At 37.5% G+C, this 72,089-nt stretch overlaps 2 protein-coding genes across 2 annotated transcripts; both read left to right on the top strand.

Moving 5' to 3' along the window:
• Positions 1-35,192: 35,192 nt before the first annotated feature.
• LOC149139176 (uncharacterized) lies at positions 35,193-35,928 on the top strand. Its single transcript, XM_089448373.1, has 3 exons — positions 35,193-35,583; positions 35,675-35,755; positions 35,843-35,928. Exons 1-3 carry the CDS (start codon positions 35,193-35,195, stop codon positions 35,926-35,928), a joined length of 558 nt encoding a protein of 185 aa, XP_089304499.1.
• A 7,562-nt stretch (positions 35,929-43,490) lies between these two features.
• On the top strand, positions 43,491-44,700 carry LOC149139175 (ricin B-like lectin R40G3). Its single transcript, XM_089450625.1, has 5 exons — positions 43,491-43,579; positions 43,740-43,773; positions 43,889-44,011; positions 44,224-44,562; positions 44,629-44,700. Exons 1-5 carry the CDS (start codon positions 43,491-43,493, stop codon positions 44,698-44,700), a joined length of 657 nt encoding a protein of 218 aa, XP_089306751.1.
• The last annotated feature ends 27,389 nt before the right edge of the window (positions 44,701-72,089 follow it).

Here is a 72,089-nt window from a genome sequence, read left to right as displayed (position 1 = left end):
TTCCCTATGGGTTTACTCCAATTTCGAGTGGCAACACACGTTGGTTGAAAAAATATATTCCTCATCTATGGAGTACCTATGTTGCATACTTTCGATGGACCTTGCTACATGAAAAGTGAGAAATACATGAAAAAACATGATTGCAATCATGTTTTTTCATGTATTTCTCACTTTTCATTTAGCAGGGTCCATCAAAAGTATGAAACATGGGTACTCATTGGATGAGGAATACAATTTTTCAGCCAACGAGTGTTTCCACTCGAAATTTGAGTAAACTCATAAGGAGATAAGTTGACAACACGAGTTGAAAAAGTAGTTTTATTATTTTATTATTTTTTAATCTTTTTACTCTTTTACACTAGAAATCGCGAATCATCCCCCATGGTTGACATCATCATCTTGAATCCTATTGGTTCTTATAAAGCTTATTTTGGTTGTACATTTTTCTTAAGAGGCCCATTTTAGACCTCAAAATTCCCCTAATGAGCAACGTTTTTTGCAATATACACTAAGGCTCCGACTAGAATTATCCATCTGGTTCCACCTGCAATATAGTCCAACCAATCACATGATCAACGTATTTAATAGACTTATTAAAAAATGACACATGGAAAACATCATGGACGTTCACTGTCAGAGGCAGTGCAAGTCGATAGGCTACTGGCCCAATCCTCTCAATGATACTAAAGGGTCTACAAAACTATAGTTTTGTCTTGGCACATGATCCAATCCACAAGGAGTTCTTCTTCAGTTTGATGTGAAAGTGGACTTGTTCCCCAACCTTGAGCTCCTTGAACAACCAATTTTGACATGCATAACTCTTCTGTCGATCCTGTGCTGCCTTCTCCATTTCTTGTTCCATGTCTGCTAATATGTTTCGTCTAATCAACACCCAGTTAACCAAATCACTCCAACTGATAGGAGTATTGCAACTCCACCCATATAATGCCTCAAAATGGCATCCTCAATGATTCCTGATAACCAATGTTGTATGCAAACTCAACCAAGGGAAGATACTCCTCCCACTTCCGCTGCTAATGCATCACATACATCCTCAACATGTCCTCCAATATCCTATTGACCCTCTCTGTTTGAGTATCTGTTTGTGGATGATAAGATATGTTGAATCCCAACTCTGTGCCCAAAGGTGAAAACAACTTCTTCCAAAACTTGGATGTGAACTTTGCATCCATTTCTGACACAATTTTCTTCAAAATACCATGCAGCCTAACCACATCTCTGATAAATACTTGTGCCACATCACTAGCTGAGAAAGTAAACTTCACTGAAATGAAGTGTGAAACCTTTGTCAACCTATCCACAAAAACCATGATGGAATCATGTTGTCTCACTGTGCTCAGAAACCCTGTGATGAAGTCTATGGAAATGACCTCCCATTTCCATTCTGGAATCATGATTGATTGTAGCAGTCCACCTGGATGTTTACACTCTTCCTTCACTCGCTCATAATCAAACATATAGCCACATACTATGCTACGTCCCTCTTCAGAGTCAACCAATAATAAAATTTCTTCATTGTAGTCAATATATTTTGATAACCTGGGTGGCCTGAATATGGTTTCAGATGAAACTCTCTCAAGATCACCTTCTTGAGCTTACTGCTATCTAGCACATATATCCTGTCTCTAAATCTGACCAGTCCATTCACTGTAAGAGAATATTCCCTACCCTTTGCACCTGCACCTGTACCTGTGCTTGTACCTATACTACCACCTGTACCTGTACCACTACATGTAAATGTACCTGCACCTATACCTATACCAACACCTTGCTGCAACCTATGCATAATCCCCATATATCTAACATCCTACTAACTTGCCTGTAAGATCCCATCTTGTAAGTCTGTCCCATAGGAGCTCATAGCTGCCAAGTGATTTACCTGTACCCACCTGTTGAGAGAATCTACCACCCTATTCTCTTTTCATTTAATGTACCTAATCTCGAAGTTAAACTCACAGATCATGGCCAACCATCTAGCCTACTTAGCATTCAGATTCGACTCGTCAAACAAATACCTCAACCCAATATGATCACTCATCAATACAAAATGCCTACCAAGAAGATAGTGTCTCGACATCTTCAACGCATGTATGATCATTGTTAACTCAAGATCATGTGTCAGGTAGTTTTTCTCATGTTCATTCAACTTTCGCGACTCATAACATACCACCTATCCATCTTGCATAAGTACTCAACCAAGTCCTCTCTTCCAAGCATTTGTGCATACTACAAACCCTTCTTCTAGATCTACAATCTGTAGAATTCATGCATGTGTCAAAAACTTCGTATCTTGCTTAAAGCTAGCCTCCCACTCCTCTGTTCCTTCACACTTCTTACATTTCCTCTGCAATGATGTGATAGGATAGGAAATCTATGATAAGTTCTTGATGAACCTCCTATAGTAGCCTTCCAACCCCATGAAGGATCTCATCTCATCCATATTCTTAGGAGATAGCCACTTCATGATGTCTCTTATCTACTTTGGATCTACTATCTTGCTCTCCATGGAGACAATATTCCCCAAGTAATGTACCTTTGTCTGAAAGAAACTAGACCTTTTGAGCTTATCATACAACTGATGCTCCCTCAACAACCTCAATGCTACTGCTAAATGCACGACATGCTCTTCCTCGTTTTTAGAATATACCAATATATCATCAATGAACACAATAACAAACTTATCTAAATACGGACACAACACACTATTCATCAAGCAAATAAATGTAGCAGGAGAATTAGTTAAGGAAAATGGAACTACAATGAAATCATAATGCCCATGCCTACTCTGGAAAGTTGTCCTGTAAATGTCCTCCTCTTTGATGCTTACCTAATGGTATCCAGATCTCAAATCCATCTTTGAGAACACTACTGCTCCCTTTAGTTGATCGAACAAGTCATCAATCCTCTGTAAAGGGTACCTGTTCTTGATGATCACTTTGTTCAGCTTCCTGTAGTCAATGCATAATTTGAGGGTTCCATATTTCTTCTTTACAAACAACACTGGTACGCCCCAAGGTGATATACTTGGCCTAATGTATCCCTTGTCCAACATTTCCTTTAACTGTAGCTTTAAATCAACTAAATGAGGTGTTCTCATCCTGTAAGGTGCTTTTGATGATGGAGCTACCCCTAACACTAACTCAATAGAAAAGTATACCTCCCCGTGAGGTGGAAACTCTGAAATATCCTCAGGAAATACATTATGAACTTGCTGCAAAACTGGGCACCTACTCAAACAATCTGCATTCTCAACCTCCTTACCCTTATCACTAGAAATGTGCACTGCAAATAACATAAACCCTTTCCTACGACTATGCTTTGCTTCCATAGTTGACACCATCATAACTCACGTGGCTTTCTTCTTACCCTACAAGACTCTTGGTTCTCCATTGCCATCAACACACTCAATGGATTTGTCATAACAATCTACCTTGGTTATGTAAAGATACAACCAATCCATGCCCAACAACATACTGTATGATCCCAATGGTAGTACATTCAGATGTGTTGTGGTAGGCATACCATTTAAATCAAATGCATAAGCTCCTACCTGTTATCACTCAGGTTGTCCCTTTTGACTCCTAAAGGGATACGGCCGAGGTAACCACAAACCAAGCTTTGGACTGCAGGTCCTAGCCTACCTGCAGTCAGAGAGGGCTCTCTCTTTATGATTTAGCTTTGTTTAAGGGATGATTTTAGGATAGATATGATGCACAGGGGTTTTGTTTGAGTTTGGTGGGATGGTTGATCTATTCAAGCAGAGTTGGCATGCAAAGTGTAAGAAGTTCAAACCATTGGGCATGGAGTCAATGAATGTGAACTGAAGGGTGTGTTTTCCTTGGTAGAAGAGGGGAATATAGAGCAGGATAGCTACACATGGCACAATGATTAAATGCTGGAACAAAGATGAAATGGAGGTTAGAGGATGAGAGGCAATTAAGGATCTCTCATCCAGCCAAAGAGGGAAAATGAATGAAGGCTAAATAGGAGCAATGAAGAGTTTCCTAGACAGCATTCATATGTGAAGGAAATAGCTTAAACATGTTCAATTAAGAATGCATATTCATCACTAATTCAGAGGAAAACATAGAGAAGTTACAAGAATTGAGCACAGAGGGCATGACACCAGTTTTGAACTAATCCTTCTTCCTGCAACTTAGATTGTGATATATAAATGATACAAATACATATAAACTGATAAACAAAGGGAGGAAAGACTTATTGGACCATGAGCAAGCACGAGAATTCCATATCATGCTCTTCAGCCATTGAAAGCACAACCAGCCATTTCAGATGCAAACATTCCAGCAATCTTTGATTACAGAAGTTCTCAACACATACAGCGCAAGTCTGGAATGAGAAATACAACCAACCAACCCTTTACACTATACAGAGGGTGGTATAAATAGAGAAAATATCTAAAAATATGTACAAACAGCAGATCTCAGGGCAGATCTGGAGAAATGAATGATTCTAACCTATCATTTATTGCAAATAAATGAAAGAATGCCTATCTGCCAGCTGCGCAGGGGCAGCAGCCTCAAGAATGAATAAATTATGGTTCCTCGAGCCATGCGCTGTCCTCATGGCCATAACTGTGCATGGGGCTCAACAGCATTGCTCAAAAATGTGGCTTGATATACTGTTCTGTAATAACTCTGCCTTAAACTCCCTTTATCCGCGCCTTTAAGTGGTCCTGCTGCCTTAAATGGCAAAAACTGTGAGTTGGTGAGCTTTTATGGCTCAAATGATGCTTTGCTACATTTTCTGGGGCCTTTTGATTTCATCTGCTTTGGAAGATCTCCACTGATACACTTTGCCGCTTCCTCTGATCTTCTCTGACATTTGAATTGGACCACTTTCTCTCTCTCATACTCTTTAAACTGTCAAATCACCCCACTCTGCTCTTTAATGCAAAATAACTGCTACAAGTGCTTCCCGTGGCCTTCGGGATGCTATCGGCGCTTGGCCGATCAAAAAATGCCTTTAAACTGATAAATTTGCAAAACTGGCCGAATAAAGGAGCTCTGGTGGCATGCCGAGGAGAAGTCCCTGCATTTGGAATATTTGGGCCCGGAGCGATCTCAAACTGGCTAAGGAAACCTTGATTTCTTTATACCTGGGTGGGCACGGGCGCCGCACCCAAAACTTTAAAAATGGCCCTTTTATTATGATACAAAAAATGCTTTCAAAACTGTGCAAATTCATTAAATTTGGGCGCAGGCGGCAACTGTTCATTTTATTAAATTCTGGCCATTGGATCCGGCATGGGCCGATCCAACGGCTGGCGCTAAATCGCATCGGGGCTGACCGGGGGTGGCACATAAACAATCGCCGAAACGCGCGAACCCGAAATGCTTATAGGCCCTTTCTTTATTTATATCGGGTCCGGCCCATCGAAGAACACTTTATTGGCGGATTATAATGGAACGGGTCCGCGGACCCGAAATCTTTCAAAACTTCTTTTTATTGCCTTTCGGCTCCAGCATATCGGAGCCTCTCCACTTCGCTGTACAAGGGGCCCTTACGGACCCGAAAACTTTTATACGCCGTGCCTTATAACGTTTCGGCTCCGCCATATCGGAGCCATAAATGGGAATGATGCGATTAAATATGGGCTGTTGATCTGCAGGCCCGAATGGGCGGTTGGGATTTGGTCGCTGTTTCGCAATCGGGGAAACCCGGGGGGGGGCTTAACAATGGAGCGATGTGAAAAAGGTTGCGATATGATATATACGCGATATAACACATATGTCGCATCGGCGAATGGTGGGGGCTTAAATACATTGTTTGCAACCATGCGATACGCCTATCGGCGAAATCGCAGTCGGCCTTTATTGATCGGACTCCCATATATGCATTGTGTTAACACACGACTCCCCTCCCGACTGCAATATTGCATCAGAGGGGGACCAAAAGACTCTTTTTCACAGTGGAGCATGCATTTTGGGAAAAAGGTAAGGTTAATGCATTCGGAGGGGTCTCCTTTGGCATGTTAAATGGTTTATAAGCCATCGGAAGGGGTCCGATGGCCCAAAAAGGAGGAATTCATGCCTTGGAAGGATTCCAAAGGCACTTGGGAGGATTTCAATGGATTTGAGAAGAATTTTAGGCCTTTAAGAGGGTTTGTGCCTTGGAAAAGGTAGAAACAAGGCCAAAAGGATGATTTTTATACATATGAAGGGAAACTATGCAAAGGAATGAGTCCTTATGCATTTAGGAGATGGTTAGAGGGGGTATTGAGGGCTCTTGCTAAGTTTCAGATAAACTTAGCAATTCCCGAGGATGTATATGGTTATCTTTCAACCAGGGGGAGAGGATAAGTATATAGGGGAGTTATATACATAGTTTTAGTAGGGGAAGGGTAAACAAATAGGGAGTTACACAATAAAGTTAGTAGTTTATATGATAATGATGAGAAAAAGCGCTAAGAATGATATATTAGGCTATCAATGGGGAAGATGACTGATAGAAGAAATGTGAACATTCCTTGAGTGAAGCAGATCTTCACCAAGGCAGATGATATGGAGAATGATGAAAGTAAGAGGTATCAAGCAGATCTTGACCTCTTTTTAGGGGAAGTTAGTGAGTGATTTGGGAAAAGAGGAAGAAGGGGGGAGTTAGACATGCCTCGCTTGAAGTCCTCCAACTGAAAAACTGCCTCAAACCAAAAATGAATTGCTTATCAAAATTGGAACACAGCAGTGGCACTGAGACTAGCACACTCTCATGGACACTTCTTTGGCCATCTGTAGCAAATATGGAGCATTGCAGCATGCATAGTACGACATATTTGGCATGTAAAAATGTCGATCATGAAAGATGATTAACCTGCTGCAGTAGGAGGCTAACAGTGACTCCACTTGGGGATGGCTTTTCCTTGTGAAAAGCCAAGAACAGCAGGTCAGACTGCCTTGTATTCAATTGTTGCTGTATTCCGCAAAATTCCCTTTGGCTAGCTGCCTTATTGATCCTACCTACCTACCCTAACCAGCACTTACTTTGCTGTTAGGTGAAATGAAATAACCAATGCAGCCACTTAAGCAATAAAAACATGAGTGGGCTTTGCTGCTTGTTCTTGCCGGTGAAAAAAACTGAGATCTTGCAATCTGATGTGGCTTTTTTAACCTTTGAGAAGATCAGGAAGCTACTAACCTCCTTCGCTGCGTTTACACACTGTACAAAACTATCCTGCAACATATATATACAATTGCTAGGCTGAAATAAAGGACTGTACAAAAGTTTGGGACAACCATCATGCCTTTGAATAGGGAAATCATCAACAACTTGATACTGAACCTTGCAGCCTTCTAATGGAGAAGAGCACTGATTTACTTCATCATCCAACCTGCCAGCAGATGGATCATACCAAACTTGGAATGATACCTGCAATTCATTACAAACAGGCTCAGATGGCACTTGACTGATTTGCACTTGCTGCTGCTCTTCTTCTTCTTCGACTAACTCAGATGGCTGAAAACAAAGAGGCAAGGGATCCACTTGGATCATTTGATCATATGCTGCCGCTTCTAAGTCTTCCTCAATCTGACTTTCAATGGCACTTCGGGGTTGCAAAACTAGAGGCAATACATTTTGAACAATGATTTGATCATCCTCCAGATGGTCAATATCAACACTTGCTGATACTTGCTTATTAGTTGCATGATAGTTCTCCTTAATAAATTGAAAAGATTCAAAACAGAAAGGTAAAGTTCCTTCACTGAAATCAAAACACTCTGCGCTTTCCTTCTTTACTTCATAGCTGAACTGGGCAAGCTGATCACGAGATTCAAGCTGCTAAACTTGAACTGTGCTTCCTGCCAAAATAGGATCTGATTCCTCTGCAAGGCTGATTTGGTCGTTAGGCTCATAATCATCATCATATTCATCTATTTTGGCAAGCAGCTGAAAGAGGGGAAGCTATTATATTCATATAACATATCCGGAGACTGCTCCTTCACGTATGGCTGCATGAATACATCATCTGTTCTGTGGTAGGTTTGTTTGTGAATGTCACTACTTTCCTCTTGCACAACAGATGTGTCCTGGCGCTCTAAACTTTCTTCTTTCATTGTGATCAACTGCGTCATTTCCTCTGACTTCTGTAAAACGCTATGAAGTCTCTTTTCTTGCTCTGCCTTGCGCTGTTCTTCTCTCCTCTTCAGATTTTCCTCCACGTCCACAACCATGTCCTGTATTTGTTTCATAGTGGATGAGCTCCTTTCTCTTAAACAGAATTCAATTTCTGGATCAAAAGCTCTTGGATAATGCAATAGAGCTAGATCAGGGGGAGGTCTTATATTCAAAGGCATGGAATGATAAACTTGATTGAATCGGTCAGAAAATTGCTGAACAGATTCACTTGGATGCCTTTCTAAATGATTGTATTCTTCGATGAGTGAGAGGAAACTAACTTTGATCATCCATCTATCCAGGAAGAGCTTGGAACACTGCTGAAGATTAGAGATGCTGGCCTCAAGAAATGCTTTAAACCAAGTCCTAACTTCGCTTTGCAAAGAAAGGGAAAATAGTCTAAGACTGACATCTTCATCTTCCACTTCAAATATATTAAGATAGTCTTCAAAAGCCTGGATATGTTTTTGGGCAGTAATACCATTCTCTCCATCAAATCTAGGAAGATACTCAGGATGATTTGCAGGCAAAGGACTAAGCACAGGAGGCAAAATGAGTGGCTTGTATCTGTCAGGAACTTTACGAGACACAGGAGTATATATAGGAACTGAAAGACTGGGCTCTATTTTTGGTTCCTCCTTGGCTGTATGATGATCTTCAACAGCATTTGAAGGCTGCTACTCTAATGTGCAAGGAGGCTTTTCAACAACATTTTCCAAAGGAAAAGCATAAAAATCTGATATAAAATCGTCTTTAAAATACAATATGCACAACAAAATTTTATGGAAGAGAAATAACATGATCTCTTAGATAATAATCCAAGTCAAAAGCCTGATCTGCTTATATAATTCCTTCGGGTTCATTTCTCCAGTGGAGTCTTTATTATGAGGATGAAGTGGAGTCGCCAGGTGGAAGATATAACCTCAGGTGCGTCTGATCTCTGTCCACCATCACAGATCAGAACTGAACATGAAAATCCCTGAAGAAAAGGAACACTTTCTCCAGAAAACGAGGCAAACTGATCAAAAATGGGGTTTTATAGCAATAAACAAATGATTCAGGTCCCCAGCGGAGTCGCCATTATGTTATCACTCAGGTTGTCCCTTTTGACTCCTAAAGGGATACGGCCGAGGTAACCACAAACCAAGCTTTGGACTGCAGGTCCTAGCCTACCTGCAGTTAGAGAGGGCTCTCTCTTTATGATTTAGCTTTGTTTAAGGGATGATTTTAGGATAGATATGATGCACAGGGGTTTTGTTTGAGTTTGGTGTGATGGTTGATCTATTCAAGCAGAGTTGGCATACAAAGTGTAAGAAGTTCAAACCATTGGGCATGGAGTCAATGAATGTGAACTGAAGGGTGTGTTTTCCTTGGCAGAATAGGGGAATATGGAGCAGGATAGCTACACATGGCACAATGATTAAATGCTGGAACAAAGATGAAATGGAGGTTAGAGGATGAGAAGCAATTAAGGATCTCTCATCCAGCCAAAGAGGGAAAATGAATGAAGGCTAAATAGGAGCAATGAAGAGTTTCCTAGACAGCATTCATATGTGAAGGAAATAGCTTAAACATGTTCAATTAAGAATGCATATTCATCACTAATTCAGAGGAAAACATAGAGAAGTTACAAGAATTGAGCACAGAGGGCATGACACCGGTTCTGACTAATCCTTCTTCCTGCAACTTAGATTGTGATATATAAATGATACAGATACATATAAACTGATAAACAAAGGGAGGAAAGACTTATTGGACCATGAGCAAGCACGAGAATTCCATATCATGCTCTTCAGCCATTGAAAGCACAACCAGCCATTTCAGATGCAAACATTCCAACAATCTTTGATTACAGAAGTTCTCAACATATACAGCACAAGTTTGGAATGAGAAATACAACCAACCAACCCTTTACACTATATAGAGGGTGGTATAAATAGAGAAAATATCTAAAAATATGTACAAACAGCAGATCTCAGGGCAGATCTGGAGAAATGAATGATTCTAACCTAACATTTATTGCAAATAAATGAAAGAATGCCTATCTGCCAGCTGCGCAGGGGCAGCACCCTCAAGAATGAATAAATTATGGTCCCTTGAGCCATGCGCTGTCCTCATGGCCATAACTGCGCATGGGGCTCAACAACGTTGCTCCAAAATGTGGCTTGATATACTGTTCTGTAATAACTCTGCCTTAAACACCCTTTATCCGCGCCTTTAAGTGGTCCTGCTACCTTAAATGGCAAAAACTGTGAGTTGGTGAGCTTTTATGGCTCAAATGATGCTTTGCTACATTTGCTGGGGCCTTTTGATTTCATCTGCTTTGGAAGATCTCCACTGATACACTTTGCCGCTTCCTCTGATCTTCTCTGACATTTGAATTGGACCACTTTCTCTCTCTGATACTCTTTAAACTGTCAAATCACCCCATTCTGCTCTTTAATGCAAAATCACTGCTGTAAGTGCTTTCCGTGGCCTTTGGGATGCTATCGGCGCTTGGCCGATCAAAAAACGCCTTTAAACTGATAAATTTGCAAAACTGGCCGAATAAAGGAGCTCTGGTGGCATGCCGAGGAGAAGTCCCTGCATTTGGAAATATTTGGGCCCGAAGTGATTTCAAACTGGCTAAGGAAACCATGATTTCTTTATACCTGGGCGGGCATGGGCGCTACACCCAAAACTTTAAAAATGGCCCTTTTATTATGATACAAAAAATGCTTTCAAAACTGTGCAAATTCATTAAATTTGGGCGCAGGCGGCAACTGTTCATTTTATTAAATTCTGGCCAATGGATCCGGCGCGGGCCGATCCAACGGCTGGTGCTAAATCACATCGGGCCTGACCGGGGGGTGGCACATAAACAATCGCCGAAACGCGCGGACCCAAAATGCTTATAGGCCCTTTCTTTATTTATATCGGGTCCGGCCCATCGGCGAACTCTTTATCGGCGGATTATAATGGAATGTGTCCGCAGACCCGAAATCTTTCAAAACTTCTTTTTATTGCCTTTCGGCTCCGGCATATCGGAGCCTCTCCACTTCGCAGTACAAGGGGCCCTTACGGACCCGAAAACTTTTATACGCCGCGCCTTATAACTTTTCGGCTCCGCCATATCGGAGCCATAAATGGGAATGATGCGATTAAATATGGGCCGTTGATCTGCAGGCCCGAATGGGCGGCTGGGATTTGGTCGCTGTTTCGCAATCGAAGAAACTCGGGGGGCGGGCCTTAACAATGGAGCGATGCGAAAAAGGTTGCGATATGATATATACGCGATATAACACATATATCGCATCGGCGGATGGTGGGGGCTTAAATACATTGTTTGCAACCATGCGATACGCCTATCAGCGAAATCGCATTCGGCCTTTATTGATCGGACTCCCATATATGCATTGTGTTAACACACGACTCCCCTCCCGACTGCAATATTGCATCGGAGGGGGACCAAAAGACTCTTTTTCACAGTGGAGCATGCATTTTGGGAAAAAGGTAAGGTTAATGCATTCAGAGGGGTCTCCTTTGGCATGTTAAATGGTTTATAAGCCATCGGAAGGGGTCCGATGGCCCAAAAAGGAGGAATTCATTCCTTGGAAGGATTCCAAAGGCACTTGGGAGGATTTCAATGGATTTGAGAAGAATTTTAGGCCTTTAAAAGGGTTTGTGCCTTGGAAAAGGTAGAAACAAGGCCAAAAGGATGATTTTTATACATATGAAGGGAAACTATGCAAAGGAATGAGTCCTTATGCATTTAGGAGATGGTTAGAAGGGGTATTGAGGGCTCTTGCTAAGTTTCAGATAAACTTAGCAATTCCCGAGGATATAAATGGTTATCTTTCAACCAGGGGGAGAGGATAAGTATATAGGGGAGTTATATACATAGTTTTAGTAGGGGAAGGGTAAACAAATAGGGAGTTACACAATAAAGTTAGTAGTTAATATGATAATGATGAGAAAAAGCGCTAAGAATGATATCTTAGGCTATCAATGGGGAAGATGACTGATAGAAGAAATGTGAACATTCCTTGAGTGAAGCAGATCTTCACCAAGGCAGATGATATGGAGAATGATGAAAGTAAGAGGTATCAAGCAGATCTTGACCTCTTTTTAGGGGAAGTTAGTGAGTGATTTGGGAAAAGAGGAAGAAGGGGGGAGTTAGACATGCCTCGCTTGAAGTCCTCCAACTGAAAAACTGCCTCAAACCAAAAATGAATTGCTTATCAAAATTGGAACACAGCAGTGGCACTGAGACTAGCACACTCTCATGGACACTTCTTTGGCCATCTGTAGCAAATATGGAGCATTGCAGCATGCATAGTACGACATATTTGGCATGTAAAAATGTCGATCATGAAAGATGATTAACCTGCTGCAGCAGGAGGCTAACAGTACCCAATGATGAACTCACTTTTTTATACCTGTAGCCAACTGCACTAACAAAGACTCTACATGCAATTCCTTACTCAAACCACACTTATCTATGAAATCAGGACTAACATAGCTATAATTAGATCCAGGGTCAATCAAAATAGAAATAACTTGATCACAAAGCTTACCATCCATCTCAATGATAGATCCCTAGTGTTCTTCCTGCCTATTGTCCATGATTGCATAAATGCGAGGAATGCTCTGCCCTATATCCCCAACAGTCTGCGCCTCCTTTGAACAGTATATCTTAGGCCTATCATCCTAATTCTATGGAAAATATATCCTAAGATGTTCCTCATCACATGTCCAACACTCCAACTGACCAGTGCCCTCACCTCTATGTTGTTGTTGCAACCCATGTCCCTATCTAGCTGCATTGAACTTCTTTTTCTATGCCAAATTTTCTTTCCCATATGCATTATGAGGCCTTGTCCTCTTAGGTCTCCATTTACCTCTACCTTTGTCCTTTTATTTCAATCCTTACTGAGATTCATTCTTATGCTTTGATTGTTCATAGAAATTCTTCAATTTCCCAATGACTACCTCAAGTGGTCGAGGCTCATCATACTCAATCCGATCTCTAAATGCTAATGGAAAACCACTGAAAAATATTTGAACTTTAGCCTTCTCAACTATAAGAAACAATACATACCTCAATAACTCAAGAAACTTGGTCGTGTACTCTTCTTTTTTCACTGACCCCATCTTTAGCTCATAGAATTCTTTGGCCTTATGATCATAGTACCTCTCTGACAAGCACTTCTTCCTGAAAATCCTCTTGAACTCCTGCCAACTCAAGTCATCCATCATGCTGTCTCTGACTCACTTAACATCTTCCCACCAAATGTCTGCTTTACCTTTCAAGTTGAATATAGAAATTCTGGCCTTCTTGTTATATGTGTATTCATGAAACTCAAATAATTTTTTCATCCCAAGTATCCAAGACTCTGCATCTTCCAACTTCTTCACATCTCCATCAAAAGTAGGTGGCTTCTCTTTCTTAAACTCACCTAGAAAGTATCCCCTATCATTCAACCTCTACAGATGATATCAATGACGATCATGATGTCTAACAGAACTAGAACTAGAATTGTACTTGTACTCATCGCCCTTCCTAGCTGGAGTGTCCAACAACCAGCCATCTCTCATCGTATTAGATCTATCTAACCTGTGTCTACTAGGAGACCTACTGCCATATGCTCCATTTATTTTATCCTCCTATCCATGGCTGATCCGAAGTGGCCCTTGTCACTACAATTCTAACAAACTATGAAGAAGTATAGCATTAACCACTGCTTACTTCTCTTGTGCTTTGTATTATCTTGTCATTATCCGTCTTACAACTCCTTATTTATTCCTTTAAGCTTCTCAGTGTAACTACCAAATCAGAAGAGTTCCCAACACCATACTGCTTTTCGGATTCATAGGGAGAGTCTTTTTAGTCAATCTTGTTGCTAGCCCTTTGATATTTATTTCCCGCAATGCATAATATGTTAGATAAACCAAATCACAATAAATCAATGTATCTTAGTATAATTTGGGGAAGTTACCTCATCTACAAGATCAAAAAATCAGCATGATACATGTATAACATAAACATAAGAGCATATAGGCATGCACAAATAAATGCATCAACATATAAGCATCATTCTAGGTAGGGTCCAGTCATCAATACAAGGCCATATCAACCATTCATGCTGTGACCTCATGCATGACAACAACCATTACTCCATTGTACCCATTTCCACATGCAACTATCTACATGCATAAGAAATGCCTAATCAACTACACATATGCATAAACGCATGTAGTCAATCATAAGCGGTCAACTCTTGTAACCAAACCTACAAGACTGATGCCTGTAATCAAACATACAAGAATGAAAAATAACATACAAGGATGTAATCAAGTGACGTATAACAACATGTAAGTGACATATAACAATATGTAACCAGTCATATACTCATGATGATGCATTCAACAAAATCAATCATCAAGTTTCTCATGATAACCTTACTACAACCATGATCAACATTATACAATGCAACAAGAACATGTAATGCAAGTGTGAGAGACACACACATAACTGACATGCATGAATGACCAACACATAGCCCATCTAGTTCAAGGGGTGAACTTGGCTCTGATACCACTCTCTAAAATCCTCCTCCCACATGTAACCAAGTAAACAACCAACCAGGGTAAACATGCGACAAGAGGCTACTATGATTGGATTTGACCTCCTTTGTGACCTTAAGGAAGTGGAATCGATGGAAACACAACACACAAACATTCAACATCAGCTTTAGGACCCTCGAGGACTAATCCAACACTTTAGAAAATTTGCCCTTAGGTCCTACTGAAGTTTTGACCATCTTAAGCCTTAGTCACTCTCAAGCTATAGGCATGACAACGTCCAGAATCATAGAGTGGCTCTCACAGACTTACTTGCCAGCGTCCATAGACTCATTTTTCCAGTTCTGTGCCAATGTCCCCTGAATTTGAGCCACTTTTCATGCCCAAAGCCCAGGTCACTGCCCAGAATGGAATGGTAAGTTAGGAGCAATAAAAGAATAGGGAAACAATGAGAAAAAAGAAATAAGCTAAACAAGACCCTAATCAGACCCCTCCTAGCCGTGGCAAACATTTTGTCAAACATATCACAAACATGTAATCTATAGGTGTAACCAATAGAATTAAACATAGTGATCTCGTACTTATCTGAGAATCACTAAGGACCATTGTTCCCTCATGTCATTTGTTGAAACATCATCTATTAGGTCATAGATACATTATCCATTCACTTACAAGTAAAAACATAATAATGTCCATACATAGTTTCCATCATATAACATACATACAACCAACATATTAGGGATAGAAATATCATAAACACATCAACCATAAAATCCATGTATACATCAGTACATTTAAACATGAAGACCAAGGGAATGAATGTCCCATTAATGAATGCAGTAAGCCAACCAGAGATAGGACTACCAAGTTACATCCGACCACAGATTGGAGGAGCCAAGTTTCTCTTCATCCAATCACCCCCATGCCATATTCCAAGCATGAATGCAGAACTCATAGAACACACAAAAAAAACACCAAACAAGCACAGATGCCACCGGAGTTCTCCACCTACATCGTGAGTAATTAGAGTGCCTCTTATTCTCTTAGGCTTTACTGTAATCCATAGTATGTTCCAACGATCACTGGGCCCTACTCCAAGACACAGTCTCCAGGATTTACAGTAAATACCATCCCATGACTACTAGGCTCAACGAAGATAAAACCACCTCTTGGCTTTGCGATATATATTTCCATTCATTGGAAAGGATTGCTAGGCCCACTGAGGCACACATTCCTGGCTTTACCGCAACCCACAGGTTAGTTCACGGGTTACTAGACCAGTGGCTTTACCATGATCCACCGTCTGGTTTAGGGATCATTAGGCCATGTTTTTATTATTTCAAAGATCCACCCCACTCAACTTTGAATCCATCCAACCATCCCAGCTCAATCGAATATGAGAACCAATCTCATCAAAGCTATTAGGAAATGGCAAGGCTAGGCTGAAGAACACTGTCACACCTGGAAAAACCCATGCCATGATAGAAAAGAACCACATGCAATACCATGCATGCAAAATATAGCAAGGAAAATAGACATGCAAGTCGATACCTTCAATGAATCTTGTTGTAGCTACTTGATCCTGCCTTTCCCTGCTTGATCTTTGCTTCCTCTTACCTTCTTTTCCTTTCTTTCTCCAACACCAAAGTTCTCCAAGAAACTTTAAGTGTCCAAGAGTGGGAGAGAGAGGGAGAATAATGAGACAGCTCCAAAGCTCACCTGAAAAAGGGTTACCAACTGATCCTCAGAATCCTTTTTATGAATGAGGCCTCTATTTTCTTCAATTTCGATTATTTTCCTTCATTTTCGTCCTCACATGCAACCTATGAACTTTCACCTCCTTTTTCTCCTAATTTCCATTATTTTCATAAATAAATTTGCCAAAAATGCCATTTTTCCTTTCCAAAGCCTTATCCATTGCCTTTTCTGATTTACATAGCCATAAACAACAAAATGAACACCCCCTAGGATGTCTTTCCCAACATTTAGCTTGGAATAAGTGTATCATCAACCATGGTTATTATTTTTAACTTTCATTACATGGAATTTTGACTAGGGCTATTACACCTAAAGGTCCAGATAGAGAGCTTTCAGTCGATACGACACAACATGTCTTTCCAATATGTTATTTTTAAGGAATTATATACCAATGGTACTATGAAACAAGTTCTTGAAATAGATCCAAATACGAAGCTGAGGGTCTGAGCCATATGGATTTTAACCCTTGGATGTGTATTGAAAAAAGAAAATATAAGATTTTTCCCCATTGATAAGCATACATAAGGCATGCTGAAAGTTCTCGAGGATGGAGCCAAATTGATCAGCTTCTTTTAAAGTAGGTTATCCATATAACATAATTTCATCTTCAAATTGCTAGTGAGTGATACCGGGGCCTCCTGGGAGAGCTTTATGTCATGGAGACAACAAGATTCTGAAGCAACTTTGATGAGACAACCCATACCCTCTATTGCTATAATGAAAAGAAAGGGGGATATGGGATCCCCTTGTCTTAGACCCCTAAAACCCCGGAAGGTGTGAGAATGTGACCCATTAACTAGGATGGAATATAAAGGAGTTTCAATCATTGATTTGACCCATCTTATTAAGTTGGGAGAAAATCCCAATGTTTCAAGGAGGGATAAGAGATAATTCCAATTCAGGCGATCGTAAGCTTTAGAGAGGTCGAGTTTAATGAGCATACCTAAATATTTGGATGAGGATAAAGAGTGTACTACCTCATGAGCCACAAGGATACCATCCATAATTTTTCGACCCTCCATAAAGCTCGATTGTTTTAAACTGATTGTCGCTTTCAATAAGGATTTCAACCGCCTTACCAGATTTCCTGAAATAATTTTTGAAATAACATTGCGTAGGGAAATTGGTTAGAAACCATTTGGGTCGAGTGTCACACCTTTCTTCGGGATAAGAATGAGAATTGTTGCATTCATGCCTGACCATATTCTTTGGGAGTGACAGGAATCCTCGACTAACTCATGGATTTTAGTCCCTAGATAGTCCAAGCTTGCTTTAAAGAATTCAAAAGTGAGTCCATTGAGGCCTGGAGCTTTGTTTGAGGGGAATGCACGTATGACTTCTTCCACCTCCGTCTGGGAGATATCTGACATGATGGCCTCAATATAATCTTTCGAGATTGACTTGGGAATACATTACCTAATTCTGGAGATGGAATCAGTTCGAGCCTCTTTGGGTTCTATGAACAAAGTCTGAAAGTGGGCGATCGACTCCTCAAATATCTCCTCATGCTGAACAAGCTGCCAACCTTGTGATCAAATACAACCTAAATTTTTATTCATCACATTGTAACATCAACTTTTGTTTGCCTCATCATTATAATGATTTTTTTATATCACATTGTGATGTTAAATTTAGCCGTCACATACACTAGTGACACTATTTACTCGAAACATTGTGATGTCTATTTTTGTTCATTAGGTTGACCAAGTGAACCTAGGTCAACCTAGTAAGCCATAGGTCAACTTGGTAAACCTATGTCAACTTAGTAAACCTAGGTCATCCTACTAAGCCTAGGTTAACTTAGTAGACCTATATCAACATAGTAAACCTAATATAGCTAATAAACCTAGGTCAACCTAGTTAACGTAGCTCAACCTAGTAAACATGGGTCAAGAATTTCACATTATGGCATTTTTTGTTCATCACATTTCAATGTCATTTCTTTTTCGTTAAAATGCAACATTGTTTCTTGTTCATCACGTTGTGACATCATTATTGTGTCGAGTTCCAAATTGTTTGTTGTTCATCACATTACAAAACCTTTTTTGGTTTTTCATATTGTGACATCATTTGTCGTTCATTACATTGCAATGTCGTTTGTTGGTTGTTACATTGGGAACACTATTAAAGTTAATACACATGGTGACTATGTTTCACTATGACACTCATGTTAACTATGCTTGACTTTGATGCTCATGCTGACTATGGAACCCATGTTAACTATGGTTTATTTTAATGCTCCTATTGACATTGGTTTTTTGTTTGTCACATTGCGATGTTGATTTTATGTTTTACCATATTGTGGTGTTTATTGTTTCAACACCAAAATGCAATGATAATTTTTTCCTCATCACATGTGATGTCAAATTTTCTTCATTAGATTATAACACTCATTTTTTCTCATTATGTTAATTTTTGCTCTATACTTTATTATGTTTATATTTATTTGTTATGTTCCAAAGCCAATTTTTATCATGATTGTCTATAGTCAACTGTGGTAGACTATCGGTGAACATTGTTGACCATGGTTGTCAAGGTTTAACTATAAATGAAAATGGCTGACCATGTTCACTATGACTAACTATAGTTGATTTATTTTGGTCAAGGTTGAATATGGTTGCACTATTGAAAAAAGTAATAACAATATTACTATTAGTATTATTATTAAACTTCTTTAAACCATGGTTATGGTTGAATGACTGTGGTTAACCATTGTTGAATAAGGTTGATTTTGGTTGAATATGGCTAGCCATGGATGACTATAGTTGAATATGTTCAACTAAAATTGACTATGGGTATGTTGGGCACGCTGTCTATGGTTAACTATAGGAAGGTTGAATATAATGCCTATCATTAATCATGCTAAACATGATGTCCATGTTGACCATCATTGACCAAGTCAATTAGGACTAACATGGTTGAGTATGGGTGAACATTGTTGATCATCATTGTCAAAGTTTAACTATAAATGAATAGGGGTGACCATGCTCACTACCGTTGACCATGTTATTCATGGAAGACCATGTTAACTATGATAGTTTGACTATGGTTGAATATGGTTATATTGTTGAAAAAAGTTATAAAAAATATTATTATTATTATTAATATTAACATTTTTAAATCTTAACTATAGTTTACCAAATTAATCATAATCTATGTGTGCTAATGTATATTTGAATGTACAACTAAATATCTTAATGTATCTATTAGTACTATAGTTTATTACTATTATTAATAAAATTTAAAACTTATTAACAAATAATTACTACACCTTAAATAGTAAACCCACATTAATGTTATTAACGTTAACCTAACTACTCAACTAAGATATTAATGCTAATATTAATATTAATGTTATTAACTTTCATAATATTAAGGTATTAAGGTATTAATATTAATGTTATTAACTTTCCTAATATTAAGGTATTAGTACCTTAATAATAATTTTAATTTTATTAAACTTAATTTTAATATTAACATTATTAATCTTAATAGTAATGTTATTGATCTCAGTAGTAATGTTAATGTTAAAGTCAATCATAATAAATATATGTCCATATATAGTTTAATAGTTTAATGCATAGCTTAATATTTTATTTTCTAGATTAATTTTATTGTTTATTAATATTGTTAACCTGTTAATTTGTAGCTTATTAATATATATATTTTTTGCTAAATTGTCAATCTTGTATTAAATGGATAGCAAAAATTACATCATCAATGTCTCTACCATGATTTGCTACTTCAGAAACCAGAACAACAAATGAATAAGAAAATTTTGATACCAAAAACTGTAATGGTACCAAAATATATAATTCTAGGATGAAAAACATGAGCCTAAATTGGCTTTTGAAATGAAAAAGCCTAAGATAAACCTAATAAGAGAACCATGAAAGACTAAGCATGCAACACCTTTGTGAGGGCACATAAATTTCCCTTGCTTAACTCCATGCGACATAAAACTACTTCTTGAGCGGGTAAATCCATTAACATTAGCGGCTAGTTGGCAGCCTAAAGACATATATAGCATTCCCGGATAGCTCTAGCTAGTGATGGCAAAAATTTCCACGTTTGGTAGAGCTACCACCCCAATTGGGGAGAGAGTCTAAGCCTTCCCGGGTGTCTTTCTGATTTTTCCGCTTGATAAGGATTTCACAGGTGTTCCTAAGTTTTGAATTCCACAATATTTATCACTTGGACAAGATACTTTCATTGATCTCTTCACAACCTGCGTTTCCTACCTTATCCACAACCTTGTTTCCCGATCTTATTCATATTATTTATAAACTTTAAAACTTATTAAGAAATAATTACACCATAATAATATTACAAATAACCACATTAATCTTATTAACCGTAATAGAATTATGAAAATAAAATATTAGTGTTAATACTTATAAGTTTAATATTAATATTAATATAAAAATAAAATATTAACCTTAATATTAATTTGCTAGTTTTGTAACTCAGCCTATCAGTAGCACCGCTACATGTTTCGTGGAGTTGGAATCTGAAATCGAAAGGGTACAATATAAAAACAACAACTACAAGCAGCGGCAGTCCCTGCCGGGTTTGAAATCATTAATTGGTTTTTAAATGTAAGCGACAGAAATAATTTGCTTCTAAGCCCAGTTTAATTTACACTGAAATCAGCTCATACGCCCACGTACGAAGTATTGAAATTTGAAATATGTAAGGGTCGCAAACAGGAAAGATATATAATGCGATGCTGTAGATTACATATGTGGAATTTGACATATGTAATCTGCCACTCCAGGGAATAAATGCTTTATTGTTGGTCAAATAACACTCACTATTAATTGTAACTACGAAAATTAAGGTTGAACTTCTCAACTCATAATAACACTCACTATTAATTGTTACTTTGAAGAGTAAGTTTGAACTTCTCAACTCATAATTCAAGAGAGGTGCTTTAAATGAAATTGTTGGTGAGGGTAATCCCAATAATTATTCAACTTGTAATGGAAGAAAGGCGCTTCAAATACTACGGAATTGCTGGCGGGATTAATCCCATATAATCTATTCAGGATATCAACCAGAGAGACAGTTGATATATCAGCAATACCAACATAGCATGTCCAAAACAAAAAAGCGATTAAAAGAGGACAATATTTAGAAAATTCATTTATTGGTAATATGCTCTAGGCATCTGACTACGTGACTCTTGATCGCAATTCATAAGCAAGTTTTATGTTAGTTATCATAGTACCATTTTAAAGTTTATGTCAGTTATCACAGTACCATTTTAAAGTTAGTTGAATAGGTTGAGTCGAGCTGCAGGAACTGTCTATCAAATAGCAAGACAATAAGAATATGAAGTGCGACGAGCAGAATAATTTCATCAAGAAAATTATTGAATGACTCTGCAATGTTGCTGCAAAAGGTTCAAATAACATTATTCAGAAAAGTAAAAAATTGGGGTTGAAATTAACGATATCATTATCATTATTGTAACTTGGTCACCAACCAAAGTTTCCAAATCCAAAACTTATTACTCTTCCATAATTCTGATTAGAAATAGTAACGCCCATTTTGAAAATAGGCCACAACCTTGATTCGTCGATGGCTGTGACCTTACAATATGGCTCGGAACCTTCCACAACAATCAGGCCAAAATATAATTACAAAAGCCAACTTCAATACAACTATGCTGAACAAAATGATCTCTCCATACTCTTTCATTTAGGAAAATGATCCTAGAGGAGAGGCTGGCCTGTAACAGCCTTTTAAAATGCTCCCTTGAACATGCTATAGAAAAGAGGGAATCAATTGTTTCATAAATTCTTTCTAATTTGTTATCCTTGGAAACGTTTATGTAGTGGGTTCATGTTATGACTGATCACAATTGTGATCACAAAACAATAAAGAACAATAAAGAAATCATAACCGGAACAATAAGAAACTACATACAAGAAATTTACATGGAAATAATTTATGCCTTGGAGCCCTATCATATAAATATCTTAGTGTCTCTTTTTGGGATTTCCGTCCGTGTTTCCTTTTCTCATCGTCGCTGCAAACTAATTCGTCCATGCTGAAGATATAATTAATCAATGAATTAGTTGTCAGCTAAAAGTTACAGGTGGATATGAAACGTTACAAATGTCTACTTACATGGTCTATGTCAACATCCGCAATATTTTCCTTAATTATTTTGTCATCATACATTGATATACCTGTCAAGTAGTACAAAATGAATTCCCTCCAAAAGCATTAACAGATGCTCCATTTCAACAAAATCCAAATGTTAAGAGATTCGTTTTAAACATAAATTACAAAAGCTTACATCACTTTTTAGACATATTTTAGATTACACATGTTATAATTTTAGATGGCACGACTTGGATACATGGTGTCCCTCGTATTTGTGTAGTTGCTATTCTTTCTTGGGTTCATTTGGCAAGAAGAGCTACTAAGCTCCCTTCTCTGCTATGAGATCCCTTATTTTTCCATTGGCTCCCTCAGTCTCTCGTGCTTTTCAGTGCTACTCTTATGCCACTTTTCCACAGTGAGATGACATCCTCTTACCCTCTGTGTCCCTCGTACTTGTGTAGTTGCTATTCTTTCTTGGGTTCATTTGGCAAGAAGAGCTACCAAGCTCCCTGCTCTGCTATGAGATCTCTTATTTTTCCATTGGCTCCCTCAATCTCTCGTGCTTGTGCTTCAGTGCTACTCTTATGCCATTGCTTACAGTTCGGCTGCCATCTCTAACTTTAGGGAATGGTCATATGGGATTCAACTCAACTTTTCTCTGGCCGAGGATTCAGATTTCTACAGATCCTGCAAAGCATCAAGGGCATCTGTTGTTCTTACAATGTCGTGAAGGGGACTTATCTTTGCTTTTTGCAATGACTGGAAAGCTAGCCAAATATGAAGAATTGCAATAAATTGTTGAAAAAATGTCTGGATGTCGTCACCATAGTTGCAGGTCAGTAAACTAGTAACTTAATATATGCTTTCAAGTAGGGATGTTGGAACTTTAATACAATAGTTTCTTTGATGAAAAAAATAAAATTGACGATCCTTACTATGGAGATGGATACATGAGTTATTTCTGATATTCTGATGGATACATGAGTTATTTCAGGAGAAAGGAAAAACTTACTAATTTTCCGAGCCTACTTACTAATTTTCTGTGTCATAGTAATCTGACTTAGTGAATTCTATCTAGCATAGGAGAATTTGATATTTGAGCACAATTTAGCTGATTCATTTTCTCAATTCTAGCAAATCTGTCATTATTGAACAGGCGTTTACCCCACCAGCAAAGCCAAAACGCATATCTATAATAATGGTAAATACTGCAAATAAATAAAACTTCAAATGTTTAAAATTTTTTAGCTTTTTGTGTGACCTTTAATTTCAATATCATTCGTTACTAGGCTGAATATACATCTCAAGCTTATTCAAATTTTCAATTTTTGAAGGATTAATTTTCCATCATTGCAATCACCAGCCAACTTCTATCTCATATTTTTCCATTCTTTCATCTTCAATATTTGATGGAGCGGTAGCTTTAATTGAAGACTGTACACCTGGATTGTAATTAGAGAGAAAATGACATAATTTACAATTAAAAAATATTGAAGAATAAAACTAATTGCAATTATGAATTGATTCTTCAAAACTTAATTACCAACGTCTACAACAAGCATCTTTGGATAATAGTACGTTACCAACTTCTGTTACAACCATCTTTGAATAATAGTTTGCAGACAACATAAAATAGCTTTGTCCAATCATATACAAAATTTCCAAGAATGGCTACTGAATAATGATCCCTTCCAAGTGTGTGCATCAACAATGCTTAACACGGTAAAGAAAGCTAGTTTTTTATAATCACTTTACTCGCCATAATAATAATAATCAGGTGAAACATCAACCACTCATGTGGAAGTCACTCATGCAACAATGGTTCATGTATGGAGTAGTCTACTTAGGCAAAGGAATTGCCCGGTTTCTGTCGCCGCCCGGAAAATCGTCCAGCTCCGGCCGTCGGCAATCCCTCCGCCCTCCGTCACCCTCCCCTAGCTCCGCCACCCTCCTTCTCCGCCACCCTCCCCAGGCAATCCTGACATTTCCTGACAGAAGATCGGATCGGAGCTGGAATTGCTGCCGCGGCGAGTTAATGCCATTTTCAATTCGAAATAAGGAATTGCGAAACCGCAGGCTGCTCACTCACCTTCCTCCTCGACTCGGTGCCTCTCGCTCTGCAATTCCTCCGCTCTGCAGCTCGCCACCCAGGTACAATTCGGTGATACCTCCGACTCTGTTAACTTGACTGATTGAGACATGCACCATTTCTATCTTGTGGCATGCACCATTTCTGTGAAAGTCGAGATCAAACAACCGAACATGAGCTGCTCTGAGCTCTAGGATGTTTAGACATGTGATTTATTCATCACTCTTGTCCATCCTACGGTCAAAATGCCTATCCCAGCTGCCTTCCCTTTCAGCAAATTCCGATCTATTTGCATTCAGCAGTCAACAATAACGGAAAACTTTTCAAATTTCAACGAAAACATTCCTCTAAAAATCACCATAAACGAAAAATTGTCAACATACAACTGTAAACCTGGATAGCAGTAAAGCAGAGCATATAATGCTATGTAGAAATTTCCTGACCATTCTGAAATCTTGTTAAAAAATAGAAACTAAGTGACCGATAAAAGTAACTTATCTAGGAAATCTCAAAGGAGCCAGAGTTGTCCTGCATCGGATCAACGGAATCTCGTGAAATTGGTTCCATTTTCACTTACAAAGAAATTGGTTCCATTTTCACTTACAGTCACTGGCTGTATCTACAGCTACAGGGTGATGGATAGCTGGCACTCAAAATCATTCTCTGTATTCGGAAAATTTTGTTTGGAGTAAGGTAAAAAATAGGGTATAGTTTTAGAGTGATTCAAGCTTTTATCATGGACTCTGAAGTGGAGTTGCCCTCAGGGTTTAAGGTAATTTTGAATTTATCCAGAATTTTGATACAGGTACAAGAGAAAAAGAGTGAAAAGAGGGGTTGTGTTTTATATATAATTGAGTTGGGGTTAGGGTTAGTTTTAATGTTAATGGGAAAAAAATCTATTTATAGATCAGAATTGTTGCCGGGTTTAGTGGAAACTATATGCCTTGTGAGATAATAATGAGGATTGTGCAAGACTGCGTAGATATTATACATCTCAGGACAATTGACTCCATACTTTACCCTTCTCCATAAAATTTGAATCTGAAATCTAATAAAATACTAAACTCATATAAATCAACTAATTTACACATTATTACAGTAATACATGAATGAAGGAAAAAAACAACAAGGAGAATCTTATAATTGATTCTTTGACTATAAAGCTTGTGACAGAACAGTGAAGTCTCACTTTCAATCATTTTCCTCTAAAATTCAATGGTTCCATGATAATAATAATAACTTGACACAAGAAGTTTACCAGATTTCATTTTCCAGTGAATGCCCTTCTCAAGCTCTATATATACCGTGCAAGATTCTATTCATTGGTTTTGGAGCACTTGGGTAGCCATTGGTTCACATTAGGTGTGATTATTTCTTTGGATCAGGTGAATTATGCATTATCATATTACTGTATCAGGACTTGACAAGGCAGTATAGTGGCCTGATTTTTGTGCAGTATCGATTGGAAAAGGGAACCCAAGAATTAATATAATATAGGCAAGGTCTTTGTATAGCTGGTTGAGAGTTTACCTTGACTGGCATTGACAGAATGTTATGTACACAGAGGAACGGATGCTTAACTTAGAAGTTTTGCCTGTTCAAAAAAAGTGAGCAGAGAGATCTGTGGACATGTAAATAAAAATTCTTTCTTGGGTCTGGGTACATGTTGTCTTCTTGCATTTAGGATGTAGCTTGTGATTATCGTTATGAAGCAGCACAACATGGACTTTAAGAGAGTACTGATATTTAAAGACTTCTGAGCCTGTGCATACTATGTTTATATATGGCCCTAATTGTTCACAGAGAAGAAAAAGTTCTGGAAATGAAGGCAATTATATTTGAATCTCCCTGACAGATAACAGTACTGTAGTACTATGATTGTGAAGGTAAGGGAAACTGGTGATCCAAAGAGTTAAAGGGGGCATCTGCCATTGATAACGTTGGGATTTTATTGGAGAATTTTTGTTAGCCTAGAAACCCAAGAAGGGCCTTATATATCTTGAGGACTATTCAATAAGATACCTCCGTATAAGCAGGTATATGACCAAAGATGGAGCTCATTCTACGATCAGGATCGAAGAAGAGAAGATCTAAATTAAGACAGTTGCTTGTTCTCTGCCTTGCAGTGTTGCTATCTTCTGCTTCCCTTGTTCTATTCTTTGCAGATGGAGCTTCCTCGTACAATATAGGTGAGTTGCATCATACGATTGTGCAGTGTGAAAATATTTTATACCAATTAGGTTAATAGAATTCAACTGTTACACTGGACTAACACACCTTTCCAAAACTGACCTTATGACAAAACTGACCTTATCCTTCTTTGCACGTCCATGCCTCAATGCCTGGCCTGTAGCTTTGTTTACAAGGGAAAATGGAGGAAATCCTTCATCGTCCTTGGCCTTCACACTCCATGAAGTATCCATGATCCATTGCTACGGATCAAAAACATATAATTAACCAATCATTTCACATATGCACAGAAAATACTAATCTTTGTCACAAACCTTGTTTGTGTTTGGGTTGTTTACAAAAATAGAGAGCAAAATTTAATCTCTACCATCAACCAGATTTGGGTCTGGTTCACACATACATACATATAAAAATCTAATCTCTCTCACCAAACTGATTTGGGTCTTGTTCAAAGAGAGAAAAAGTGATGTCGCCAACCTAGCTTGGGTCTGATTCATTTGCTGGAGCCATGACAACACTGCCATTTCTACTAGCCAAGAAGAAATCAGGATTGGCTTCACAGTATATCTTCACAATCTCTCCTTGAATAGGTTGTGGATACTGACTCCCACGAGGAGCATGATATGGTTGCTGGGGCTCAGGGTGGTGGTGTCCAAATGGGTTATGCATTCTCTTAGACCTGCACACACAAAATTCATAGCCACCTCAAATCTCAGACAATTGAGACTTATAGGAATCTGAATTCAACATTTTTTTGCTCACATTAGTGTAAATCTCCTTGACCACAATTTGGAATGTAGACAATACATTTGTATTATCCAGAGCCAAGGTCTCTATGAAGAACAACCCCTCTGAATCGGCAAGCTTCTTCCCATCTTCCACAGGAACTTCCCTTATATGAGCTAAATCAGACTTATTCCCCACAAGCATTTTCACGACATTGCATGCACTGCAACATCAAAATTTACATGAGTTTGAAAATAGCTTGCAACATCACATAGATGACAACCAAAAGCCAAAGCCAATTTCAAAGATGCTTTATAAGGCATTACAATAGTAATTGCTTGCAATGCAAAAGCCAAAGCTAGAGCCAATTTCAAAGATGCTCTACAAGGCATTACACAGAAACTGCTTGCAATGTTAGTATCAGAACTAAGGAAGATGCCATCACATGAAACCCAAGGATGATCCACAAGAGGCAGTTATACAGGAATTGACAGTTATACAGGAATTAAACAAGGCAATACTTGTACTGTAAAATTTAATTATCCTAAGTCTCTCGGTTCCTTCATATTGTTATAACAATTTTATATGTAAATACTATATTATTTTGTAAACATTTCCTTTGCCTAAGGCCAGAGTGGAGATTAGTCCATTATGAGCTTTTAAATAAAGACACTGAGAAGTTTGTTGGGTTTAAACTTCAAATTTGAAGAAATACATATCTTTTCAGGACAGCGGGAGAAAAAAATCATGAAACAAACTAGGTGATGCAAACACTACACATTCATTGACAACTAGGATCATGGTATTCCCTTTAAACATCACTGTATTTATTTAGATTAACATCTTTTGCAATACCTGGAACACCACAACTTCAATGTAAGCATGAAAAGTTGCGTGTTTACAGTCAAGATACAGTTGGATTTGATATCATCTGTCAGTGAGAAGTGGCACTTAGACACCAAATTTGCAACACAAGGGTATTTCCTAACAAATCCCCTGTGCAATTGGGGCAAAGAATAGCTCCCTGCTGCATTGGCAAGTCTCTAAAACCTACTTCGTGCACACGTGTTTCTGTCCTTCAACCCACGTTCGATTATCATTATATTCAAGATATGCAAAGGGATAAACAGCAGCAATACACCTGCACCCATAGCATGGGAATTCTGTGCTGATATCACATGATATTATAACTGCGATGAAAAGCAGAGGAGTTGAAGGCTGTAACAAAAGTGACCTCGAAAATCATCGAGGTCACAGCTACTGCCCCAGAGTACTAATGTTGTTGACATTGAGGTCTGCTTTACAGATGCAACTGATAAAACTAGGCAAGAATTGACATCTTGATCCATGGAGAACAAAATCACTTCTAATCATAAATAGTCAATACCTGGATTGGAGGACTGGCTTGAAGGCAGATCATGCACGACATATTGTGGATCCATGGGGCCTTTCCCTCCTCCAGCTTTCATACCTACTTCTTTGTAAAAATCTCCATTATGTTTAATCCCATCATTAAACATCATCATAAACTCAGAAGAATTAGCATTCGCCATTTTAGTACTGGAAAAAATGGAACTTGGTACTTTTGCACTTGCCAATGAAGTGCAACGCACAGTTCCTCTAAAGTTATCTGTAATTTTCACCCTTCTATACCCAATCTGTTTATTTCTCAAATTTTGAAAATTGGCATTAGACACTTTCCAGGATTCACCAATAGTTGAATGAGGAATTGCTATCTCCGAGGGAACCAAACCAACTGTCTGCATCCTTTAACGCAGATCTGCTAGGGATTAACCCTCCAGCCTATTTACTAGTAGTCTCTTGTTATCAATTGTGCAGCTCTGAACCTCCTATATCTCGATCCGGGTCTCCAGATCCCGCGGTTTTGCAGCTAGAACATACCAGTTTTGATCAATCTATGACCCAGGGTTTGGGTAATGGGGTTTGCCTCGTTTTAGATTTTAAATAACATGGAATGTAGTTATTGAGTGCCAAATATAAATCAAAATTGAAAGGGTGAATTGAGAATTAATTTGAAATGGAGAATATAAAGAGAGGCTCCCAAGGTGAAAAGGAAAATGATGTGTCCCAGACTCTAGTTCCCTACATTCTCATGCAATGGGGATGAAAGGTATTGATAACTATTTGGGAAAGGTGGGCAAGAATAGCATTCTTACAACAATGTGGGTGGCATGCTCTGATCACAATATATTACTCTCTGTTTCTCTCACACACAAAATCAGTCTCTCCCTGTTAGAAACTCATCAATAGAGATGGAACTTATTTTATCTGGCTGATGAGTTTTTTCTTTTTTAAGAAGTAGGAGTTAGTACCTGAGACATTAGAAGATTCAGAACCAGAATCCTCATTGGAGGGTAAATGATTTTGGTGAGAATGCTTTAGCAGTATTAAAGCTTCCACATCCAATGAAATTTATGTTGGACCCTAAAACTACAGAGAGGAATCATGTGAAGAAAAAATCAGAGAGTTTCTGCACCAAATCCTTAATGATTGAAACTGTGCATTCTACATGCAGGGGACCTTAAACATCCTTATTGATCAAGTCTTCGTCTAAATTAGTTTTTCAACTTTGATTCTAAGAGAAGAGGTCCTATAGACCAAGGGGGTCTCAACAGACCTCAAAGAACCAACCAATCAACCAATCAACCAAATAAACCAATAAACAAACATATTATCAAATGCATATCAAATCCTTGGACAAATACCTCTGCAATCTAGAAATCAATAGTAATAAGAGAGATAAGACAGAAGGAAGCATAAACTATTCCAACAACACTTCTCTAAAAAGAGAAATTGAAGGCTTCCAAGATGCTTACATAGGTGTAGGTTGAGACCGTGGTGTGAAAACATCCCAGTTGAAGAAGCCTTATACTCTGCACTAGGCCTCTCAGACCCCACATTGTCAAGTAGAGGGTTGCAGGAGCTCACTTGTGCAAATCAGCATATCAAAACATCCATGAAACTTGCTCAAAACACTTGAAAACAAGGTCTGAAAATCAGATCATAATAACAGAATTTAGGACAGTAATGACGCAAGTCCTTTTTATCACAATATGAAGATAGTGTACAATACGGTAGCATTGCAAAAGATGGTGCACCAAGTCTTCCTGCTTTATCTCAAGCAAGAACTTCTCCAAAGCTTCCCAAGCACTGCCTAGAGCAATCACACTCTCTGCAAACTCTAACGAGCAACAATGCTTACCAAGGCATCCCACCAAGCTATACTGACCTTTCCATAACCTCAACAACGAGCTAGCATCACATGAACTGTCCAACCCTTAGCTTAGATCCACACTTGCATCTCACAAGCTTTACTCTTCACTTGCGGCACACAAGCCCAGGATCTCCAGTGCATGCCTCTCACAAGCACTTCCCTGTTACATGAGTAAATAATTGTTCTTCCGAGATCCTCCAATAGCCAGCATCACACCATCACATCTCTAAGATGCAATACAAGTGATAACAAAGACAATCTCCTCCCTTTATATATACTGAGGTGAGAGAGGCTAACAATAAAACATGGACTAAGTCCACAAGCAACACTATTGCTAAGTCAACAACAATGCCTCCAGTGGAGAGCTGCTTTAAGCATGAATGCCACAGGGCACAATAGGGTTTCTACCATAGATGAAGATCTTCATCTAATCTTGATACAGTTAATGAAACAATTATTTTGAAATCATCTTGATTATTTTGTGGAACAGTACAGGTGTGTGCCAAGATTGGTCAATTTTCCCTAATTATTTCCCAATTATTGCTGATTTAATCTTTTCAGGACTTTTTGTCCATTAATTTGTCCATTATCTCAGAGTTGATGGATTACCCGCACTAACGTTCAAAGAAATTCGAAAGATCAAGTTTTGTTCTGGCTTTGGGTAGCTGATGAAATAATGATGATCTAGACACTAAATTCACCAGTGAATGAGACTTCTTTGTGTGTGAACTAAAGATTAGTATAATAATTTGAATCATATAATCATATAACAATTTGATTAAATACTGTTAAATAATGGTATTTAATAACTATAATTAGGTACAGTATTTGAATCATATAATCATATAACAATTAGGTCCAACCATTCTTCTCCAGTTCACCCATCCAGTTGAAGAAGCCTTATACTCTGCACTAGGCCTCTCAGACCCCACATTGTCAAGTAGAGGGTTGCAGGAGCTCACTTGTGCAAACAAACAAACCAACACCGCAAACACAAGTGAAGTTCACTCCAAAATTGCACTGAAATGACTTGTGATTACATAATTATATACATGAAACAATCTCCTTGGATGAAGTTTTGACTAAGCTAACCTGTGATATAAAGGACTTATTTTCATGTTCTCTCTATAGCTAGAGAGGCAGGGGATGTGTCTTTATTTCCTCATGATAATGCAATTTTTACAAAGGAAAGAAGTGAAGAAGAGGAAATTCATATTGTGGTATGTGGAGAAGATGAAGCATGTAGCATTACTCATGCTATCCCTAAAGAACAGCTATATGGAGGATATTCTAGGGAGAATTCTGAAGTAATTCAAGAAGATTTTTCAGATTTGGAAGGACAGATTTTCGTTTCAAATTCAAGCAATTTTCTTTCTTGCTTCCAGGAGTTGGTAACTTTTCTTCCCCCCCTTGAATTTGCCTGAGAAGGTCTTGGTTTCTTGGAATTCAATTATTGCAGGATATGCAAACACTGGGGATGGGGAGAAGGCACTTGGTTATTTTGTCTGAACATTGAGGGTAGGGATGAGGCTAGACCGGATCACTTTCACTAGTGCTCTTGGTGTTTGTGTTGGTATTGAAGATTTCATTGCCTTTTCTTTGTTCTAACACATCTCTTTTGCCACGGGTAGTGGAATGTGAGTGTAATGATTGCCTACTATAAATTTCACATATATTATGGCAGCACCAAGAATCTTTGAGGACAGACTACTAGTAGAATTGTGATGTAAACGTACATTGTAGAAAGCCCTTTCATTCAAGTCTAGTCCTGCTTAGCAAATGGTCACCCTAAAAAAACATGGCCAACATTCATTGGATTGCATCTGTTCATGTTGTCAAAGGAATCTTTCCTTTAAGGAACGCCTTGTTCAAAGTGAATGAGGCAAGAAGCAACATCTTAAAGGAAATGCTTGCATCCAAATTTTTTTGCATCCTTTTGTGCTATTTATTTTTGTCATTATTGAGTGATTGATATTTTAGACCTCAAAAAAAGCATAAAAGAGGTTTTATATTTATATATATGTTGGATAACTTGCTAAGATTGAAATTTTGGTTTTGATGTCCTTGCATATTGTTTGACCAGATCAGTTCAAAATGGGCAAGCGAAGCAAATGGCAATATATCATGGATCTTGAGGTGCAAGACCTCAAAGGCAAAATGACGTTCTCTAGTAAAGACTTGGTTTGGACAGAAATAAATAGAAAAAACAATAGTATTGATCGAGTTGCTGTAATCCCATTACGATGAGTTGCTGACTTTATCAAAGGAGAGGAAGAAAATCCTATTGCTCCATGTAAATTCATAAGAAAAACAAAAAAAAAAAACCAAAAGAAAGAGCTACTGCTGCATTGCAATATGATATGTGAGTATTTAAAATATATATTGTTTAGATCTTTTGAAACCACGGTTATCTTTCTTTGTATGTACTAACAATTTAAATTTTTGGTTTAGTTATCATTGTTCATTTGGCTCAAAGGACAAAAGAGGAAATCTTTCAGCTAAACAAAGGACCTCATTTGTGTAGAAGAGGGGTTGCCAATGCCACTTTATTGTGAAAGTTATGCATGAAATACCTGATAGAGCAATATTAACTTTCAATATGTATGAACATGAAGATGGGGAAGGTTGGGCTTGTCATGGTCAATGTGACACTTCAGGTGAGCCCAGAGCTTTGCATAGGCCAAAGCTTTCGAGGGACATTGTTGCATATGTAGAGAGTTGTTTCTTTTTGGGAGTGCCTATTGATGTAGTGTATAGAACCCACATTAAGAGACATGTTGACATCGATGTGGCAGCTTGAGATAGAGATTTCTTCTTATGCAGGAAAGATATTGTAAACATCTATAATAGGTTGGCGAAGGGAAATTATCAACTTCACAAAAAGGGTGAAATGAGTGTAAACCTTTGGTATCAAAAGTATTGGGAATATTTTTTCTTTTACCAAAAGCCCAATGGTGTGGAGGTCCCTTTTATAATAGGGATTCAAACAAAGTGGATGTTGGAGACAATGGTCAAGCTATTGCACAATAGCTTAATAGCCATGGATTCAACATTTAACACAAATAAATATGGGGTAAGTCAGATGCCAATGATTTATTGAATATATTTATTTAAGTTGTATACATTCAGAATGATTAATAACTTGTATTTGAATTTATGTAATGTTGACAATGACAGTACCAGTTGTATACACTCGTGGCATTTGATGAACAACAAAGTGGGATGCCTGTTGCATGGGTCATGGCATCACGAAACACATCAGATGATATTGCAATATGGCTAGAGCAGCTCATGCGCAAGTGTTTCCAAACCCGTCCTGATTGGAAAGTCAATGCTTTCATGGTTGATGATGCACTGGCTGAAATCAGTTCTTTGAGGTAACTTTAACATTGTCATGATATAACCAAACTTGCATTTTTTCTAAAAATACCACACTAAAATGCATTGAATATGGCAAGAGGATCACAGGTTGTGATGTGATCTTATGCGTTTGGCATGTACGGAGGGCTTAGTTGAAAAATTTCAATCGGTTGGTCACTAGTTCCATAAAGGCCAAGGAGATGTTCAGTGAGTTAGGTTTCATCATGAAACACACTCTCAATTATGAAGTGGAAGATGCAATCAATCAATTTTTTATCAAGTTTGCAGATGAAGAGAATTTCTTAGACTATTTCAACAAGAATTGGGTCACTGGAGATAAGATTCGTAAATAAACATCTTTTTTCGTATTATATCCATTTTTTTCTTTTATAAAGGTGATATAGTGAGACTGACATCGTTCTATTTGCAATTAGGTATGTGGGTGAAAGGTTGTCGGGAGTTTCCTCATGCAAATCAAGAGACCAATAATGCTGTTGAGTCATACCATTGTTACCTAAAAACAACATTTCTATCTGATAGAAGGAAAAAATGTGCCCGGAGGATGGATTGGTTATTGCATATGCTACTAACAACAGTTGAACCTTGTTATTGGTTCAAGGAAATCTTAAAATAAGAAGGATTTCTAAACAACTACAAGAGAGAAAAGCAGCTAGAATCATCAGTGGAACAAGCAAGAAAAATTATGGATACTGATTGTTGTCCTCATGAGAGCATAACCCGTGCTTATTGGGTGAGAAGTCAGATAGATCGAGGTAAAAAATACCTTGTCACCTCATATATAAGGATTTTATAACATGTGAATGTCCATGGTCTATCTGTGGAAACATTTGCAAGCATGCCATAAAGGTCAATTGGTTGTATTTCCACTCGGATAAATCAAATCCATTGCTTCATCAGCATGCAAAGGATAACATATGCAATGACCCACCTGAGATCAATATAGAGCCTCAAAACCATGATGTAGATGTCGATGCTACTCTTATGGCCACAAATGTTGTTGATGGAGATGCCAAGGCACTTGATTTGGCAAGGGAGGAGTTGTTTAGCTATACACATCTCATTTTAGATAACCCTCCTACTACTTTGGCGAAGACAATCCAGTTGACTGGTATGCTTAAAAAAATGTTGGATGAAGCCAATAATTTGCACGTTATTGATTTTGACTTCACACTTGGATTGGGTTCTCTTGATCCATCTTTGAAGAGGAAGAAGAGTTTCCTTAGCCCCACAAAGAAAAGAAGAAGCAGCAGAAAAAACAATGGTTTGGAAATTGATTTAAATGTTGATCCATCAGAATATGAACCATTTGAGTTTCAATACCTCAATAAGCGAGGACGTCATCAATCAAATAATGCCGTGTCTATGGTTCCAGGTTAGTTTCATGTGTTTAATAGAGTCATGGTTTTAGATTTAAGTATTTAATCATCACTATTCTTTAACATGTGGTATGTTTATTTTTACAGCAATGCAACAATCCCCAACCATGGCGATAACCCAAGACCAAAGGGAGATGCAAGACCATCCAACCTTACCTGCCATGCCAGGTACATTTGACACTCTTTCATTGTGTGTGCACATATACCTTGATGCTCTAGAAAATTTCTTTGCTATAACGTTTGACATTTTTCTAGGTAACTATAGAATAAGTGGAGAAGTATCATCTTCTACCATGACTGATCATCTATGGAAGGACTTCAACTCTAGTGGGAATCAATGAGGTATGCACAAAGAATAGATAAGCTAGGTTATCATGGCGTCGTCAGGTGGCCCTTTGTCATATGATACGCATATTTATGTTTTCCCATTGTTATGTTGTTATAAAAATACCTTTTTCATATTCTATTCATGGTTACTGAAAAATTTGCTCATTGTTAAATAGAATCTCTTTACTTATTTAGGTTCATGCAACATGTTTGATTTTTATACTTAAACATGTAGTTACTATGTTCTCATACCTATGTTCATGGTTCGATATTTATTAGATTTATAGATCTTTATATTTTACATCGTTATAAAGTTATGGTTAGATGGTCAAAGGCCAACGAGGTTTGAACCTTATCATTGCGTTTTTTGTTGTTAGATTTTTGATTCCTTGCCTCTAGTCAAAGATCTCGTTGGATTTTCATGACTTCATCAAGCTGATTTTGCCTTCATGGAATAGTATATGATAGCGTAGTAGATTGTTATGTTATTTTAAACATGACCTCTTCATGATTTGTTGATGTTCACTGAACGATGTTCTGTCCTTTTATGCTTGTGATAAAGTGTTAACTGTCTTGTAGACTACTCCTTATTTGTGATCCTGAATTTTGCGGGCATAGGAACTCCTTCGAGAAAGGGCAAAGACAAATGGAAACATGCATTCTGCAAGAGAGCTAAGAGATGACTAAATAGCAAAAGCCTTGAAGGTGCTTGAATGCTCTTTGAAGAGACAAATGGCAGGGACACAGATTTTTGTTGATTGAAGTGGATAGATTTGAGCCAAGGAAACTTTTAAGGCTATTGACTTATGCACTGTATTGGATTCGCTACTCCTTTGTTTGAGCTATTATGTTCTCTAGCCTCTAGTGTGCCTCTTTTACTGTCGCAGTGGTTAATTCTATTCACTCAAAAAGTTATGATTTGTAAAAATTTGAACTCAGATCAAGAAGAAACTATATATATATATATATATATATATATATATATGGCCATAGTAAAGTTTTCCTATTTATGAATTTTTTGTGTAAATTCCCATAAAAAAAAATTTTCTAATTGTTCCTAATGGAATAGTAAAAAATGTGATCTTAAAGTGCCACAATGTGACTGTGTATCAAGTAAAATACATGAAATAGATATCGTTAGTAACCCAAATGATAAGCATGTTCCATGTTTTCAGTAAAATTAAAATGATATTGAAGGGTAGCTTGAAAGAGACCTTAGATGAAGGAAATCAAAGCAACAACATTTTGTGGCAAAGGATTACTCTATTAGAGTACACATAGCTGGTAATATTGATTATAGAGTTTGAGTTGGTTAGAGAATTGCATCAGCCTCTGAAACAGCAATGGCCAAAACCTGCACACAAGTAAAATATATATAAATCCACTCTTCACTTCACTACTTTGTGAATTGTGACAAAGCAGAATCTTACATCATCTAGAGCTGAAAACTGTTTAGATACTGTTAAGTTGATCTTCTCAAAACTTGATAGGGACTTTTCATCAAGTGCATGGGCAAGATTATGCATATCTTTGATGCCAAAACTGTATGTTGTCTTCAATTTCCTCACTCTCTCTGTTAGTCCTTTTGTATCCTTCGGCAGTATGTTATAAAATGACATTGTAAATGAGGACTGCTTATATTAACAAGGAAATGGAGCCAAAACCAAAAGTCAAATTCTTGTTTATAGTCTTGTGTTAACTGCTTTTTAGTAGAAACAAAAAGCTGCAATTGTTCTTCCATACTTCTTAGCTGTTGTTGCTGTTGTGAGACTGAATCCGAAACCAATCTATGTAGCATATGTATTTTCAAAGCCTGGAGTATCCTCAAAAGGAAATGGCCATAATAATAAAAAATAACAAACTCCCATGGGATGGCCATGCATTTATGAAACATATAGAGGGAATTATTAATTTTCAGTTATCAATTTTCACCATGCATTTATAAAGCATATGGATTTTAACCACGCATTTATGAAGCATATAGGTGGATTTATTATTTTTGAAGCTATGAGTTTGGCATTATGGATAGATTCATTACCTTACATCAAACAAATTTGAGAGGTTTTATTCTTTTAAATTTATGAAAAGTTGACATTACCTTATCTTAAAGATTTCACCCTGGATGCGGTCACTTTTTTCCTTTCATGGTATTACCATTATGTAAGGGTAACACGGGAAATCTCTCAACCAAAAAGAAACAGTGTCGGAATTTTTTTTGGGTAAGAATTTGGCGATTATTTTTTTCAGAAAAACTGATCATATAGGTGTTTGAATGGTTTTTTTTTTATGGTGGAAATGGATTCAAAACCATCAAAAACCACCTGGATACCCAAAATCCTAAAGTTTGACAGCTATAACCCAGCTTTCCCAAAATTTCTACCGGATTTTGAAAAAAATCATGACTACTATAAAAGAAACATGTTGATTATGGAAAACTAGTGAAAAGACTTTTTACAAACAAATATATTTATAAAGAAAAGGCAAGTGCACACACAACCACAAACCTGAAACAAGAAGGTATGTAGTAGATGGCCAAGAACCAAGCACATCAACAACCATTCAAAACACTCATATTTAGTAGTCATATAAACATCTCTTAAAACTTTCATCTTATAAGTCTCCAAAATCTAAAGATTTCTTCTAAACCACATTTGGGAATGTTCTTGAAAAAAAGAAAATTGTTGGTCAAGAAACTTTACATACCAGAGTGAACCATGAAAGGAATAACACTCACCTCAACTATTCCAATTGTTACATTTATTTTTTAAAGGTTAGTAGAACATTACATATTACATATGTTCACATTGTTCAGCCAAAAAAGATTTAGAAACAAAATCGTCCTTCACAACCATTGACTGAACAAAAAAGATTTAGAAACATTGGTGGGAAATTTCCCATTCCAAAATATTGTATGAGATAATTTAATTAGGCCAAAATTACATAAATGCAAAAACTTTTATATTAATAAATTTCCATACTATGCATGAAATCTTTTAACTCTTATGAATTGTAACCTTTTAGTTGGGTTAACATACATGTTCAAGGAAATATTTTAGCAAGATTGTGCAATCACATTCCTCAATCTATTCACTAAAAAAAGTGGAGGGTAAAACCTAAACATAGATTTACTGATAAGGAGTAAAACCTAAACAACAAAAGTCATGACCTTGCTGATAATGGTATGATGGCTGTGTGTGAGAATACCTAATCCAGATTCCAGACATAAAATATGTACTGTTTAGCAAAAGTGGGCACATATCAATTAAGCTAGTCCAACTCAAATATATATGTTTGATAAGATAGAAATTTTATATCAATTACACAAATGATCAAATCAGGTCAATGGGACCCAAAGGTACATCAAGCTACAATGACCATGTGGGAGCGATTAGGCATCTCCTAGAAGGGTAAATTACAGAGGTGAGTTGGACACCCTGAATTTCTATGTCGTCCATCTCCTTTATGACTGATTAAATACTGTACAAAACAAAATCCTGTCGAATAACAGAGATATTTACATTTATTTTGATTCTTGTCTGCCAAAGAATATTTGTACAAGTAAAAGCCAGGCCCCTGCATGAATTGGTGGAAAACTGGCAGCTGCTTCACTAGTGTGCTGAAGTGACTGAATTTCCAGTCTCGGGCAAGAGAATTGTTTGAGCAGTTCTTGAAGAGTCCCAACTGTGAAGGATTCTAAGAAGAGAATGAGCTTTATTTTTTGCTTTAGGAGTACCAGATGTGAGAAGATTATATAGAGAAGGCATTAATGATGGCAATCTCAACAAACTATTTACAATTTTGTCACTTCCACTGCGACACAATGATAACAAAATAGAAATAAATTGTCCTTGGATTTAGCTAAAGATGAACCCAATCTTAAACGGTTTACTATTAGAGGGATTGCAGAGGTTTCGCTAACTGCAAGTAATCCTCTTAGCTCTCTTACAAGAATAGCCAGAACACCAACTGCATATTTTCTAGTTTTTATCTAAGAATCCCTTTGTAGAGGAAAAACTAGTGCAAGATTTGGAGGAAGTGGAGTGGTCACATGGGAGATTTAGCATAGTAGACCATCATGATGGATGTGATTTCTTGGAGAAATATTGACGTTTCCTTACTTATGACACACTGATCATGAGCAAGATTTGCTTTGATTTAAAAAAACTAGGTTCTTACTATCATGATAAATCCACAAGCACAAGATCTGAAATACAAAGAAGTCAAGCCAAAATAGAGTTATGATCTGGGAAAACTATTGGGATGAAATCCAAGGTGGAGATGAGAAGAGTGACTGGGTGATTGAGAAATAAGTGTTATTAAGAATAAATTGCTTATAAACATAGTAAAGAAACCTTTCATCACTGATCAACAACCAACGAACAAATCACATAACATATCAATATCTCTCCAAAAACAAAGATCTGAGAAGGTGTTTTGAAGGATCAGACAACATCATAATGTATTGATGATAATCACAAAACCATGAACCAGTTACTTTTCTCAAAATACATTTGTCCATGTACATGGAATATATTACATTTGTCCATAAATTTGTCTCCCATACAAAAAACCGTAATCATTGCATGTTGGGGAAAAATAAAAAATTAATAGGTTCTTCTTTAGTGAAAGAACCATGCTATGATAGACCCCAAAAAAATGATAACAACAACCCATTCGCACAATGGGGATTTATATTGATGGTGATCAATGATTTCTGTTGCAGTGGATGGTGATCCTATGTCATATTTGGCATCTACATATGTGCTTAAAAATGCTCTGGACATTATATCAGTGAACATCTTTTCAATATCTGCAGAGTGATTGATGGTAAAATGTTGAAATTGACAACTCCAATTTATTGCTTCCTTATGAAGAGGTTTTAAATTGTCCTTCCGAACCCGATAGATGCCTTTCATCTGATTACATATCAACTCCGAGTTGGTGAAGACTTCAATATCATTGACATCATGTTGTTTTGCCTCTTTTAACCCTTCAACAAGGGCAATGTAATATGCCTCATTGTTTGTCGTCATTCCAAGCACTTCTCTCTTTCCATGAAATAAATGATTTGTTGCCATATTGTAAAGGACGAATTTAATAACTACTCGACCTGGATTTGGAAAGCAGGACACTTCAATGCATAAACGCCACTTTTGCACCATTTTTTACACTTCAAAAACCTGAAAAATAAGATAACAATAAATTCATGTTAAACAAGTAGACAATTATCTATTTCCTAATACTCAACATGTTTTTCAATCATATATAATTAAAAAAAGCAGATAATTTGTGTTCATTTACACTGCAACACTTTCAATACTGGCAACTATTCTGCAAAAAACACATTTAGCAATCACCACTTTATATAGATGAAATGCTCATTATAGGACCCAAATACATCTATGAGTTTTAAAATAAATGATACTGAATTAGGCTTCTCTGGTTTTTGAATGCCATATGCAAACTCTAAAAATATTTATCCTTACCGACTGTCCATACACCAAAAACCACATAACCCTAGACTAACAAAGCATTGTCTAAGCAAAACATGATTCATGTATATGCCTTATGTGTGACAGAAATGCCATTTGTCATATAACATCACAAGAAATTTATTCAGCCACTCTACATGAATGGTTCCTTCACACTACACTTGTTAAAGGTTGAACTTCATCAACAACATTTGGAACAACTTTTCTATTACAATTGGGGGATAGGGTAGACTCTGAAGCTATCTTTGGGTTGAAGTAATAGCACTCCACCACTCTCCTACCAATATTATGGGTAGTTTTGTGTTGTGCCTTGTGGATCATTGATGTTTGGGTGTCATGCCTTGTGGATCATCTTTGGGTTTGATGTGATAGCATCTTCCTTAGCTTTGATACTAACATTGCAAGTAGTTTCTGTGTAATGCCTTGTAGAGCATCTTTGAAATTGGCTTTGGCTTTGGCTTTTTCATTGCAATCAATTACTGTTGTAATGCCTTACAGAGCATCTTTGAAATTGGCTTTGGCTTTTGGTTGTCATCTATGTGATGTTGCAAGCTATTTTCAAACTCATGTAAATTTTGATGTTGCAGTGCATGCTAATGGCAATGTCGTGAAAATGCTTGTGGGGAATAAGTCTGATTTAGCTCATATAAGAGAAGTTCTTGTGGAAGATGGGAAGAAGCTTGTCGAATCAGAGGGTTGTTCTTCATTGAGGCCTCGGCTCTGGATAATACAAATGTATTTTCTATATTCCAAATTGTGGTCAAGGAGATTTACACTAATGTGAGCAAGAAAATGCTGAATTCAGATTCCTATAAGTCTCAATTGTCCGAGATTTGAGGTGGCTATGAATGTTGTGTGTGCAAGTATAAGAGAATGCATAACCCATTTGGACACCACCACCCTGAGCCCCAGCAGCCATATCAGGCTCCTCATAGGAGTCAGTATCCACAACCTATTCCAGGAGAGATTGTGAAGATATACTGTGAAGCCAATCCTGATTTCTTCTTGGCTGGTAGAAATGGTAGTGTTGTCATGGCTCCGGCAAATGAATCAGACCCAAGCCAGGTTGGTGAGATCACTTTTTCTCTCTTTGAACAAGACCCAAATCAGTTTGGTGAGAGAGATTAGATTTTTAGATGTATGTATGTGTGAACCAGACCCAAATCTGGTTGATGGTAGAGATTAAATTTTTCTCTCTGTTTTTGTAAACAACCCAAATACAAACAAGGTTTGTGACAGAGATTAGTATTTGCTGTGCGTATGTGAAATGATTGGTCAATTATATGTTTTTGATCCACAACAATGGATCATGGATACTTCATGGAGTGTGAAGGCCAAGGACGATGAAGGATTTCCTGCATTTGCCCTTGTAAACAAAGCTACAGGCCAGGCATTGAGGCATGGACGTGCAGAGAAGGATAAGGCTAGTTTTGTCATAAGGGTTACTATCACGAGTTTATGCAAGTCTATTCTGACATAGATAATAGTGATTTCAATGGGATTGTTGAGAAGGGCCTAGGCATGGATTTATGATATAGAGAATAGTGCTCTCTACAAGGGGGCTTCTGCAGGGCTTAGTGATATAGAGATCAGTGCTTTCGATAGGTCTACTATGAGGGGCTTATGAAGGGATTTAAGGATCTAGCAGAATATGTTACCTTATGAAGGGATTGGGTGATCAATAGGGTTTTTATGCATATGCTTTTGATCTACAGGTCACCTTGGGTCCTTAGCACCCAGATGATTTGAATGAGGCTGTGATTTTCACCCAAAGTGCCGATGTGGGTAAGGGTTACCAGTGTATCTGACATGTCCACAACACCCATCTTAATCTAGATGCTAGCGTTGGAGATGATAAGCATCATGTAGCCCTGCATGAGGGAGCAGAGATTGTTCTATGTAAGTGGAACAAGAAGGAGAGTTAGAAATGGAAGATCAGCCCAATATGTAAGTTATATGATCCATACTAATATGCTGACAAAACTATTACTATATTATTTTATCTAATTTGGGAAACTGTCAAGGATTAAAAAGAAATGTTGGGAAGGAGTTATATTATGGTTGGTGTCTAGCAAGTAGTATGTATGGATGCACGCCTGTTATGTGGTGCTGTGTACAATTTGGGATTCTTGATAACTGAAGCCATGATAGTTCTAAAATGGCTTTTGAATTTGTGAGTGCCAATTTTTAATATTTGTTGGTAAATTGAATAGTGGGTGCTTCATAAGGAGTCCATCCACCACAGGCTAATGTTGAGCCACAAGGACATACGGTTAGGATCCATTGTGAAGCCAACCCAGAGTTTTTCATGGCTGCTCATGGTGATGTTGCAGTGCTTGCGCTGGAATCCCACATGATCCTCATCAGGTATGTTCATCAGTTTGAATTACTTTATTTGAAGCTTGCTGAAAGCATTTGTTCATCTAATAATTGATGATTGATCACTATCCTTATTCCCCTGTTTGATGGAACCTTTTGTCAGCAATGGATCAAAGTAGATTCATGGGGTCTTCGAGTCAAGGATGAAGCTGGCTTCCTAGCATTTGCCTTGGTGAACAAGGCCACCAGACATGCTCTAAAACATGGGGATAAAGAATGGGACCAGGTAAAACTTTCTATTTCCCTTTTCCTTTTAGTTTCATTGTTTAATATAGTCTCTCCTTTGGATATGTAGAGAAGTCTTATTCACTGCAATGCTATAAACCATCTTAACTCAAGGCTTTAGAATGCCAGGGTCTTGGGCATTATGGGTTGCAACAGAGCTGTTTACAACGGTGGTCCCCTAATCCATAGTTTTTGTTGAATGTTGTTGAACAGATATACTTGGCAGATTATAATCATGACAAGGCAAAGCAGTCTATTCTGTGGACCTTAAGTGCAGATGTTGGAAATGGGTATCAATGTCTGAGGCCTGTGAACAACATTAATTTGAATATGGATGCGAAAGCTGCAGATGGCCATGTTGGAGGAATACATGATGGAAATGAACTCATCCTCTTTGAGTGGAAGAAACAGAGCAACCAGAAATGGAAGCTCCAGCCCATCCATTGTAAGCAATCTAACAATAACAAGTTGTCTTTCAAGCTCTTTATTGAAAGTAGCATCATTTCTGTAAGTTTATCGATAGAAAGGACGGAGGGTTCATGCTACTTGAAAGTTTATCATTTTTGACATTTTCTGTAAGTTTTTCTGGCATCATTTTCCGCATTCTTTTGTTTGCAGGTTTGGGTGTTCAACATAAGTTTGCTTGGCCTTGCACCTCTTGCTGAATGTATAGGCTTTGTCACCGAGTAAGTGAAAAATTGCATGGTATATGTACGTAGGTTATGTGTAATCTATACCTTGTACTGCAATTGTTTATACACTTGGAATGGTCACTGCAGTGTAGTGACTTCATAAAATATTATGTTTGTTGGTTATACAATATGATGTTTTGTTGTAAATTGTTGCAGACAAATTGCATTCTACACTAGACCAACAAATGAGATTCTTATATGTATAGGGACTATGTACTCATATTTGTGGATACAAGATATGAGCTAATTGATATATATGAGAAAGTGTTTGACATTTCGAAGTAACTGATGCAAATATATTGTTAATTAATTCTCCTATAGTTGGCGGGCTACTCAATGCCACATGTGGAAATGCAACAGAGATGCTCATTGTAGTGTTTGCACTTTACCATGGCAAGACCAATGTGGTCAAGTATTCTCTACTAGGCTCTGTGCTTTCCAACTTACATTTTGTGCTTGGCACATCTCTCTTTTGTGGAGGAATTGCCAACATGAAAAAAGAACAACAGTTTGACAAGGCATGTGATATATTTTTAGTTTTTCTTTAACAACCTAGGCCGCCAAAACAAGTCCGACCTGCTCATGATATTCATTCATTGGGGCCTAACCATGGGTGTTGTATTTCTATATGATGTAGGTTATTTCTGGAATCGACTCCAGTCTTCTCATGATGGCTTCACTGTGTCTCATGCTACCCTTGGCCCTTCAACAATCTATGGCAGATAGTGAAGCAACTGTATCAACATTACAACTGTCTAGAGTCAGCAGCATCATCATGTTGATAGCTTATGCTGCATATTTGTTCTTCCAATTAAGGACACACAGACAATTGTTTGAAGAAGGCCAGGTACAAATTAATTAATAAATTGTAACTATAGCAATTGCACAAGTCTTGGTTCTTGCTTGGCACATACAAACATAAATATTATACTTCTGTTGCAGGAAACAAAAGGAGAAGAAGATGAGGAAGAACCATCCAAGGGGTTATATGTTAAACTTTCAAGGAGATAACAATCAATGATGAATGGGCATGATCTGAGTCTGTATAAATGATAAATCTGATTCTGTCGTGATTGCTGTAAAAATAGTCACCTTAGCAAGAAAGGAGATTAATGTGTTTTGTTTTTACGACGTGAATGCTTGAGATTTTTGCATGATTCATTGGTTCAGAGTGTTGTAACAATAAATTGAAACCAATGTAGTAGTAAATGAAACTGCTGGTTTGAGTACTGAGATTTTTGCCTCGGTTCGGAGTGCTATAACAATAAATTGGTTAGTAGTAAATGAAACTGCTGGTTTGATTTCTGAGATTTTTGCCTCCATGATTCATTGGTTCGGAGTGCTATGAAACCAATGTAGTAGGAAATGAAACTGCTGGTTTGAGTACTGTGGTAACCATTGGCTGTGGATTAGCTGTAGTAATCTGTAGTAGTAATTGAAACTACTGGTTTTCAGTACTGTAGTAACCAGTGGCTGTAGTTAATGAACAATAAATTGGAACCAATGGTTTGGAGTAGCTGTTGTAGTTCATCAACAATAGATTGAAACAATGGCTTTGTGCTTTCTAGTCAAAACACCATAATGGCTGGTTTTTCTAGCTTGTACTTTTTTGCTCAGAGTACCATCATGGGTGGTTTTTGGGTCATGATGTGCCTTTCATTACCCAGAAGTTATATGGAGGTTTCTTCTTCTGGTGTGGCCTCAATTTTTTTTATTTTGCACCATTGGAATCGAGATGGTAATATGGTCACCAGACCATTGATAATATCAAATATAAAAATGCCTGAAATGATTATTCATTTTATTCTACTTTATATGGGATTAATGATTATTAATTTTATTCTACTTTATGGGATTAATTTCATTTTGACATAAAAAGCCAAAAGGTTAGATGGCTAGTTTTTTTTCTAGGTTGTACTTTTTCGCTCAGAGTACCATCATGGGTGGTTTTTCGAATTTTGTGAGTCACATGAATGATGGTGCGTTTCCGGGTCATGATGTGCCTTTCATCACCCAGAACTAGAAATTATATGGAGGTTTCCTCTTCTTGTGTGCCCTCAATTTTTTTCTATTTTGCACCAGTGGAATCGAGATGGTAACATGGTAAACTAGTGAAACCATTAACTGGCAGATATTGTAATCAATCTAACAAGCAGTTTGAAACCATGACCTAATTTTGAGCAAGAATTACTAAAAATCTAGGTTGAAGCCATAAACCCATGCCGAGCAAGTACTATAAATATCCATGTGAGATGCTTTGGTGTGCTCACTCATTTCACTTAGTGCCTCTAGCATTGGATCTTCCATGTGATGCTTTCGAATTCTCACTCATATCACCTAGTGTCTCTAACAGTGGATCCTTGCAGTGAAGAATACGAAGCAGATAATGCTGTAGAATTTACTTACCCTTTTCGCCTAAGCCTCCAGCTGTGGATTCTTGCAGTGAAGAAAAGCATGAATGTACTAGTATAACTTTATCACTGGTAGTATGAACTAACTTTGTCAATGCTGTGTGGTGAATGAAGAAGATAGATGGAAGAGGACCTTTGTCGCCATTCACAACAGAATAATATTTATATGATGGCTGGCTTATCACGGGCGAGGATGGTGATTGTCTAGAGAAAGTTGTTCCAGTGGTTGTAAACATAGTATGCACAGGCTCAGAAGTCTTTAAATATCAGTACTCTCTTAAAGTCCATGTTGTACTGCTTCATAACGATAATCACAAGCTACATCCTAAATGCAAGAAAACAACATGTACCGAGACCCAAGAAAGAATTTTTATTTACATGTCCACAGATCTCTCTGCTCACTGTTTTTGAACAGGGAAAACTTCTAAGTTAAGCATCCGTTCCTCTGTGTACATAACATTCAGTCTGTCAATGCCAATCAAGGTAAACTCTCAACCAGCTATACAAAGACCTTGCCTATATTATATTAATTCTTGGGCTCCCTTTTCCAATCGGTACTGCACATAAATCAGGCCACTATACTGCCTTGTCAAGTCTTGATACAGTAATATGATAACGCATAATTCACCTGATCCAAAGAAACAATCACACCTAATGTGAACCAATGGCTACCCAAGTGCTCCAAAACAAATGAATAGAATCTTGCACGGTATATATAGAGCTTGACAAGGGCATTCACTGGAAAATGAAATCTGGTAAACTTCTTGTGTCAAGTTATTATTATTATCACGGAACCATTGAATTTTAGGGGAAAATGATTTAAAGTGAGACTTCAGTATTCTGTCACGAGCTTTATAGTCAACGAATCAATTATAAGATTCTCCTTGTTGTTTGTTTCCTTCATTCATGTATTACTGTAATAATGTGTAAATTAGTTGATTTATATGAGTTTAGTATTTTATTAGATTTCAGATTCAAATTTTATGGAGAAGGGTAAAGTATGGAGTCAATTGTCCTAAGATGTATAATCTCTACACAGTCCTGCACAATCCTCATTATTGCTGTAATAATGTGTAAATTAGTTGATTTATATGAGTCTAGTATTTTATTAGATTTCAGATTCAAATTTTATGGAGAAGGGTAAAGTATGGAGTCAATTGTCCTAAGATGTATAATCTCTACACAGTCCTGCACAATCCTCATTATTATCTCACAAGGCATATAGTTTCCACTAAACCCGGCAACAATTCTGATCTTTAAATAAATTTTTTTCCCATTAACATTAAAACTAACCCTAACCCCAACTCAATCATATATAAAACACAACCCCTCTTTTCACTCTTTTTCTTTTGTACTTGTATCAAAATTCTGGATAAATTCAAAATTACCTTAAACCCTGAGGGCAACTCCACTTCAGAGTCCATGATAAAAGCTTGAATCACTCTAAGACTATACCCTATTTTTTACCTTACTCCAAACAGAATTTTCCCAATACAGAGAATGATTTTGAGTGCCAGCTATCCATCACCCTGCAGTTGTAGATACAACCAGTGACTGTAAGTGAAAATGGAACCAATTTCTTTGTAAGTGAAAATGGAACCAATTTCATGAGATTCCGTTGATCCAATGCAGGACAACTATGGCTCCTTTGAGATTTCCTGGATAAGTTACTTTTATCGGTCACTTAGTTTCTATTTTTTAATGAGATTTCAGAATGGTTAGGAAATTTCTACATAGCATTATATGCTCTGCTTTACTGCTATCCAGGTTTACAGTTGTATGTTGACAATTTTGCGTTTATGGTGATTTTTAGAGGAATGTTTTCGTTGAAATTTGAAAAGTTTTCCGTTATTGTTGACTGCTGAATGCAAATAGATTGGAATTTGCTGAAAGGGAAGGCAGCTGGGATAGTCTTTTTGACCGTAGGATGGACAAGAGTGATGAATAAATCACATGTCTAAACATCCTAGAGCTCAGAGCAACTCATGTTCGGTTGTTTGATCTCGACTCTCACAGAAATGGTGCATGCCACAAGACAGAAATGGTGCATGTCTCAATCAGTCAAGTTAACAGAGTCGGAGGTGTCACCGAAATGTACCTGGGTGGCGAGCTGCAGAGCGGAGGAATTGCAGAGCGGGAGGCGCCAAGTCAAGGAGGAAGGTGGCGAGCTGCAGAGCGGAGGAATTGCAGAGCGGGAGGCGCCAAGTCAAGGAGGAAGGTGAGTAAGCAGCCTGCGGTTTTGCAATTCCTCATTTCGAATTGGAAATGGCATTAACTCTCCACGGCGGCAATTCCAGCTCCGATCCGATCTGTCAGGCAACGATAGGATTGCTAGCTCGGATCCGATCTTCTGTCAGGAAATGTCAGGATTGCCAGGGGAGGGTGGCGGAGGGCGGAGGGATTGCTGACGGCCAGAGCCGGACGATTTTCCGGGCAGTGATGGAAATCGGGCAATTCCTCCCCCTAGGTAGACTACTCCTTCCTGTATTCAATCCTTCCATCGGACAGAGGAGGAAATGTGCTTTGAACCATAGTTACCAAATTCGTCCGTATTGGGAAAAAAGATAAAGAAATTTGCTGGTTCGATTGCTGAACAATTCACCCAAATTCGATCCGATTCATCCGTGTTAATTTAGCAGGGTAATTCACTCGAATAGCTAGAGGGGAGCACCTCTCCTTCCTTTCTTCTTCCCAGGAGGTAAGTCGAACTAATGTTGACCTATATCTAAGTTCCGTCCTTTCCTCAATAGGAAACGTTCTTGAAAAACAGAAATAAAATACGTTCTTGAAGAACTGAAATAGATAAAGGAGAGTATATATATATATATATATAGATAGATATGGGGAAAGAATGATAACCAAAATCTAAAAAATATAGAAAGTAAAAGTGAAATTAGAAAAATTATGTTTTTTCAGTCATGAGAACTTGGCGATGAGGAAAAGAAAGAATGACATATATAAAAAGAAAGATAACGAGATGCTCAAAATATAGAAAGTAAAAGTAATTAGAAAAGTTATGTTTTTTCAGTCTTCTCAACTTAGTTACAAGGAAAGGAAAGAATCTATGAAAGTATTTGATTTTTTTATTGGTGATAGTTTTTTTATTTGTGGAAAGATTATATACTTTATTGAGAATTATAGATAAATTTGTTTTATAAATGTGCATCTATTACATAAATAAATTTCTAAATTAAAAAAGACATTATATTTGAGATATGAGAAAAAAAAGTTTTGGAGGGAAATTTTTTTAGATGACTTTTACTTGTAAGATTGTTATATTATTAAAAATATTAGTTAATAAAAGTTATTTAAAATTTAAAATAAATAAAGAACAAAATTAACAAACATACTACTCTTTAAGATATCTATTATCTATTTTTTTTCGAATTGAATATTTTTAATTCAAATTTTTATGGTATAATTCGAATCCGAATTGGAATTCGAACTTGCTAACTATGCTTTGAACCCATTAAATATACTCGCTTAGCTTCATTCCTGAATTTGGTAAATTAAGGTTGAATTTTGAGTTTTAATTCATTCTATTCGAAAATAGAAAAAAAAGGTGCAACAAATATAAAGAAGAAATTCTAATATACCTGGGCTTGACTCATTAACCAGTATTACCTACTGAATTTACCTTAGTGTATTGTACTTGCAGCGATGAGCTCTCTCTCTCTGATTATTGCATGTCTTTTCTGCACGATGAGAATGAGTCACTATGTATTGTATTGCACTTGCAGCGATGCTTTCTGATTATTACATGTCTTGAGCATGGGTCCTGTGTATTGATGCTTTCTGATTATTGCATGTTTTGAGAATGAGTTCCTGTGTATTGCACTTGCAACGATGATACTGATTATTGTATCTCTTTTTTTTGTAGGATGCAAAATGAGTGCATGTGGCCAGAAGAACCAGACTAAATAGGATCTCTTTCTTGGCCGTCCAATAAATAGTGCTGGGAAGGTACAATGAAATAGTGGTGGGGAGATGTATTGGCTTTGAAATGAAGCAATGGCAGGTGGTGACAAGTTGCTATCAAAATATATGGCAAGTGACCGGGAACTATAGAGGTGGTGTGAATATAAACTTTGAATAAAAGTAATAAGGTGATTCATACTTTGGATAGAGGCTAACAAGCATGAATATAAAATATAACCTTGGGATAAAAGTAACCCAGGTGATCCAGACTTTGGATAGAGGTGAATAGGCCTCCGGGATTAAAACTAATGTTTTCGTAAAAACATCAGTTAAATGGTCAACTCACATTAATAAGGATTCAACGCCGAAGCGAAGCTATAGTCTCTGCGCTGCCGTAGGTCGGGATTAATAATAGATTTGATTTCTGAGCATCAAGCTATGCGCCATCAATAGCGCCATGAACATACGCTTACTGTCTGCGCTGCCTACGGCAGGGACTAATAAGAGATTTGATTTCTGAGGCATCAAGCTGTGCGCCATGAATATAATAGTCATAATTGTACTGATCGATACGAACTTTGAATATTTGGTCTTTTACCTCATTGTCACAAATGTATTTTAAGAGGAAGTGCATACCCTATGCAAGATTGAAAGTAAACGATGTCACATTGTCGTGCTTTAGAAATTTCCCAATCAGTTCGCTGGTAGAAAGATTTTGGTTGTCTTTCATATTATTCCGTGTGTCTTCCTGGGTATATTTGGATTTGCCTTTCACATAACACTCTAAACTTGAAGCCACCTCGCCACATTCCCTCTCTTCCTTCATACATAATGGAAAATGTTAAAACAAATGCTAATCTCATCTTGTTTATAATAAAATCCTAATTTTAATGTCAAATACTTCAAAATCTGTTATGCCTTCCTTCACTGTGATCCTCAACTCTAAGAGATGATGGATATTGGATGCATAGAATATTTTCTTCAGATTATCGTTCGGCAGAATTTGACCCATTAACAGAAGCGCAATCAAATTTAACACACACGTCCCTGAGCTAGCGAGGCCATTCTTCAAGTACTCATTAAACTAGGGGATATATGCAGCCTTCTTACAGACAAGACTCAAGGTATCGCTCCCGCTAAAAATGAAGACAGCCAGTCAGATATTTCATTGATTCAGAAAGAATAATAAAACCTTTTTATTTAAAAAAACAAAGTAAGTAGAACTATATTTTGCAACAATACATAAGCCATTTTTAGTATGTACGCTGCCATATCCCACCCTCTTTTTTACCACCTCGGCAGCCCATTCATGTCATTGAATTGGCAAGTACTCAATCTCTAAGCACACAACCAGCAATCAATTAAACTGGCGGAAGGAAGTCGGCATAGTAATTAAATCGAAAATGAAAATGGAGAGGGAAATATAGAAGATTAGGTTTTGATAAAAATTTCAGCATTCCATCTATATATATAGATAACATTCACTCGTCCCGAGTCTTTTTTTAACATTGCACTCTAGGATATCTTATAGGTTGCACTCCAGGATATCTTTACTAAACGTTGTTATGTAGCAATTACAATTATTAATGAAATATTATTCTCCGAAGTCAGGAGAACGGACATACAGTTAGTGATATTCATGTCAAGTTTGATACAGTTAGTGATATTCATGTCAAGTTTGATGCGATGTCGGGTACCTTTCAATCTTCTCTTTCACAAGGCCTATTCTAAGGAATTTGAATTTTCTTAAATATCTGGTACTCTAAATTTGCAACTCTACACTAATATTTGAATTTGAATTTTCTTAAGCATCTCTTACCCTAACTTGCAAATCTACACTAATACAATTCAAGAATGTTGATATTGGCAAATTGGTTTCAATGTTCAAAGATATTCATGTCAAGTTTGATGCGATGTCGGGTACCTTTCAATCTTCTCTTTCACAAGGCCTATTCTAAGGAATTTGAATTTTCTTAAACATCTGGTACTCTAAATTTGCAACTCTACACTAATATTTGAATTTGAATTTTCTTAAGCATCTCTTACCCTAACTTGCAAATCTACACTAATACAATTCAAGAATGTTGATATTGGCAAATTGGTTTCAATGTTCAAAGTTCTTGACATTGACAAATTAGTTTCAACGTTCAACATTTTGTAAGGTAATGAGGTTTGATTCTTTCAACTATTTCAAACATGATGTCGAAAGTCAGCCGTCATAAGAAATATTTAGACGATGAAATACATCAAAGCACAACTTTTAATAACAAATCAAAAAATAATATATCAAAAAAAAAAAAAAATGGTTTGTTTTCATTTAGAGTGGAAAGTATTTTTTGGGCTCGAGTATGTTTTAAAATTGCTTTTGTTTTGTTAAGAGTTCTTCTTTTTCAGACGTAAGGAGAGTTCATCTTCTTAAGACGTAAGGAAACAGGCTAATGACCCAAGACCCATAGGTATCCGATAAGAATGAAAGCTTGCTACAAACCACCAACAAGTAATTATAGGTGTAGTGTTTGTCCTTGAATAACAACATGGCTCAACATGCATTGGTGAATACCACTCAATGATGGTTATCCCCAGTGTTGATTTGGCAATTGAATTATGATAGGTTTTTCCATTGATTAAAAATATCAGTATAAAGTGTTTTATGTTGATAGATATGATATGATGATTAATTGGAAATATCACCATTAGTATTTTATTTATGAAAAATGATATGGTTCAATCTTTCTTCCATTATAAAGATATTTATATAAAAAATAAAACTTATCTTTTGTTTTTTCGTGAATTTCAAAGCTTTGTATTAATCAAGAGAATTAGATAACATAGATAATCATATGCGTACAAAGGGAGTATTGAAACTTAATTCTCAACCTCTGTTGCTTATACAAGCTACTATTGATTACATGTATACAAAAAGCATTATATCTTGGCCTTTTTAGGCCTAGAACCACTCCATACAAGAAAGCATTAAAAGCCAGATAGAAGCCTCACCTAGAGATCGAAGAAAGGCCACACCATAGCAACACCTTGGTCATCCATAAGAGCCAACTCAAACACTATGGGAAAAAGCTAGTGAGGGTGGCAATATAGACACCATCCCACGAAAAATGAGATATCGTTTTCAACCCACAAACCACCAAACCACCATCACAAAACACCTCTTCGAAGTGAACACTGACATTATGAGTCGCAAATAAGACATGATATCTACTAAGGTCTGGAAAAAATACACACATAGCCATAAAACACATGGCTGCGATTGTCGTTGTCATCCAAGGATCGAAAGGCCATTCAAGGGCCTATCAAAACCAAAAAACAAGACGTTCAAGAGAGGGTCCTATACCATTACCCACCACCCTAGATCATTGTGTAAAGGCAACAAAGCCTCTAGAGCTCGAACACTTGAGCCAACATTGTCTCTGGCGTCTCTTCCATCAGCGCTCCACGTGCATGAGGCGAGGATCAATTTTATCCACTCAGATCCTTAGATTTGTCAACATTCTTTTGACATCCTCCAAGGAGGTGAAGATGTTGTACTTTTATACTTGTTTAACACTTAGTACCAAACCCAACAATGCCTTCATTTGCCAATGAAGTGTAACTGAGTTTAGGTACAAATTATTTCTACCCCTGTTGTGCCCAGGGTCTGGCACCTACCCTGCGATGTCCTCAAGTAATTCAGAGTCAGACATAGACTTCCTCTCCTCCCCATCTTTAATTTGTAAATCCCTTATCTTTTGGTGTGCTTTTGGAAGAATTGGGTTGAAGTATGTTGTCACAGAGTCATGGGAAAAGAGCGTCATCCCTCTCCATCTAGGTTGTGCTCTGCCTCCACCGCCCCTTCCATTCCTCCGTCTATATCTTGATGAAATATCCAATTCACGAAGAGACTACATCGATTCTCAATGGGGATTTCCCCTACCTACAAGAGGACACAGAGATTGACCCAAACCCCCCTGAACAAAGCCCGGTTATCAACATATAATGACCATCCACTAGAGAAGGCAGTAGATGACAGTACTTCATCCACAACCTTATCTCCCTCAACCATTACGAGAAAAAACACCACCCCAAGACTGTGGAACAACAAAGACATGGTGAATAGAGACCCAAATCCAAACCTTATCCACAGCACGAGACTGAATACACAAATAAACCTACCCAATCAATCCTTACCACATAAACTAGAGAAAACCACCACTAGTGATGGAAAACTGACATAGACCTAGACACCAAATAACCTGAGAGTACTCATAAAAAATACGAGACTTCAAAGGGTAATTGGCATGCCGTGACACAGATACACAACCCTTAAGACCCAATTTACCAAAAAGACTTTGCAATACAACCAAAAAGACGAGATAAGGGACCAGAACAAATGAAATTAACTTACAAGTTTAGTGCTCTAGCCCTAATTGATATGATTCAAGCTCCACCACCCAGCATGACCCAACTATGAAGGCCACTACTACCTCTGCACACTAGAGGGAAAGAACTCTCGAAATTTTTCAATGCCTTGTGCAAAATACCAAATCTTGAAACATGATACCTGCATCACCCTCTCAACAAGAAACTCCAAGAGGCTGAGATCTCCCCCTCGGCACTTGCTTTCTCCTCGTAGACAGACTTTCCAACTTTCCATGCTATAACAAATGATCCCCGACAAAATGTATATTTTCATGCTCATGCATGCAAAGCACCCACCATGTACCAACTACATTTAATAAAGGATTAAGAGCTCAAGGGTGGTGGGTTTAAAGCCTTAGACCTAGTCTCATCTACCATAACGCTGCATCCAAGGAAAACTTATCTTTTGTTTTCTTATTCTATCTTTTATTTTTTTATTAACATAACATTACCATTTAAAATAATATTTTAAAAATGTAATGAAATATTAAGTTTATTATTTTAGAATAATGAAATAATATAATTATAATTATGTCATTTTTACCTTTTTCATATATATATATATATATATATATATATAATTATATAATTATATAGTAGATTATTTGTTTTACTAATTTGAGTTTTTTAAATAATTTTAGAATTTGTAGTCATCAAGAATGATGAACCAACAAAGGACTCCAAAGACATGAGTAGGAAGTCCCAAGTGGTGGCGAGCAAAGGTAGAGTCAAGGAAACAAACAATATTGAAACCCTCACTCGCCTCATCAAGAACATGACAACAGAAGTGTCTGAGCTTAAACAACGAAAAATGGACACATCTGCAAGAAACCATCCACCCAGACATAAATAAGGAAGCATGTCATTAGGTAGCAACCGGTTCACTACAAAAACTACGCAGAGCTTTGTGTTCCAACTAGATTGGTGTGCAAACCCTAAATTGTGTTCATTCCACGAAGATCGTCACCCAGAGAATTTTTGTTCAGATTGGAAGCAAGTTGCAGGCTATATATGTAGTCGTACATTTGATGAAGAAAACAATATGCAGGAATAGTTGGAAGACATGGATAATGATGAAGATGTTGCACCTAATGAGGCATCAAGTTATGGGAATGTGGTGAACATGTATCATTGCTCACAAGCAGCACTGAAGACGAACACTGAGAAACAACGCCCAAAGAAAAATGACTGTTACAATCTTAGGAGTAAAGGGGCTCCCCTTACAGTTGGGGAAGCATAAGAAAAGATGAGACTGCTAATGATGAAGGTTAATCCACTAGCTGCCGCAAAGCAGAAAACACAAAGAAAGTCCAGGAAGACAGTGGAGGATAAGAGTATATCCATGACAAGAAAACTGCAAAATACTCTGCTGGACAAAACAAACATCAGTCTTACCCCGGACACCTCGGTGAGTCTACCCCCTCTGGACTACAACATTGTGTATGACATGAATAAAACTAACGTGAAGTTTAGTTTGTTCAAGCTAGCTAAGATCCAGAGTTAGCGAGACATCCTGTTGCACGCGTTGGGACAGACAACAATGGAAAACACAATGTCTACCATCGAGGGAGCAAGCACACCTCCTGGATCACTTTCAACTGTGCTAAACACAATTCGGATGGAAGAAGCAAACTCATGTTGCCCTCCATTTCTGATCTCATTTGAAATTTTCAACTGTAATGTTCACAACTGCTTGGTTGATTTTGGGATGGCAACCAATGCCATTCCACTCTCCATTACCAAAAATATCAATGCGCAATGGAGCAAGACATCCACGCAAATCATCCAACTTGACAGAACGTCTATACCAGACATTGGTGAACTCTAAGATGTGATCATCTAACTATCTCACGATAGTCAAGTCCACCAACGCATCAACATTCTTGTTGTTGACATACCGGAAGCATATGTCTTACTACTTAGCAGAGACTGGTCAAGCAAGTTGAACGGGGATTTTTCCATTGAATGGTCATAAGTGTGGCTTCCGTACAAGGGTAGAAAAAGCTGAATCTGGGTGATGTACAAGAGGTATATGAGGCACAATGTCACTCCCATCAATGGTTAGAATGAACCATTCGCCTTCGTAGAACTCATGTTTAGCAACTGCCTCCTGGAAACAATGCTAGGGTGTTATCCTGCATGGCTAGCTCCAACCCCACCAGACACGCAGTTGGGTCTCCCTCCTTTCCCAACTGATGGAAATGAAACATGTACAATACATTGTAACAATAGAAGCAATAGTAGTAGAAACAACAGTAGTAGTAGTGCAAGCACAACAAACGGTTTGTGTACAGACAAGTTGTGGACTATGTATTTCTACGGATCAAAGACATAGGATGGCTCTGGAGCCACGTGTATCTTGGTCAACCCAAACAACATAAAACACACTATTTCAAGCTGCTTGGAGTTTGAGTCCACAAACAACGTTGCTGAATACGAAGCAATCATGTCCGGATTTGAAAAAGCCATTAGTCTCAACGTGGTCTCACTCAAACTGGTAGATGATTTAGAAATAGTGGTATGGTAGGTATGTAACACCATTCACTATTTGTCACCTCCTCTCAAAATTTACTAGCTACAGGTATGGTGACTGATCTCTAGCTTCCAAGCATTTAATAATTTTTTTGCCAAGAACGTGTATTGCAGCTACCAATTCCTTGGCAAACGCAGCTACTAACACGTCACCACTTAGGGATATATTTATTGTTGAAATTTTGTATAAGTCTTCTATCTCTAATAACATAGCTAAGCTATGTGTTTTTGGTGATGGTCAATAGATACTACACTCCATGAACAATGTTGATGCTCTCAAGGACAGAACAATTGATGAAGATGAGCACGAGCAACCCCTATAAACTATAGTTGATGGAAAGAAAGGCAACTTCATCCCTGAGGGTGCGGTTTCTTTTAGCAAGCTTTATGATTTGCAGAACCACTATCAAGGGTCAAGAAAGAGAAAAACCCATAGTTCCACCATGAGGAAACAAAAGAGCAACGTGAGAACAAACCACGATCCAGAGTTAGTTAGTCTCGGTACATACTGCACACCGCAACAATTGCAAGCCTTTGTTTTCTTGTTCAAACAATATCGAGATGTGTTCGCGTGGACGTAGGATGATCTGAAAACATATGACATGTGAATAATCAAACACATCATTTTGATCAAAGTAGGGGCCAAGCCATCGCAACAAAAACTAGGTAAAACACATATGTCACTTGAACCCCTTATTCAGAAAGAACTGACTAAGTTATTGGATGTTCAAATCACCTACAAAGTTTGTTATTTTACATGTGTTTCTAATTTAAGTTATGTACGTAACAAATCCGGGGAAATCTTCTTATGCATTGATTTCATAAAATTGAACCATTCCCGGAACAAAAACAACTACCCTGTGCCATCATTAGAACCTATGTTACACACAATATATGAAACAGTAGTGTCATCTTCACCTAAATGTATTTCAGGATACCACCAGGTTCCGATAGTGGAAATGGATAGTCTGTATACAGTCCATGTGAAGCTTGGCCCACACATGTATTGTTTGCAATCACTTGACATGAGGATTGACAATCTACCTGTCAATGGCCAAGATATCAAACACTACTTTCAGTAGCTCGGGCTGCGCCCCGTGCCATGTACATAGTCTGCTTTCTGCTTGTTGTTTTTACTTTGTTTTCCTTGCTTACTATTTTTTTTTCATTTTGTTTGGTTTGCTTGATACCTTACTATTTTTGTTTTCTAAAAATAAGTGCTGCCATATACTGTGTTCTAGCTTTCGAATGAGTATGTGGTTGAGATATGAAGAGAGATTTGACACTGTAGCACTTGGCCAGTCTTGTGCCTGTCTTCTCTGTGCTTGGTTATAACCTTCGGCCAATGAAGCCTTGACGGAAAATACGAGTTGTCTCCGAGGGGAGGTTTGGTCCAACCATGAACTTCTTTCCACACTGGGAAGCCCCTTTCATGTACTCAATCTTTTGCTCTCTATGTTCAAGCTCATCCAACTAGTAGAAATGAAGAAGGGGAAAATATAAACAAGTAAACCTATGTCAAAGGTCTTACATGCTTCTCTGAAGGAACAACCTCTTCTACTCTCAATAAGTCAGGATCCCTCTTCTGCCCCAAAAATAAATAAGTTCCTATGCACAGTCCTCTTAAAAAATACAATGGCGAAAGAAGAGAAAGGCTTCCTACACAGAGAGGTGAAGCATACAACTCCACCGGGGTACTGACTAGGCTCACTGGCAGTGGAGAAATGTGTGTGTTCCTGTGTGACTCCACCAGGGTACTATCCAAGCCTACTGGGAGTGGAGAAACACTAGAGATGGAAACTTATACTATGAAAATCTTCAACTCGTGAGCCAAACTACCCTTCCTGATTTCGGAACACTGTGATCAAGCCGAACTTTTGTTGTGTTTGACTGAGTTGGAAAAAGGTGAACCATGTATGTCCATGGGGTAAGTGGGGAAGCCAAAATAACTCGCACAACGATTCAATACTCCCCCAAAGATCGAGGCCCTATGCTGTCAATGAACCAAAATAGAGAAGTTGGAGTTCTACCAGTGTGTCCCCAAGTGTTGTAGCGGCTACAACACTCTCCAAAATTTTGACTCGCATCCAATTTAGGAGCCTCCTTTGAGAGTTTTACTTGATGTCTACATGCACTCGGATTCACCCTGTGAGCTCGAGTGAGTATTCACACCAACCTTTCTTGATCGTTCAAAAAACAGCTTTTGCATTTTGATAGCAATGTCATGCTTGCGACCTTGTTCTGGTCATGCACAAGGTCTCCGCTTCGTCTATACATGTTGTGTTCGTTATGTAAACATCTGTCACACTCACACACAAAGTTGTATACACTGTCGCGTAAATGTCGTCGCGGTCGTCCAACGATCAATCACAAGCATTGTGCTTGTCGACTTGCACTGTCGGTCAAACAGGTTGAGCATGTGTGTCTGGATGGTTTGAGTCGTCTCGTCATCAAGTCATGTAAGTGTGCGATTGAATGTTCACGTATGCACCTTTTCACTTGCTCAAACACTTAGTCATTTTGCTAATGTTTTGACAACCAGATCACCCTCTAATAGCCAGACCTTCACCTTGCCATCGACTCGATCGACTGTCACCTAGAATAGAGCAGAAGAACCAAGAAGTCATTCCAAGCTACATTGCCCGCAAGCTGATCAATCAACCCTCCTGCTCGTCAACCAGAGAGTTTGACCCGACAGTCACCTCGGGACGGACTCCCCTCAAAAATTTCACAGAGGTTGCAGACCATGCCTATCCCGCTGACTGAGAAAATTACGCAGACAAGCCAGACAGACACCTAGTGCTCGTCCCCGTCTCCCTCCAAAAATTACACAGTTTTTCTAGTCGGCCCACTAGTTAGTCGACCAACTGCTTACCCAGAAAATTGCGAAGATTTCATGAGCAAGCCCTTTGCTTCCCAAAAGTCTGCTCGGCTCATAAACTGCGCAGAAGTGATTAGCAGTCCAGCCTGCTAGCATCAGTGTAGTTTTTCCCGCTAGCAGCTCCCAGTAGACCACTATCAGTTCCCTCCAGGAAGTGCATAGTTTTTGTTGCCAAGATCCCAACAGCCAACTGCCAATTCCCTCCAGGAATTGCCCAATTTTGGCTACCAATCTCCCACTACCTACTCCTTCCATAAATTTGCATAGACTTTGTCTGCCCAACCTTCCTGCAGCCCGAATTGCTCCTCCCGAAAATTGCGCAGATTTTTCCTGGAGCCGAGCTAGACCCCGCAGACAGTCACTGTCGATCTAGACTTCTATGCAGTTTTCACCAGTAGTGCTCGAAGCCTCCATCCTAGCTCAAAGCTTGCCTTATGGAGTTTCGTAACCTTGTCCTTTCTCCCAGTCACCTGCATCTGAAATGATCATGCATCATGGTATACTAGGAGGTTTATGTATTTTCTGTTGCCTCGTCATGAGTGACTATAGATAAATGTATACAAACAGACATGGCACGATGACAGATGGGATGAACAAAGGGAATACATGCAGAAGGACATGTTCGCCAGCGGAGAAACAAAAGATGCATGCAAAGAGATGTGTTCGTGAACAAACGATCATGCAGAGATGTGTTCGCAGACAGACGGACGAACGAAAATGCGAAGATGTTTTCAAAGACAGATGGAGAGACAAACATGCACTTTTCTCGAATGAATGAACCTTCAAGCATTCCAACATACACACAAGGAGAAACTTGTGAATGCAACATCAAGCGAACCCAAGGACCATCGAATAGTTCACGCATCTTGCCATGCAGAGGTGAATCTGTGACACACCTTGAGGACATCCATCACCCAACAACACTACAACTTAACATGCACACTAGCATCATGAATGTACCAACATTGTCATGTCGAGTCTTGTCATGAGTCATGTTGTCCACATCTCTACTCTAGGCCATACTGTCAATCAATGTAATGTAACATGGAAGTCAAATAGACCCACTTGTCATATGAAGAGTCATGTAAATCTGAAAGGCCATGGAAGTCATATAGTCATTAGGGAAGTCGAACAGTCACAAGGGTCAGTTTAACCCTTGGCTATAAATACCCCCTCATTTTTACATCCAAGGGACTTTTCACTTCATCTCCTCCCACATAGCCTTGAGAGTTTGTAATCTTTTCTTTGTAATCTCCTCCCACATCTCCTCCCATGGGGTTACTTATGTAAGGTGTAACAAAGTATCTTGGAACTTTCGCTTAATTTAGAATCCTGCTAATAGGCCAGCACGTTTTCACACGTGTTGTAATTGTCGTAAGACTAATCTTGAACTCTTGTAATACATGTTTCTTTAACCTGTGTTTAATACTTGAACTCATTCAATTGTTATAATACATATATATTAATGAAAATGTGTTGTATGAGATGTTAACGTTGTCCTACCCATGTTGGTTACCTCCCCGAACATCAGAAAAACCCTTCACGTAAAATTTCTATAATGACTTTCACACTCGTGCTGACTCGTCCGCTATGTGTTGTACGTGTTATCTTTCCTTGAGTGTTGTGACTGCAGCATCCCTGTGGACTGCTCCTCCGGAAGTTGCGCACGTCTTGCTATGTTGTGTGTTACTAATAGATTTGGGGCTTCCTCCCATCCATCTTGGAACTCACTCCCACCCTCAACCTCTGTGGTGAAAGAAGCAATGACACAAGTAACACTAGAAATCACTAGGCATGCGAACCTCACTACTCGAAGAAAAAGAAGACCACTCTCTTGTGTTAACTAGCAGGAGATGAGGCAAACATTTAAGATAATTGTAATCGGACCATCATACCAGACGGGACTCCCACACCAAATGGTGTGAGGTCTAGTTGGAAATTCATACTGGGCTGATCCCCTGAATGTTGGCGGGTCCAGCACCTTCAACAGGTTGGAAACTCATTAAAGTATAAATAAGTATATATATATTAAATAAATTGTTTTTCTTATTAGTAAGGGTTGGTTTTATTTTCTTAGTTCAAGACTCTTTATTCCAGTAATTACATGGTTTCTCAGTTTGTTTGATAAAAGGAAAATATTCCTACATGAATTCATTACTGTGAATAAATTAAGCAGATATACGTATAATTTTAATTTGTGGATTCACGAGGAAATAGTATTTACAGTTGTTTATTGTGTTGAAAATTATTGTTCTAGCATTGAATAGTAACAAGAGCAAGTAAAAAGAAATACAAACTGGAAAATTATATACATGAAAAAAGTCCTTATAATCCTACATTTCCTGCATAACAAATTGAACAAACTTTCGACCCATTTAGAGAGATGAGCTAGCTGTAAAACTGGCATAGGAATTTCCTACTTAATTAACAAATTTGAATTTGAATTGCGATACAGGCAACTCGAGTTAGTTACCTGGGCTAGCTAAGGAATAGCACCCTAGGAATAGTCTCGAGTTCCTCCTGTAAAACCACATTCGGGCCATAGATAACCCAGGAACTTCATGGGTAGTTTCTTTAATAAAAATTGCCAATCAAGAGAACCAAAAGAAAACGTTGGAAACATAATCGATGATAGAAAAACAAGGAATTTTTATTTCGTTAGTATTAGAGTATCATCATCAAAACTTATAGAAACATAGACATATCATGTACTTCATGAAATAGTTGTTCGAATTAGTCATTGTACAAGATACACCAAAAACGGTTGCAAATTCCAATTCAAAGAAAATAAGTTAAGCCATTAAAATAGTCGACAAGCAAAATTCTCACATCTCAAGTCTTTTATCAATAAAATCAAGGAGGAGGGTTGAAACCCCACACATCATCAGTTAAAAAAATGCTAGAAAAACAAATAACCTCAAGCCATAATTTAACATCGACCCTTGCATAGCGAGATAAGTAAAAGCCTTTTTTCTCATAAACTATATAAAACTTCTAGGGATTCAACCTGAAGGAGAAACCCTCAACTTGCAGAAAAGCTTCCTTGTCGTGCTAAATAGGACTTAACATTATCCTCACGGAGTTTAATTTTATGGAAAAACCCAAGCCAGGAAGCTAGAGCAAGTGCATTCCAAGGAACCTCGGTGAAATATATGCCATGAAGGGTTGAAATGCATATTGGTTTCCCTGCAACAAGAGAGCAAAACAAAAAATAAAAAAATATAGAGAAATAGCAGTGAATGCAAGAAAGAAAGGAAAAGTTGTGATACTTAACTTGAAATAGGGAGAGAAACATTGCAAGTCATGTTGTTGATTCATTTATGAAAGGGGCCAACAGGTACCCTGAGTGTGAGGGTTTTTCATTGACAAAGGCCTCCAAAATGGCATTACCTTGCATATTCACACAATATAAGTTAATAGAATTTGCAGAGTAATTAAATTGACCCTAAAGGTTGTTAATATAACTAATAGTTCTCAAAAAAATACTATAACGAGGAATTTCAGGAAGGAGACTATGAATCTGGGTGTTGCCTAGAATGTTGTGGACATCATAAGGAAACAATGTTAGAATCTACCCTGAAAACCAGCAAACAAAACCACAAACTAGCCGAAGTTGCAGAGTGGGGTGGAGTGAGTTACGAACCAGTATAATGAGAGTTTGGGTTGCTTAGGCACAAAGGGTAGTTACTCTCTACCATCCTACATACCTCCTCAACCATTGATGGAAACCCAAAACACTGTAGTTTTTGATTGGAGGGTAATCCCAAGGTGGTCTGATGTCATTGGTTTGTTGTTGATCCTTCATAGGAGAGCAAACTAGGTGGCAAGCACTTAGGGGAGTCTAGAAAATTTGCGAGTTCGGTGATGGTTAATTCCTAAGTAAAAAAAAATAAGAACTTCGTCCCTATGCAAATAATATTTCAAGCCATAACTTTAAAAACAAAACGTTATGTTATGTATGTATACCTATGTGAATGGGTAAGTGGCATTGCTATGAGTAATTGGTCAGTTATCATAATACTTATAAAATTAGTAAATTGTTGTCAAACGATTTTCTTTTATGGTGATAAGTTACATGAGGTTGTATCAGAGCTCAAGGTTCTACACTTAGGACCTGATTGGATGCAAACAAAACTGCTTTGTGTGTGTTCATAGAGAGAGAAAGAAATATCACTATGAGAAGAAAAGTTGGACCCGCTTCCACACCAAAAACAAGACCCAGTACTGAGCCTGAGTCAATACCAATAAAAGGAAGTAATCCCGAGCTATGGATTCAATTAGAGAATGAATCTTGTAACAGGACTATCATAATGGTGGAAACAATCCAACAACTCCAGTCGGAAATGCCAACCCTTCGGACTACAAATGAATGTTTGGTACATGAGAAAGAATGCATTATGAAGAGATTGAGGATACATAGAACCATTGGAATTCGAAACCGAGTTCTGATAATGGTAAAATAGTAGATTCTCATAGAAAGAGAGAGGACATTATACCAGAATAAAGTCAAACACAAGAGTCCAAAGGGAAACAGAAAACACAAGAAAAAGAGTCTAAAGACTCATCAAATAGTGACAGATGAAAAACGACAAAGAAATGGAAACTTGAATTGCAAGGTCAATTTAAGAAGATTAAGCTTCCAAGTTATGATGGTGAAACTAAGGAATCAATAGAGTCTTGCTTAATAAATATAACCAAGTACTTTCAAATCTATGATTATGATGAAAATTTAAAAGCCCGACTAGTTGTTTACCAATTACAAGGAAAGGCTACCTTATGGTGTGAGGAAATAAAAGCGGTGCATGTTGTTGATTACTAATCGATTACTTGGGAAGCATTCCAAAAATATTTTAGGAATAAATATCTAACATAACGGTTTTACGATGATAAAACTAAATAATTCCACGAGTTAAGGTTGGGGTAGATGACTATGGATTAATATGTGGCCAAGTTTACCTCCTTTCTATGATATGTATCATACTTACGAGAGGAGAAAGCTAAAGTGCAAAGGATTGTTAGAAGTTTGCCAATGCATATGAAGGAAATTCTTGAGTTTGATTATCCTAAAACTATGGATGACGCTATAAGGTAAGTATGAATCTGCTATCAACAGATGCTTAAAAAGGATAATGGTAAAGGCCATACCAGTAAGAAGGGACAAAATATTGCACACAATAGTAAGAACAAAAAAAATATTAATTCTAGGAATATTTTTAAAGGGTAGCAAGGCAAAAATATGGAGAAAAATGAACAGAAATTTCGATCTTCGAATGATAAGAGACCAGTGGAATCATCTACTAAGTCTAAAGGTAATCAAGTATGGAAACCTTCGATGCAATGTTGGGGCTACGGAGGACCACATTATGTTTAAAACAGTCTCTACCATGGAAGACTTGAATTGGTTAACAACATACAAGAAGGCTCTAAAGTAGGGGAGGTGGAAAAGAACATACCAAAAATTAATGCGGCATTGGAATATCGCCAAGCGAAATATAAACCCAACATGATTGAAGTTGAAGGTAAGTTTTTCAAGCATACTATTTCTATTTTAATAGATCTCGGCACTATTTTAAGTTATGTGAGCCCTAAGGTAGTAGATTTATGTCAGTTACAAACTCAGAAATTTGAAAGTCCATGGCTATTACAACTAGCCACAGAGTAAAAAGGTGTGTGATGGCTAAAGTAGAAAACTGTTTAGTTGAGTTAGCATATCAACCCATAAGAACTGATTTAAACATTCTTCCCTTGGGGTCCTATGATGTTCTAATTGGAATAGATTGGTTAGAAGCCCATTAGTCTCTGGTTAACTGCAAGGAAAAAATAGATAGTTACCTTAATGAAGTGGGCACCAGATGTGAGATTCAGGGAATTAAATGACCCATTCATCTCAGACCAATTACTGCCTCCCAGTTAGGAAAATCCTTACAAAAAAGTTGCCAGATATATGTAGTCTAGGTGAGTTATGCTACATCTAAGGAGAAGATGACTAATCTAGGAAATCTTCCTGTAATTCAAGAATTCGCAGATGTATTCCCGCAAGAGATACCATAGTTACAACCTAAAGGATATATAGATTTCACTATCAAATTAATTCTGGGAGTTGCCCCAATATTGAGAGCTCCCTACAGGATGTGTATACCATAGCTCACTAAATTAAAAATTCAGTTACAGTAATTGTTGGATAAAAACTATATTCGTCCTAGTGTATCACCATGAGGAACCCTAGTGTTGTTCATTAAAAAGAAGGATGACACCTTGAGGTTGTGCATCGATTATCAGTAGCTAAACAAATTGATTGTCAAAAATAAGTATCCACCGCACATAATTGATGATCTGTTTGAACAAATCAAGGTCGCCAAGGTAATCTCTAAAATTGACTTACAATGAGGGTACCATCAAATTAGAATAAAAGTGGAAGATATATGTAATACTATGTCACTCTCTATGGATATTACGAGTTTGTAGTCCTACCCTTTGGACAAACTAATGCCCTAGCTACATTCATGAGTCTTATGAACATGATATTCCACCCATACCTTGACAAATTTGTATTAGTCTTTATCAATGACATTCAGATTTATTCTAAAAGTGTAGAGGAGCATCATAAACACTTACAACTTGTATTCTAGGCCTTAAGGGAACACCAAATGTATGCAAAATACATCAAGTACGAATTCTACAAGGAAAAAAATACAATATTTGGGGCATATTATCACGCAAGAAGGTGTAGCAGTAGATCTAGAGAAAATCAAATCAATCATGAAATGGCATGTCCCTAAGAATGTGGTAGATATTTTTTCTTTTCTGGGGTTGGTCAAGTACTACCATCACTTTATTGAAGGATTTTCTAAAATGACTCATCCCTTGACTTCCTTGTTGAAAAAGGGGAAGGTGTTCAAGTGGTTTGTGGAACGTTAACAAGGTTTTGATCAGTTGAGGCATTTTTTACTACTGCACCCATTTTGAAGATATCATATTTGAATAAAGAATTCTTGGTTTATACGAATGTGTTCCAAATTGGAATTGGGGGAATATTGATGTAGGAGGGTCGAGTGGTGGCAAATGAATCGCAAAAACTAAAGGAGCATGAACAATGCTACTCAACATATGATTTAGAGCTTACAACAAAAATTTATGCCTTAAAAATTTGGTGACATTATCTTCTACGGAAGACATTCATGCTTATGAAAGACCACAATAGCCTAAACAATTTCTTTCATCAACCAAATTTGATAGTCCATCAGGCAAGATGGACTATGCTTTTAAGAGAATTTAACTTTGACATCAAGCATATGAAGGGCAAGGATAATCGGGTGGTTGGTGCTTTAAGTCAAAGATGAACTGTATTTATGAGATTTCTATTAGTAAAATAAATTTACTTTACAATTAAAATTAAACAAGCTTCTCTAAAAGATCCTTAATATGATTTCTTATGGAAGCAGGAAAAATAGGAAGACTACTTAGAAAGAATGTTGGGCTATAATTTTGACAATGAAGGTATGCTGGTATATAGGAATCACATATATGTACCAAACCAGCAATATGTTAATATATTTATTGTAGATGAATACCACATAAACCCATATACTATGCACCGAGGGTACCAAAAATTAATTACAGCATTAAGGAGAAACTATTTTTGGTCAGCCATGAAGTCAAAGAAAACCCAGTACTTAGCACAATTCTTAGAATTCTAGCAAGGGAAGGCAAAGCATCAGCTCCCCATAGGCTTACCTCACCCTCTCCCTATTCTAGAGTTGAAGTGGGAGTTTGTAACATTAGATTTTATCACTGGGTTGCCAAGGTCAAGAAGACATAATAAGCCCATAATGGTAGTAATGGATAAATTAAGCAGGGTTGCACATTTTATACCCGTACAATCAACCTATAACGATGTAGAAATTGTTGACATATTTATGAGAGAAATTTTCAAGTTACACAGGATACCTAAAATGGTAATCTCAGATAGAGATGTAAGGTTTACTTCTGCCTTTTGGAAGGCCTTGTTTACTGGTGCAGGTACCCAAATACAATTAAGTACCGTTTATCACCTACAAACAGATTGGAAAACCAAAAAAGTCAATCAGGTGTTAGAAGATATTGTTAAGATGTATGTGACGTAGCAACCCAAAAAATGGGAGGAATATTTACACTTGGTAGAATTTTCACATAATAATAGTTATCATGCATCGTTAAGAATGACCCCATTTGAGGTATTATATGGAAGTAGATGTAGAATACCTAGAAATTGGAATAGCCGAGAGGATAAGTTGATGTTAGGACCAGAGATGATTTAAGAGATGGAAGCTACAATGAAAAAAGTTTGGTACAACTTAAAGGCAACCCAGGATCAACAAAAAAACTATGTTGACCAGGGGAGAACCTATCGAGAATATCAAATCAGAGAACATGTATATGTGAGGATAAATCCCAAGCGAAGTACTTTAAGGTGGAGTTTATGGTCCAAATTAGCTCGTTGATTTTATGGCCCATTCTAGATCATTGCTAGAATTGTCCTAGTGGCTTATCAGTGAGCCCTACCTAGTCATATATGTGTGCATAATGTGTTTCATGTTTCTTTATTAAATAAATATATACATGACCCTAGACACATCATTCACTCGCAGGTTGTACAGGTAGTGGAAATAATTTCTTTTTATTAAAAAAAAACTATGTTTCAAGCATATTGCTGAGAAATAACAATAATAATTGTTGATTGCCATTCGAATTAGACGGCGAATTCCTAGTCAAACCGTTGTGTATTCTCGAGCAGAGAAAAATATTTTGCGGAAATGAGTTATCCCTCAGGTTAAAGTGAAGTGGCAACACTTCACTTGGAAGAGGCTATCTGGGAGGATGAAAAATTCATGCGGGAGGCATATCCAAGCCTATTCTCGAGGTAAGAAAACACCAGGCACATTGCTTCCCTTAAGGGGGGGGGGGGGTAGCTGTAACACCCTGACGGTAGTAGGATAATTCTCAAGAACTACTTTATTTTACTTCACTTTACTTCAGCTAAAATCACATAAATACTTGACTTAATTTAATAATTTATTGTCAAGATGAAATTAATTATAAATTTTTGTGAGGAGAAGTCAGCCACAAGTCACGAGGATAGAATAAAGAGAAAATATTTCATATTTGGAAGCAGTTAAAATAAATAAACAGTTGGGTTGACGGTTACCTACCCAACTTCTCTCTCAGGAAAGAAAATCTCTGGAAAAAATTCCAATATGTTAGAGGTAATTGAGGCAAGAGAGAGGAGGACAAAAAAGGAAAACTAAAAAAATTGTTGGTTCTGTGCCAGAATTCTTACTTGAGCTGGTTGGCCAGTGGGACTCACTGAAGGAAAATAACCCTAGGACTGAAGCTGTTTTTCACCCAGTGGTCTAGGGAGTCATAAGAAACAAGGTAAACTTCTCCTGTGTATGAAATTAGCTCGAGGGGGTTTCCATAAGTGTTTTTGGTTCTCGTAGGTTGGGAGGAACGTTCGATTTCCTGTGTTCTTGTGGTTGGCAACTTAGTAAAGTACATATAAGTATATATATATATATATATATATATATATATATATATATATATATATATATATATATATCTATATATATATATAGACTCGTTTTATTTTCTTAATTCAAGACCGTGTATTCAATTAATTACCAAGTTTCTTGTTCCGTTTGATAAACAGAAAAGATTCCTACATGAATTCGTTTCTCTGAATAAATTAAGCAGATATAAGTAGAATTATAATCTATCCATTCACAAGGAAACAATATTTTCAGTCCTTTATTGTGTTGAAAATTGTTGTTCTAGCATTGAATAGTAACAAGAGCAAGTAAACAGGAATACAAACTGGAAAAGTATATACACGAAAAGTCTCTATAGTCATACATTTCCTGCAGAACAAATTGAACAAAGTTTCGACCCATTTAAAAAGATGAAATAGCTTTAAAAATGGCATAGCAATTTCCTACTTAATTAACAAATTCAAATTTGTATTGCGATATATGGAAGTCGAGTTAGTTCCCTAGGCCAACTAATGAATACCACCCTAGGAATAGTCTCAAGTTCCTCCTGTAAAAACAGAGTCAAGCCATAGATAGCCCAGGAACTTCATGGGTAGTTTCTTTAATAAAAAAATACATTCAAGAAAACCAAAAGAAAACAATGGAAACATAACCGATGACCAAAACGAAAGGAATTTTCATTTCATTTGTGTTAGAGTATCATCATCAAAACTTATAGAAACAAAGACATGTCGTGTACTTCACTAAATAGGTGTTCGAATTAGTCATTGTACAAAATACACCAACAACAATTGCGAATTCCAATCCAACGAAAATAAGTTAAGCCATTACAACAGTTGACAACCGAAATAGTCACATCTCATGTCTTTTATCAATAAAATCAAGGGGGAGGGTTGAAACCCCACTCAACATCAGCAAACACAATGCTGAAAAAACAAATAGCCTCAAGAAATAATTTAATAGAGACCCTCACCGTAGCGAGATAAGTAAAATCCTTATTGCTCATAAACTATACAAAACTTCTAGGGATTCAGCCTAGAGGAGAAACCTTTTCACATCTCTTGATCGTAACCATTTCTTTTTCTTAATTGTCTACCGCCATAATATGAATTTCTACTCATACTCTTTGGTATTATTCCCATGAATTACACCATGTTCATGAGCTTCTCAAACTAGTCAGCTATATAATTCCATTTGTATATATATTCCTCACTATACCCTTGTCACAAGTGCCTACTACAAGTATGTGTGTTCTCTTAATACCATAGATAAATTTCTTGTTTCTACTTTTAGCATAGGAAATGGATCTTAACTTTTTGGTTTACACAAGCAGTGCATAGGTAGATGGGAGGTATCAACGCCACACACTATAGGATGGTAATGGTTCATTTAAATTTATTTATTAGGTTTTCACTGCATGCACTACTTAATCATATTTCAATGCTGAGAAGGATTAGTTTGAGAACATTATTTGAATTACATGACGAAGAAGAGTTCACCTGTTTCCATATCTTCATCATAATCTATTGGTATATAATTAGCTCACTCCTCAACCCCAAGTTCTGAGTAATACCCATGACACCCCATATGAATGAAATAATTATTTATCTTCCTTCTACCTAAGTCCCTGGCATTTGTGTTCACCATTGTCTATAGAAACATCTTCCTTCATCTGAATTCTACAAAATCGGGCCTACCCTTACTG

Source organism: Pinus tabuliformis, chromosome X, assembly GCF_031772625.1.
Source record: "Pinus tabuliformis cultivar Carrire ecotype Pingquan chromosome X, CPIR1, whole genome shotgun sequence".
NCBI lineage: Eukaryota > Viridiplantae > Streptophyta > Pinopsida > Pinales > Pinaceae > Pinus > Pinus tabuliformis.
The sequence above is the reverse complement of the archived record's forward strand: the minus strand, read 5'-3'. Positions and strand labels throughout refer to the sequence as shown.

Excerpts from the sequence above, each read along its gene's own strand:
- LOC149139176 (XM_089448373.1), top strand. The coding sequence starts at position 35,193 with ATGGCCACAAATGTTGTTGATGGAGATGCCAAGGCACTTGATTTGGCA. Across the intron at positions 35,584-35,674 it reads TGCCGTGTCTATGGTTCCAG|CAATGCAACAATCCCCAACC; the intron begins GTTAGTTTCATG and ends TTATTTTTACAG. Across the intron at positions 35,756-35,842 it reads AACCTTACCTGCCATGCCAG|GTAACTATAGAATAAGTGGA; the intron begins GTACATTTGACA and ends ACATTTTTCTAG.
- LOC149139175 (XM_089450625.1), top strand. The coding sequence starts at position 43,491 with ATGGATGCACGCCTGTTATGTGGTGCTGTGTACAATTTGGGATTCTTG. Across the intron at positions 43,580-43,739 it reads CTAAAATGGCTTTTGAATTT|TGCTTGCGCTGGAATCCCAC; the intron begins GTGAGTGCCAAT and ends GTGATGTTGCAG. Across the intron at positions 43,774-43,888 it reads TCCCACATGATCCTCATCAG|CAATGGATCAAAGTAGATTC; the intron begins GTATGTTCATCA and ends ACCTTTTGTCAG.